This window comes from Brachionichthys hirsutus, unplaced genomic scaffold (genome assembly GCF_040956055.1).
Source record: "Brachionichthys hirsutus isolate HB-005 unplaced genomic scaffold, CSIRO-AGI_Bhir_v1 contig_700, whole genome shotgun sequence".
Taxonomy (NCBI): Eukaryota; Metazoa; Chordata; class Actinopteri; order Lophiiformes; family Brachionichthyidae; genus Brachionichthys; species Brachionichthys hirsutus.
This window is the reverse complement of record NW_027180374.1, coordinates 213208-276000: the sequence shown is the minus strand read 5'-3', so window position 1 is coordinate 276000 and position 62793 is coordinate 213208. Positions and strand designations below refer to the sequence as shown.

The 62793-nt window shown below is 41.5% G+C and overlaps 3 protein-coding genes across 3 annotated transcripts in view; 2 read left to right on the top strand and 1 right to left on the bottom strand.

Annotated features, from left to right (window-relative positions):
• Positions 1 to 2759: 2759 nt before the first annotated feature.
• Positions 2760 to 18591, top strand: LOC137914198 (FERM domain-containing protein 3-like; the record flags this gene model as incomplete). The annotated part of the gene is made up of 16 exons (XM_068757803.1): positions 2760 to 2802; positions 2993 to 3097; positions 3476 to 3518; positions 4204 to 4285; positions 4659 to 4756; positions 5397 to 5520; positions 6656 to 6743; positions 7635 to 7723; positions 7932 to 7995; positions 8165 to 8200; positions 10018 to 10106; positions 10224 to 10298; positions 11375 to 11443; positions 11623 to 11759; positions 17277 to 17514; positions 18123 to 18591. Coding segments are annotated over 16 exons (1849 nt in total), but the record flags the coding sequence as incomplete, so codon positions are not given.
• Positions 18592 to 24027: 5436 nt separating this feature from the next.
• On the top strand, positions 24028 to 37452 carry LOC137914204 (ras and EF-hand domain-containing protein-like). Its single transcript, XM_068757809.1, has 17 exons — positions 24028 to 24332; positions 27916 to 28062; positions 28340 to 28430; positions 29428 to 29523; positions 30218 to 30295; positions 30393 to 30508; positions 31371 to 31439; positions 31538 to 31604; positions 32187 to 32269; positions 33147 to 33381; positions 33660 to 33830; positions 34282 to 34432; positions 34663 to 34744; positions 35576 to 35690; positions 36363 to 36470; positions 36602 to 36678; positions 37335 to 37452. Exons 1-17 carry the CDS (start codon positions 24028 to 24030, stop codon positions 37429 to 37431), a joined length of 2088 nt encoding a protein of 695 aa, XP_068613910.1. The 3' UTR covers positions 37432 to 37452.
• Positions 37453 to 54868: 17416 nt separating this feature from the next.
• LOC137914197 (transducin-like enhancer protein 1) overlaps positions 54869 to 62793 on the bottom strand; it is an 18885-nt gene continuing 10960 nt past the window's right edge. Inside the window, exons 8-20 of the mRNA XM_068757802.1 lie at positions 62602 to 62618; positions 61443 to 61556; positions 61284 to 61337; positions 60972 to 61121; positions 60720 to 60858; positions 59876 to 60069; positions 58036 to 58112; positions 57567 to 57816; positions 57200 to 57447; positions 56846 to 56993; positions 56586 to 56736; positions 55467 to 55543; positions 54869 to 54976 (exon numbers count right to left, since the gene is read on the bottom strand). Of these exons, the coding sequence (XP_068613903.1) occupies positions 54869 to 54976; positions 55467 to 55543; positions 56586 to 56736; positions 56846 to 56993; positions 57200 to 57447; positions 57567 to 57816; positions 58036 to 58112; positions 59876 to 60069; positions 60720 to 60858; positions 60972 to 61121; positions 61284 to 61337; positions 61443 to 61556; positions 62602 to 62618 (1727 nt within the window). The remainder of the gene's footprint in view (positions 54977 to 55466; positions 55544 to 56585; positions 56737 to 56845; positions 56994 to 57199; positions 57448 to 57566; positions 57817 to 58035; positions 58113 to 59875; positions 60070 to 60719; positions 60859 to 60971; positions 61122 to 61283; positions 61338 to 61442; positions 61557 to 62601; positions 62619 to 62793) is intronic.

Below are 62793 nucleotides of genomic sequence, written 5' to 3'. Positions count from 1 at the left end.
TGTCTGTGCGCAGCTGGCTTTTGTGCGTCTGCATGTTGGTGTGACGTTGAGGCAGTGCGTTTCCACCGGTAGGCATTTTTTGGGAACCATTTATAAATAGCATTAGTTTTCTATTCTTATCCTTCTCGCCGGCGCCTCTTTGACGCTCCTCTGACGAGAAATGATCCTTTTTTTCTCACTTGTGCCCTGAACAAGCAGGAAGCAGAGAGATGAAATGGCTGGATGGGAGGAGAATGGGCAACATTCAAATAAAGATAGAAAGGAAAAATGGTTGAGAAGAGGAGGTATAGGATGACACAGTTGTTTACGTTACATGAGATGTGAGGGCTTTGAAAATGTGGGATGGAGTAGGAGAGGAAATGAGGTAGAGTGTCTGAGTGGAAAAACGGATTAAAGGGGACATATCATGAAAAAAAAGAGAACTTCTCCCATGTTTCTACACTCATATTTGGTGGTTTCGGGTCATTACCAACCCAAAAACTGTGAAATTAAACCATCCAGTCAATTCTGCAATATGAATGGTGCAGGATTATGACAGGCATCATGCAATATGCTGATAATGACAAGGATAAACTGCTGATGCTTGTGCTAATTCTCGCTGTCCTCAATGTACAGCTGGGGCTGATGGAAGCAGTTGAAAAACTTAACCAGATGATGGTGTTTGAGATAAAGTCACGGGATGAAGAAGGTTATTGGAGATCATCCTGGGGGGAATATTTACGCTGGGAAATGATAAAGGAAGGAAGTCTGTCCATGAACCGCGTCTGTCGCTGCAGGCAGGAGTCTGTTCATGTTTTGGGTCAGTGATTGAAGACGTCAAACCAAACACAGTCTGATGAAATGTAAACTGATAACGTCTATGGCTGTAAGGTGAAACGTCTCTTGGAAAAGTTTCCGTCTTTTAGTTAACGTTGATGTTTTCCATCATTTACTTTCCCAACTGGAAGTGTTTGATCATCGTCCCTCTGTTGCGTATTTTCCAAAATATTTTTTAAGACATTAGTATCCCATCTTTACTTACCGGTACTTTTCCTCTCACAGACAAATCCAAACTTTTTGAACTGACCTTGCTTTTTAGTTAGCACAAACCTGGCCAGATGTTGAAAAGGATACAAAATCAATCAGGTTAAATTTTGATAAAGAAAATGTTTATAGCATGACTAACACATCGAGGCAATTTGCCCTTGGTATAATTGTGCAGCAGTGCCGTCAGTCAGGCTTGGGTTCAAATGGACTGTGATAGTATTTGTGTTTATGTACATGACTTCTTGTTCAAATACATCAGGAGAAATCTAAAGAGAAGAAAGGATGTTATGTTCAGCTTTGATCCTCTGCATTGCTTTCACACGCCCCACATCCACTGTATTGATTTGTCTCTGTTGCTTCCTGGTCAAGCCCCGAGACCGATCGTTTACTGGCTTGGGAGTTGGGATCGAGTGGTGAATACATGAACAGAAAGCTTCATGCACGCTCCTCCTAATTGGCCAATGCATTAGTCTGTTTGCATCTCTTATCTCCATTTCCCTGTAGCGTAGCTGCAGCGGTGACGGAGATGCTCCATGAATTAGTGCAGCCTTTCACTGAAAGGCGGTCACTGGGTTCGTAAATGGATTCAGATCCTTATATTTAAGGTCCCACAAGTCCCACGTCTCCTCTCCTGAACTCTCCCTGTGTCACAGGCATTGAACGCTCCTAATTACAGGATGTCGCCAAATGAATCCAGCTGATGTTGGACGAACGGACGGACAGACAAACAAACGCCGGCAAATACATGACCTCCGTCTCTCGCCGGAGGTTGCTAGCTGCTGAAAACACTGATGCATATAACATGAAGCAGTTTGGGTGACCCAAGCGCAGACCAGAGACAATTAACAAGCATAAGCTGGGACAGAAATGCAAATAATAAATCCAACATAAGTAAAAAACCCAACAACAACAAAAACACATGAATAAAGAGAACCCACAAGAAAATAACGTACAAAGGAACTTTACCCTCAGGCAGGGAGAAAAGCAGGTGGCAGGAGATAACAAAAAGAGTTCACTAAACTGCTGACATGACAAACAGACGGAACAGAAAGGAACCGCAGGCACTAAATAAAACGAATTCATGCCACAGCGAGGCCCCGTCTGAAGAGCGTGTCTGTCTGTTCAAGCAAGGGCGAGAAAAGAAAAGCACTTTGCCACCATTAGGTGAGATCATGTAGAGACGGGAGAACGAGGTTCATCTTTAATGCCCAGCCTTTGGATATATCAAATATGTATTCAGCCCTTGTTGGACATGAACGAGACTCGTTCCATCTCCCTCACTCATCTCAGGCAGTGGCGTTTATCCGCTCTTTATTTAGCTTCGCTCTATTTCAGCCTCAGTGTGTCTGGCTGTAGTTCACTCTCTCTCTCTCTCCTTTATTTGGCATCGCCTTGCGTCTCTTCTGCCTACGAGTGTCTGCCTTGAGAAGCCAGACAGGCTGTGTGTCGTTTGATGATCCACCGACAGCTGGGCGACGGCGTGGCTTCGTTTTGATTCTGTTCCTTCTGTTTTCCTACTCCCTCGGTCTGTTTGTATCGTCTGCTCTTCAGATTTAACTGTGTCGTGTGACTTATCATCACAAGACGCACAACGCAAAATGCTGCCGTTGCCCCTCGGTCGCACTCAGACACAGGACTGTGTGAGGAAACACACATTTAATTACGATACTTGAGGAAACGCAATGATGCAAATAACATTGCGTGTTTAGTTTTGTGTATGCGCATCCATGTAGGAAGTACTCAACCCTGAGAATCCCTGTGCTGACGGAGGAACGGGTAATAGGTGCAGAGCGGGTCTCGATTCCTCTGTGCCTGATCTGTATTTATGAACTACATAAGGACTGTATATATATATATATATATATAATATATAAAACCACGGTAGTATGTTGCCACTGGGCCACTTTCATGTTTTACACATTCACCATATTTAACGTGTGTTTTAATGTGCTGCATGTGTTTACAGAGAGACACGAAAGGCCAGTTCCTGCTTGACCGCGTGTGTAACCACTACAACCTACTTGAGAGGGACTACTTTGGTATCCGATATGTGGATCCTGAAAAGCAGAGGGTAAACATTATAACTGGGGCTAATGACTGTCATCATTATCTTTCAGCTGTATGTTTGTTTGGTGGCTTCTTTAGCGTTTAAATGTGCACAAAATGTCTTATACAACTGCTACAAAATAATGGAACCAGGCTGTGAAGCATTAGTGAAGTTGTTTGGGATACCAGATCTTTGATTGTCATGACTTGTGAGTCATAATTATACAAATGTAAATGAAAAGGCTTGAAATATTTCTATTTATATAGATCTACTACTTCTAACGAGATAAGTAGTACTATATGTTTATGCATAAAGTAAATTTACTAACTGTAGTTGACTTCCAGTGTTAAGCTGTGTGTGCATGCACGTGTTCCATAGTCTCATTGACTCTCTCTCTTTCAGCACTGGCTGGACCCTAATAAGTCTGTGGTGAGGCAGATGAAGAGTAAGTATGACCTATCATTAATTTTATGCTGGTGGGTGTCTTTAAAAAACAAACAGACAAAGGGCTTGAAGGGGGGGTGATAAGCAGATCAGTGAAAATTAGAATGAGAAATGGAGGAGGAGGAAGGAGTGATAAAGGGGACTATGTGTGTGGTGGGGGGGTTCAGGCACATGAAGGAGGAGACAGTGATGGGACATGGAGCTGAAGAGAGAAGTCTGATTAGGGAATCAAAGTGCAAAAAGGGATACTGGAGATGAAGTTTCATGTGAGACAGACTGTCAGTAAGTGAAAAAAATAAAGAGTGATGGGATAGAACGATGGAGGAGGACTGTTGAAGGGCACTGAACTTGACACGTCTGTTCCCCCTGTGGCAGGTTTTACTCTTAAATTAAGATATGTGTTTTTCATTTTATGTTATAAAATCATATTTACATTCAAATAGCTCAACCGCTCTGCTTAAGCATAAATTAAATATGATGAAGTTGTGGAGGATTCTTTTTCGCCCCTTCTAATCAAATGAATGCTTTTCATTTAAATAAAGCCTATTATAGACTAAGAGCTCAGATTAAAACCCTGCATTTCATTTGTCATGTTTATCATGTTTAATTTCATGTTCCTGCTACCTGCTGTCTCCTGACTTTCTTGTAATTCTCTTCTCCTCTGAACGTTTCCTATTTGTCTGTAGCAGCTCAGCAGCCATACACAATGTGCTTCCGGGTCAAGTTTTATCCCAACGAGCCAATGAAGATAAAGGAGGAGCTCACGAGGTAAAATCAAAGGAGGGTTTATAAGGGATGGAGAGTTGCACAGAGCGTATAGAAGCACACGGACATGTTCACTATGGATCACCTTTTGTGTGAATCTACAGTAACTTCACTTAATTAAGATAAAGCCTTGACAATAGGGTCTATCATGATTACTTTGACAACATATTATGTAATGATCACTGTGCTATCACCCTGTCAGCCATGGGGTGGTGAAAATAAGAAATCGCTAATGCTCACAGGAGGCTTTCTGCAATATTCCAGCGATGCTGCAGCCACGACGTAGAGCAATTACACTTTAAATGTAAGAAATAAAAGTGAAACACATTCAGTGTCATCTTTCCTCTTCATGTGCACGCTGCATCCGTTTGTGCAGGTACCTTCTGTACCTCCAACTGAAAAGAGACATCTACCACGGGCGTCTTCTTTGTCCTTTTGCTGAAGCGGCGCATCTCGGAGCCTGCATCGTTCAAGGTGGGGCCTGGTGACAGCCAAATGTTTTTATATATCTTTATAACGGTAGATTGAGATGTGAATCTGGGTCAAAGCAACCTCCACTACAGTAAGAATGCTGCACAAACATTCCTTTCAAATATTAATAAATACATGAACCAACCTTGATGTCACCCAGATTAACATGGTCCACGCCAGATGTTGCAGGTCCTGCAAAGACACAAAGGAAACAGGGGCCAATAGCATGGAGCAAGGATACACGCAATTGATAAGGGAGGATTGGATAGATGGCCCAGTGCTCTGCAATCACTAGAAGGATGGGAACAGTATTAAGCAGCATGGTGCGACTGAGCTGAGCTTGCAAATGATAACCCAAAGTATCTACCGGTACTTAAGCAAATCATAAAGACCGGAAACCGTGCAAATGCAACTCACTGATTTAAAAACCTGCATCTCATTTGTTTAGCAAATAATGCTAATTATATTCAGCGTCGCGCGCCATGCAGACAGAACCTTTTACTCCTTAAACTAATCGCTGGCTTCAGCGTCATCGTGAGTTTCATTCTTGTGTGTTTCCCCAAAATGGACTGAATGTGGCAAATGTCCTATCTTTAAAATGTGCTTTTTAATTCATTTTTACAGTCCTCTCCTCTCTCCTTAGCTGAGCTCGGGGACTATGACCCAGAGGAGCATCCATCAGACTACATCAGAGACTTCAAGCTGTTCCCCAAACAATCCCTCAAACTGGAGCGCAAGATGATCGAAATACACACGAATGAGCTCCGGTAAACGAGATGTGTGTCTGCCGTAAGCTGAATCTTCGTTATCAGCTTACGGCTCACCTTTGGTGACGGGGCCTCGATGTCGTGCTTGTGGGTTTTTTTTTTTTTTTTTGTGGAGACAGTTTTCCACGCTGCAGACTATTAATTGATTTTTGCTGTTCTGGCTAGTGAGAAAATTGAATAAGATATTCATGGCTCATTTCACTAGTGAATCTATTTTACTTTGCATTAAGTTGTGAATAAATAAGAGGTGAAATTAAATGACGTAGATGTGGCCATGAATCATTTATTTGAAGCTTGTTTTGGACAACTTAGTTTTTGCTGCAGGCTGACATGCAGCAACGTCACAAGACGGATAGACAGCAATTGGGGCTAAACTCGTACCTGATAAATTACAGGCAGAATGAAATGCTGGAGAGAATTTGATGAAGTGTCTTGCTCCATTCTCTTCATGGGTAGAGTATGCTGCATAAGCTTTATGCATACACGAAGCCTCTCTTCAGGTTGTTTGTGTTTACTCGTATCATCATTTCAGTTTGTGACTGTCACACTTACAGGGATTATAGGACATCAAAGCCAGACACTAAACGCCCTGCATCTGTCCCAGCGGATCCATCGAGCAGGATTAACAGCATGTAGATTCCTTCTGTAGAAGAAGACTCCAGGTGGTTTGCAAATAGTGCAGGCTTGCGAGTTGCGTTTGCACAGTAAAGCCATTCCTAAATTTGTTTTGCAGTTTCATTTTCCACTGTGTTCGTGTAGGCATGTGTATGAGGTTGATTTATTCGTTTGCCTTTAGTCAGTTTTCATCCTTCAGTTTCTTGATATTGCAGCACTTAACGGTAAACTAATAAATAAGTAAAGCTTTAACCCTCATGTGTGAATTTCTGCAAAATCATAACGGACGGTCAGAAACTGGTTGAAATAGCTTTAGTTTGTGAAACAAACACCACCCTCGATACTGACAGTGTGTGTCAATGATGTCATCCTTAAAGGCATACAAACATCCGTGTTCAGGGTGGACATTGAAAAATGTATTTGGGAACAACTGTTGTTTTTCTTTTGAAAACACTTTAGACAAGTTTGTGATCAATCCATGCAGTTTTCACCTCATGATTTCTTCGCTCTTTACTTTTAGGGGCCAGTGTGCTGCATTTGCAGAGTTGAACATGCTGCAAAGGGCCCAGAGCCTTGAGACTTACGGAGTTGACCCCCACCCATGCAAGGTAACATTAGTGGACAATGTGTTTTTCTGTTTTTGCGAGGACGATAACAAAGTTTCATCTCATCAAAGTGACGGAAATCTCTCTCTGACTGTTGCCACAATCTAGACGCAACCTGTGCTCCCAAAGTGTTTAATTTCCATCATTCCAATCAAATTAAATTTAATAAATTTCATTTCATTTGCCCTTCATTTGCATATCAAATTGACAAATACACACACGATTAACTACCAAAACGCACTTTCCAATGTCATTGAGAGAGTAATGGATGACCACAGGGATGAGACGTGTGAGAGAAGTGGAATGTCACCGTGTTGTTTGCTTACGTAACAGATTTTATTAGGTCTCTGCCCGAACCATCACTTTCAGGAATCAATATTCTTATTGACTGGTCTGAGAAAAGCTTCAGAAAGGGCTTCATAAAAGCAGCGACACAGTCAGTAGGGTTTGCTTTAGTACCGCTTGCACGTTTTCTTTGTATTTATCTCGCACCAGTGTGATGGATGAACATGACGGTCTGATAAAGAAATGCAATATCTGACAATTCCCCATCTGCTCGTTCTCACTGTCTCCGTTCATTCGTGAAATGGGGACACCCTCCCAATGACAGGCATGCAGCAGGACAATACAGAGCAGCAACATCTTTATTTAGGTTTGCTGGAATTGGCTGTTATTGCAACGTCTTGCAGATCTGTGAACGTCACAAATCAGAGAAAGTAAGAAAGAAATATGGAGATTTACTCGGGATTAACAAGGTTTCCTCATCTCTGAGTTGATATTTTCTTCGATTTGTCTCCCTGTGTCAAAACAAGTCTGCGTTTTCTGCACTGTGTTCTTGAGGCCAAGATCAAAACAAACCAGAGATTGTGTGTGTGTGTGTGTGTGTGTTTTCAGGATTTCACAGGCTGCACAGCCTTCCTCGGGTTCACAGCCACAGGATTTGTGGTCTTCCAAGGAAACAAGAGGATCCACCTCCTCAAATGGTGCACTGTTGTCCCTAAAGCTCGATTGTAGACCTGCAAGCATAGAAATTATGGAATGACCTTTTGTATCTCTCTATTCATCTCTGACGGAGCTATGATAGTTAGAAAATTCTCTGTAAGGAAGAAGAAAAAAAAAGACTATCTACTAGCTATGTTACACGATTGCGAGTTACTTTGTGTAATATTACAATCCTGTGCATCTTTGCAGGAATGATGTCAGCAAGCTGAAGTTTGAAGGGAAAACCTTTTATGTCATTGGGATTCAGAAAGAGGTGAGTGGAGAGTCCGGCGTGAACGTTCTCCTCTAGAAGCAGCGAAGGGAAGAATCCTTGGATGCTTCATCCTTCATCTGTGTAATAATTACATCAGATAAATGCTCAATGAAAACGTACTGTTTGTCTGTGTGATCCTGCACACTGTGCACGTGTGTCGCTGTTTCAGATCTCCTTAACAGGCAGGATTCAGTGTAACAGGATGGTGGGTGTGTTACGACTAACCTCCTAACTAACTATTACATGTCGACTGTTTCCCCAAATATGAGACTCCTTCACTGCATTGATGTTTGGACATGTTCAGCGTCATTGTCAAAAATCAATTTCTCATTACTGCTGGACACAGAAAGCATTTTGTGACTTAAAATGCAGCAGTACAATTACAGCTAGGCTAGGCTTCTTGCATTTGGGGACCCATGCTTCACTCCATCACTGAATGTTTGTTATCCAATCCAAAGCTTGGTAGATTCTGAGCAGCTATTACCTGATGCACATAAGTGCATTACCGTCATTTTGCATGAAGCAAAGCTCTCCCAACTCAAGTTCCTTCTGCAGAAGTGCTTTAAAACTCCACAGTCCTTATTGTAGTTAAAAGCATTTAGCTTTTTAATCTACCAATCAGCCCATCAGTCAGTCAGTCAGTCACCTGACTGTTTTCTCTGTCATCTCTGCTTGACGTGTCGGTCTGTCCACGTGCTTTTCTGTTTGGCAACTCATGAATGGCTGAAGATGCAGTTTTATCTTTGTGTTTCTGTCTCTTCTTTCTGTGTGTAAACACAATCATCACTGGTGAGTAAATACTAGTAATAATAGCAGCGCACAGCATTACTTAAATCCCCAACTTGATGCCCTCCCCTACGGCATAGCCTCCCCCCGCCCCCCCACTTTATTATTATCGGAGGGAACTTTGATATTTTTTTCATTATTTGGTGTTTTATTGTTTTGTTGTCTGCAGTTCATCCAATTAGATTTATTTATAGAGTTTCTCTGAGTGTGTGCACATTTGTTAGCATTTTCATTGTTGTGTTTATCTTACAGTATTTGTACTTGTACATTGTTGACCTCTCCCTTCTGAATGTGCTTTCTATTTTTATTTTTTTTGTGCGTGTGAAATGTTTCATGAGGATCCAAATCACACGTTGATGTGTAGTCTGATCCGCTTTGTGACACGGCCACTTGCATGACTTCACTTGTTGCCCTCACCTCTGATATTTACCCTGCAATACATGAATGATCTGTCCTGCTTTGAGCTGATGGCAACATCTGTGGCTTTGTTACTGCACTTTCAGTCCGTTGTCACATTCTATATTTACCTATCTGTGCTCCAGTTTATGAATAGAGATTGGGGTACGATAAACACATATGTTTCATAAATGTACTAAACTGGCCTTCAGAGCAAAAAGAACAAAATTAAATGCAAAATTAACTGGGGGGGCTCTTGTGTGTTTCTCTCCCCAAATTAATTTCAAAAAAATAAAGCACACACACAAAAAAATAATATTTATGGAAAATATTACCAGATACCAAATTACACCAAAATTCTGCCGAATTGTGGTGTAATTGCAGACGGTGCTCTTTCTCTTTATAGGGCAGTATAGCACACGTTAGCAAAACACCATAAAATACCAAACATTGAAGTGCATTTGTGGGTCAGCCAAAATGGAACCAAAGCCAATTTGATAATATTTTAGCATACAGCATTTATACAAACACACACACAGGGCCAATGAAACACGTGTGCAAATCATAACATAATTAATGTAACTGGAATTGAGAGAGTTGAGCAACAAAGCTGACTTCAGGAAGGAGGGCAAAGCGGGTCGGAGCAGAGTTGCTGTTTCAGGATTAACGTTCAGTTGTGAGTGCTTGATGCTGAGATTACAGCTCTTGGGATGTGGGCCAGCATGTTGCACCGCTCCCTCTCACACTGCTCCTCGTGTCTTTATTCCCATGCGGTCTAATTTGTCGTTCTCACAGCCTCTCTCCTTTTCTGTGTGTACTTTTGTGTCTTTTTTTGTGCAGAAGAAACTGGTTTTGACATTTCACACCTCAACGCCTGCAGCGTGTAAACACTTATGGAAGTGTGGAGTGGAGAACCAATCCTTTTACAAGTGTGTTCACACACACTCTCTCTCTAACACACACAGCTAACATCTTAATTAATAGTAAACTTCTTTACTTCCGTCTCTGTTTTTCTTCCTCCCTCTCTCTCTCTCTCTCTCTCACAGGTGTGCAAAGTCGAGCCAGATAAAGACCGTTTGTAGCAGCAACATCTTCTTCAAAGGTAGCAGGTTCAGATACAGGTGAGGCGGTGTGTGTGCTGATATAAAAGTGTGTACAGCAACAATATAATGGCCAACAGTATTTTTGACTGACTGAGATATCAGAAAGGAAAACATGAAAGATTTTTGTGACCTAAGAAAACAGAAACATCAAAAAGAGGAGAATATTGATGAACTTTCTCCTAGTGCATCGGCACCCACATCCCTGATAACACTGGTTCTCTGGGATTAATATCTCAGGAATCCGTGCCAGCCATGATTCTCCTCTCGGACCAAGCTCTTTATCGGGCTTACATTACGGCGCACCCTGTTTCATCTTTTCGCCAACGCAGGCTGGCTTAAGGGCTCAGCAATGGTGCCGTTGTTCTGGCGCACGGGAATCTATCGTTTTCATGAAATAAAACAGAAAGATCTTTGCTGAACTTCTTTTGGACCATCTGATTATCGTTGCATAATCTAGACTCACATTCGATATTGATGTCCTTGTACAGCCCTGATAGGACAACATTTGGGATGCTGTGTAAAGAGTAAATCAGTGGAATCATGTGCAAACTTTAAATGCAGCAATTCACAGAAGGTATTAGCTCATTTGTTTTGAACAACATTACAGTTCAATGACTCCAGATGAATCATTTTGCTCCTTATTTGTGGCCAAATCATCAGCCTCAGCAGCAACAGGGAAATGGATGAAGTGGCGGAGCCTGGTGCTTCGTGGCTGGAATCCAGACACTCTGATTGCCCTAACATCAGACTAATGGAGCTACAGAACATTCCTGCAGGATAAATGCTTGGGACAGAAACAGCACTGACATGAACAACAACTGCAAAATGCATATGAAACTCTTTAACTTTTTTTTTCTCTTCTTACATCATCCTTTTACTGGGATTCTCCTATTTTTGCAGCACATTAATGACCTGGTACCGCTACTTTTATTCCACCTTCTGCTACAGATGAAGTTGCTTTTAAATAATATATGCTTTAAATTGAGTTTTAGAAAATGCAACCAAGAATCTGGTCAATTGCAGCATTTTTTTCCCCCCAGTTGTTGCAACTCTTTTTGTTTTCATTGCAATGAATCTGTTTTTCTGCCTGTTAGTGGACGAGTAGCAAAGGAGGTGATGGATGCCAGCTCTAAGATTCAGAGAGAGCCACCAGATGTGTGCAGGTAAGGTCATGTGACACACAGATAAAAGATATGAATGAAATATTACTTTTAGCAATGCCCCACTACTGAAAGGATTATCTAGAAAATCCAAAGGTATTATTACCCATTTCATTATGCAACAGAACACGCCTGAATGTCGCACACAAAGCAGTCAGCGTGGTACGCGTTTGTGTTTTCAGAGCCCAGTTTGGTCAGAGTCGCAGCTTTAACTCTCTGAGTCATAAAAACCTCATCATGAACATGGAGCCGCTGGTACCTGCGCTGCCCTCCACCGATGAGTACGACGAGATGGCCACGGACAAAGGTGGGCTGCTGTGTGATAAATACGCAGAGTCACATGCCGTCTCCCTTGTGTAGGACGAAGCACATGCACACACACAACCCTCAGACAGGACGCGCTAATTGAGCAGCTGATGCTCCCATCCCTCTATCAGCCTCGTCTCCCTGGAGACACCAATGGAAGCGTGCTAAAAATACCCTTCCCATGTTCCGCCATCATGTCTCATTTTCAGCACACGTTAGCATTTTGTTTGTAGCTAAGTAAAAAATTCTTGCAACTGCTTAGAATGTGTTCATCATCAGTCTATGCGGCCTGATAGAAATACTGGATTACACAACTAAAAGCAAACTTTTTAAGATTATTCAGAATTTATTTCGGCCATATTTCGGCCAGTGTATAATGAGGATGGTATTTCAGCTCAGACGTCCTTCAGTTGTTGACGCGTAGCTTTCAGCTGAACTTGGATCAGTTCTTGCACAATGAAAAGTTTCATTCTGCTCAGGAGAAGAGCTGTGGAAGCAGAACAGAGCAGAGTCGGCATTTTAAGGCCCATCATTTCAGATTTCAGTGTTTCCCTTGTGAATTTTCCCCCCCATGTTATCATTATTCTTTGTCACTTTCACTGCCTCCTATTTTCCAGACACTGTCCACTGCAACATATTATCTAATTGAAGCACAGATCTTGCTGTAACGGAACAGAACACGGTTATGAATACCCAAGATATACTCAGGACTGGGATAGAGAGAATATCAAGAGATAAAAATGGAAGGCAGAGACAATGAACAAGGGTTAGATGTAAGTTGGAGGTTAGGGTGTACAGAGAGGAGTCTGCACGGCAAAGTCAACCAGTGCCTCCAGGAGGATCCAGGTTAAATGCTATTTCTGGTGAAACAATCTGCAGGGATTGGTTGAAACTGCGGCATGTAAGGGTGAATATTAGACAAAATGGTTTTACTGCCGTATTACAAATGGCCGCAGCTGATACTTTCTCACACCTTGCAGTGAGTGGATGTAATGCAAATAAAAGTGTAAATATTCATACCCTTCCAACAATTTTCGAATTTAGTCAGTTTTTAAGGATATTAGCAAAAAATAAATCAAATTTGTGAAACCACAAAGTGAAGGTCACAAGTCCGCCTCATAGCGACTGCTAATGAAGTGTGACAACGGAGCCCTCCAAGCAGCTTGTCCCTGTTGCAGCTGCATCTCTTCCTCCCATCTATCCATCCACTCTACACACAGGAGGATGTAACGTACGTGTCTTTTCCAGACGTGGAGCCCGTCTCCTCTTTATACGACCTCACCCCATTTAGAGAAAAATCAATTCTTCAGTCTGTACAGGATGCAGACTGGGTCATGGCACGAGATTCAATTTGGAAATGGCTATTTCTCTGCTGTCTGTATTATATGCGCCTCTATGAGACAGAAAACATCTAATTGTGTATTGTTTTAGACATTGGTGATTGTTTGTCACACAAAAGAAAATGATGAAAGTCATTGGTGAATTGTGTAAGATTGTGCTTTCAGAAAGTAGAAACTGCCCGTTCCCTCGTGCGCAGCAACTGGCCAGGATGGAGACACAAGTAGAGTTGGAACTCTAAAACACACACAACACAAAACAACAGAACATCCAAACTAGCAGCTTTTGAGTGCACCCCCCATCTTCAAGCAGTTCGGCTATGAAAGTTTTAAGACGACTGCTGCAAGGACATTGGGATAAAGTGTCTGTGAGCTGCTCTAATTTCTCCGTCAACATTAGAAGCACTAATCTCAGAGTTAGAGAGGAAACAGGAAGCTGACCCAAGGACACGGCTGACCTTGTTCTGTTTACACAGCCTCTCTCCTTCTTATGCAGCAGAACACACACACACACTCTGTGTCATATTTTTGTGATGGATTTCATATTCCTGTCCCAAATTTAAGATTTCATCCACACTGCCATCAGTGAAACAAGAAAATGCAGCAAGTTTTCCCTTCACATTACACACTGGTCTCTCTTTGATCCAAAAATGGGCTTAGATAAATACATCTGACAATATCAGCGTTGGAGCACAACAAACTTTCTGTGCCGTGAATCAGAAATAAACGTATCTGATAAAACAACAGCGATAAAGAAAGACTTGCGGCGTGGAAAAGTAAAATGATCCCCATTCCACCACATGAGTCAGGCCTGACCTTCTCTATCAGAGTTAGATTAACTGCAGCCGGGACCACCTGGTTAAATATAGAACCGCAGCTTTGGGCCTGATCCTCATCTAATGCCCTCCACTCTTTGTTAGCATCGCTGACATTCACAGGAGGGTCCACCATGAGAGAGAGAGAGAGAGAGACGGTGTCTGGTGTATGTCTCTCACCATCTCTCCCAGTGTGGAAGTGTAGGCATGTGTGTGCTTGTGAGTGTGTATGCATTTGCACATCCATGCCCAGTCCAGCCTCAGAGCTCAGGACAGCTGGGGAGTTCGGTCGTACCGCAGACAGCTGAGCTTGAGATTCATCATCAGCCTGAAAGATGGAGGTTCTTGAGCACCGAAAAGCCAGCGATGGCGGACGCAGCCTCACGCAGAGCACTGTGGATTCGGGAGTGAGCAACCACACCAGTGTGGGCGACAACCTGAGTTGTGGGAGCCAGGGCAGGGCAGGTGAACTTGGACTGGACATGGCTGTAGAAAAGCTGGAAGTTGAGGGAATGGAGGCGACCCAGACGGGCTCTCTTGAGGTGTTTCATCCAGGAACATCCACAGATGAACAGGCATCATCAATAGTAATGGCTGAGGCCTTAAGGTGCCAGGTGAAGATAACAACACAGCGCAGCCTTCATCTACGCATAGCCAACCACACTGCCCGGGATGTTTACGTACGAGTGGTAGGGCAAGGAGGGAACATTGCTGGAATCAATGCTGGGCTTCCAAGGAAGATGCTGGAACCAAGTAAGATTGTGTCACAAATGCAGACATGTTTGTCATGAAAATGTATGCATGTTATGTTTTTGCGTCGTGATTTGATAATGAAGATCTGATGAAGCAAAGGTTCCTGGCTCTATTTTTGCAAACACAGTTTTGGATTTGTGGTGTTGAGATTTTATGACAAAGATAAATAAGTCTGTCAACACTTATGTGTGTGTGTGTGTGTGTCTGTATTTGGAATCTAACGCCTTACGCGTGTGAAGCACTTCATGTAAGGAGAGACTTGTGTCTAATAGGACAGAAAGTTTATTTTAAATACTGTATAAAATAAACCTGTATCAGTTTGTGAGGTTAAGTTTTATTTAACCATGAGGCACAAATAAGTTTGTAGTTTGTGTGTAATGAGTTAAAAGATATAGCCATTGTTCTGTCCATAAAATAAAACGCATAAACGAACAAAAACAAAAAAACTCAATTTTTATTAATAATACTGTGGAAGAGATATTTCACTAACTACGCATTGCTATATATTTTTTTATTTTTATGTGGTGTGGTGCCCATTTCATGGTGGACTTTTCCTCACAGGAGGGTAAGGTTGATCCCAGATGATGTCGGTCAGGCTGATGCAACCGTTCCTGTTTAGTAGACCTGGAGGATCAGGACAGCTCCTGGGACCGCTTGTCCTTCAGGGTCAGGGGGGAGTCATGCTGATCCCAGCTGAGAACAGCCGACTGGTCGCTTCAGGCACGTTTGCTTAATTTGGCGGCTCTAAATTAGCTGTAGGTGTGAATGTGAGGTCGACAGCTTGTCTCTGTCAGTGTCAGATCTGTGATTTACTGTTGACGTGTCGCCAGGATCGGCCTCTCAACCGATGCCAGATGGGATCAGCTCCTCAGAGTATGGTCATCTTCTTTTCTTTTAATTTCAGCTTTAACACATCAAGTCATATTATTTGAGTTTAATAGACTGTGCTGCGTGTTTTATTCTTGCAGCTGTACACTGCTGATGGATTTTATTAATTCAAGCTGTTGCTGGCCATTTCTGATGCAATATCTACTGAACTGGAAAATCTGCATTTTCATCTTGTGAATGTTGTTTTGTTCCTCACTTTTCTTCTGCTCCAGTTTACCTGTTTTAAAATGTCAGTTCTTGTGCTGACTCTGTTTCTATGGTTGCTTCACCTACTGCTTCTCATCATTCCTCTCTGTTCTTCTTTAATATGTTTCAACTCCTACTTGAATCAGTTACCATGCCAACTGATTCAACTCCTACTTGAATCAGTTGGCATGGCAACTGATTAGTCACTTTGGCCCACAATTCTTTTTGATGAGTCTGACTGTATGTCTCTTAACACTGGGATCAGAAGAGCAGAGCAAGGACCACACAATATCTGAAACCTGAAATATTAACGATTAATATTCACAAAAATTGTCCATGCTTGGTTGCCCATGCAGGAACTGTGGTTGTAGTGTTCCATTTAGTCTCATGATTTTAGCTTTACGTTCTTTCAGACAAAAGTAGCAGGTTTAGAATATCTTGATTATAAAAAATAGACAATAAAGTATCATATTATGTAATGTAAATGAACGGTTTTAAAAAGTTCAAGTAAAGTAGATAATTAATTGAGAAATGTTAGATCATTGTGGGTTGATCACTAGTGCTGCTGTAACTTTAACAAATCCATGGCTGCCATCATGTGGCTCGTGTTTGCCACTGCAGCTAACACACTACAGCTGATAGTGGTCTTGTAGAAATAAAATAAAATAACTGTAAATGTGGACACTTAATTTCTACACCAAACAACAGATAAGTCAACTGTTAAAGCTGCATAATTTGTTTAATAGGTTAATGTACCGGTACTTCAAATATATATATATATAAAATAGCAATAACATTAGACATCCTTTGCAGCATATTCATTAAGAAGATACTGTAAACTAGAACGTTTTGCATGCTGTGCTTGTATTATATTGTGTTGTTAATATGTACATTAGTATGGAATGATGTATTTAGTGACAATGAGTCAGGTTAGGGTTAGGGTCAGTGGTAGCAGCTGTTGCCTCACAGCAAGAAGGTCACAGGTTCGAGTCTGACTCTTCATGACTTGTTCTCCCCGTGTCTGCGTGGGTTCACGCTGGGTCCTCGCTGGGTTCTCCGGCTTCCTCCAAAAACATGCAAATTAGGTGCATTGGTTACACTAAATTGCCCATAGGTGTGAGTGTGTGTCAATGATGTCTGTGTGTGGCCCTGCGATGTCCTGGCGCCTTGTCCAGGGTGTACCCCACCTCCCGCCCTTTGACTGCTGGGAGAGGCTCCAGCCGGTAATCGACAATGCAGTTCGGAAAATGAATGATTGAACAATGAGAGAGACTTATTTTTCTCACATAGCAGCCATTTTTACTTCTAATTATTTATATTTATACTATATTATTTTATATATTTATTTTTATGACCCCCCTACTGTAATAAGCCTTAATGTTTACTAACCGCATCAACTATTAATACCATTTAACACTATATGAATTATTGAAACAATATTACCAGTGCTCTGTAACAGCCTCGGTAGAATTACAATGGCCTTTATTTTCCTTTAATTAATTATCTAATGTACAACAAAGTCAAATATTGTGTCTTTTTCTCCTTCACCAGTTGCTGTTGCTGTGAAGGACTTTGTCCCCTTGCCTCCTCTCAAACCTTCAGACATGGCTGCAGAGGCAGATCAGCAAGGCACTGACGGAGGAAGCTCTGCCTTAGGCAAAGACCTGCAGCCTCCCTGTGTTTCCATGGAAACTTCAAATCTCCGACCCCAGACACCCAAAGTTGAGGATGAAGTGAAGGAAGATGATGAAGACGGCGGCCCGCTCACCATTTCTGAGCTTGTCTACAGGTCAATGTCAATTTTTCTAGCATTTTGCTGCTCAGTCCTGCAGAAGTGTGACCAAAGCACTGTGATTTTATCCCGTAGGACACTTGTGAAATGATGTAATTGACTAAGACATGTATGTTGCGACTACATTTGTGACTCATGAAGTTATGGAAGTTGCCAGCAGTGGACTGAGCCTGGGGGTTTGGGGCAAGAGAATGCAGGAAGCAAGTCAGTAAGCGTATCCGGGGCCGGGGCCGAGTCGTGGCGGCAAGTCTTGATATGATTATTGTAAACAGATAGAAACTGTCTCATGTGACTCAGATATGAATAACTAACTACAACCAAGGGAAGTAATTGAGTAAAGAGACACATGAAGGCCCCAGGATTAACTATGTTACATCACATCATATTTATTCACTGGAAGGGCATCTAGAGGGCAGTTTGTGTTTCCTGCATTTTCAAGGCACCCTAACCATGTTATGCTTTGCCCACTAGAAGGGCACCTCAGGGGCAGTTTATTATGTTTATATACCCCAGAGGCATCAAATAATAGTAATAATAATGTAACTAGAAACGGATTGAAAGTTATTGTTGCTTTATGTCACCATTTGAAACTTCTTCTTCTCCAGTCCCTGTGCCAGCATGCTGCCCACCCCAGTGGACGACGGTCAGAGAGGGCTTGACCTCATCTTCTCCTCTCCGGTCCAAAGCCCCGCCCGGCTGCTGAGGGAGCTCCATGACGACCCTGATATCCAAGCCCAGCTAGAGGCCGAGAGGGAGCGAGACCGGGCCTACGAACGCACCCGACTGGCTGCGCGAAGCCAAATGGGTGGAGTCCTAAGCCTGCTGTCGTCCAATGAGAGAGTAAACACATTTGTGCTGAGCGTGGCCCGCTTCGCTGCTGTAGTAGCGGGGGTCCTGCTCGTCACTGTGCCCACCCTGCTTCTACTGCTCGAGTCGGACATCGATGTATCATTCCTCCACGAGATTCGCCAAACACCGGAATTTGAGCAGTTTCACTACGAGTATTACTGCCCACTTCGACGCTGGATCCTGTGCAGGATCAGCATGGTCATGGAGAGCCTCTGGTCAGACTGAAGAAGAAAAGGCAAGAGAAAGGAAAGTGTGTGAAATCACAAATATAAATGCCCAAACGTCTGTCTTAAATCTCATATTCCCTTCTAACAACCAAAGTGTCTGACGACTAAAGGACTTGGCTCTCAATAGGATGAAGTGACTTCACATTTCCCACTTATTTCATGATAATATTTCATGAGGTTTCAATAAACAAATGTCAATTGTATTAAAAAGAGGCCTCAAAATGGAAACACTCAGAATGAAGAGGCCTGTTTTCAATAAAAGTCTGGTTTCAGACAGGATTACTGAAACAAGCATTTCCCCTGTTTGGCAGCAATAATAATTTGCTGTGTTACAGTAATGAAAATAGGAATAATCCGTTCATATAATCACTTGTTAACACAGACATTTTGGGAGGGATTAGGGATAAGAAAAAAACAAGGAATTCTGTAAGTGCTGTAGAAGGGAGGGAGTCATGAAGATAAAAGAAACGAAGGAAACGATGAGCAAACAACTGTTTGTTTTTAGAGAGGTTTAATGGTCGGTTCACTCCTGATGCTGACAAGCTGATGCAGTGATTTTCTTGTAAACATCACCAACCATTCTAAATGGAGCGCTTGATCGGTCACAGCTTGTCAGTCATGATGGAGGAAACTGAGAATTAAAAGAGAGAGTGCAGTCAGTGGTATATTATATATATATATATATAAAAAACAAAAGTGAAATATTAATAATTAATATTAATCTTAAATAAGTTGTTTTTAATATTTTGTACATTTTTATGTGATCCAGAACTTTCAGGAATTTTTCAGTCAGAGGATCTACTTTGATCTTATTTTGAAATTAAGAGTTTACAAAAGACGACACAAAAAAAAGCTCATTTATTCATGTTTATCAGGGTTGAGAAGGAAAAAAATCAAGATATTTTTAAGCATTTCTCTGGCCCAGTAGCACCCTGGGTTTTTCCTGCAGAGGCTATAGCACAAATATTTTACACAGACCACAGATTGCATCTGCTTCAGATTATGTGATGTCATTTTGAGAACGGGAGGTACGCAGGAGAGAAACTTTAGTCTGTTTGTGATGATAAAATGTGTGTCTAAATGTTTGCTCAGTATATATGAGGCATCATTAGAGAGAGAGAGAGAGAGAAAAAAGAGAGAGTGTTGTATTTGCAGGCAAAGCTGGGATCTGGGCCCGACCGGTGGGTCGTGTGTTAGTCGCTGGTGTGCGACACATGATGGTGCAAGGGACTGGTCACTGATGTTGATCAGACTGAATGAATGCGATTGCAGCCGTAAAACGCAGAAGTGGCACAGAATTTATGTCACATACGGTAATCAAAGATCCTAAATAGAGCCAGAGTGGGCACGGCTGTCGAGGTCTGATTGGCCAGTCTCTCTAAAGATGTCATTACACTACTGAGGAGTGGGACCGCCCCGTTAATGTTTGCCGTCTCTCCATAGAAGCATCTCGCGCGTGCACGTCAAATGTTGCTGTCTGATGTTGCCAGCTGTGTTGCGATGTAAGTGTCTAGATTGCACATTACCAAGCGTTAAGCATGCAGAACATACGCAGTATAACAGCGAAAGCATTCTCATTTGGGACAAATCATTTCTTTTCTTACATGCACCGAGTTTCAAATTTGAAACCACGCAAAGGGCCGAATCACTTTGAGAACGAAGTTTGCATTGAACATCACAGACAACGACAGAAGGGATTTCACTGTAGAAGATGAAGCTTAGACAAACGCACAGCTCTATAATCACCAGCTAACATCGAGTGGCATCGTCATCGTTATCTTCCTCCAGTATCTCTCTCTCTCTCTCTCGTCTGCTTTTCCATGACCTCATCTGTAAATACTGTGTTTATAATCTTGGAAAAAAGTTGCTACTCTGGGTTTAGACTTCCTAGATTTCTTGCTTCTGCTTGTTTCGTGTCTAAAAAAATCGTGATGTAGACTTGGCTGTCTTGACATTTTAGATGTTTTAACCAAGATGAGACCAGGGAAACCGTTTGGGTCCATTAAACTGTTTTCTCCTTTCAAACTTCAGCTGTTTCAAAACCAAATCACAAGATTTATGTGGTTGCTAATTCTGTTAGCGTCCTTTCAAAATCATTGAATGATGAGTATCTGGAGGAACAGATCTAAACTGCTTGACTGGTTGGCATTGTTGTTCGTCTTTAAGAAAGTCGCTAAATGCAAGCACTGACGCCTGCATTGCTAATGGAGCATGCGATTACTTCTATCGATCCAGAGATGTTAAAAGTTTAAATGTTTAGTTTTTGACATGATAAAATTACACAAGCAAAAAATAAATAAAAAACAGCCGCGTAAATAAAACCACACATTTCAAAAGGCCTTTCAGCTCTGTGGCCGCAAATATGACACTGTAGCATTTTATCAGTTTGTAGCTCATATCAGTTTTGCAGAGTCCAAAAAGGGGCTTTTACGTTTTTGTTCCTGTGTTCTACAAACAGCATGCACTGACTTTTGTTGCCTGTACTTACGTAAAACTGTGATTTAAAAACAAACAACACAAAAAAAACATCATCCCAGATCAGATGATGTCATATCTGAGGTGAGCCAAGTATTTACAAACCTTAAATTTAATGACCTGCCTTTAAATATCAGTACAAATGAAGGAAAAACTAAAAAATACAACTGATGTTTGATAGTGGAAAACATCTGGAATTAAAAATTATTTAAACACATGAATACAACCTTAAAGTAATTTATTTATTATTTATAAGATTTAAAATATTTATAAATATTATTTATTATTTATAAGATTTAAAATATTTGAACTCAGGTCTACTACCGGTATATGCAAAATTATTAGACATCATGTCATATGAGGGCAAATAAGATGTTCTTTATGTGCATCACTTTAGTGTTGGGCATGTACAGTAGCAGATTCTAACAGCACGGTCACTTTGTTGTTTTCTTGTTTATTGAATAGTCCGATTATTTTTTCGTTTTTGTCTCGAGGACTCTTTTAATGAGAAACTCTGCGATATTTAATTTCGGAAGAAACAGAAAAAAAAGGAATAAATCCCTCTGTAATGAACCTCTCTCTTCTAGGACAACCAAGCCTTATGAACTTTGTGAAGTGAAAATTTTGAATGTTTGTATGTTACAAAAGAAAACACAGATTGTTTTATATGTTAATACTGCCACAATAAAGCTCCCTAACTAATCTAAAATTAAAAATTGTGTTTTTTCATGAAGGTCATAATGGGTTATTTGGGGAGGGGTGCCTGCAGAAAGATCAGCACCTCGAAACATCCAATTATCACCTTTTGGCATCCAAACCTCCTTTCTCAAGTGATCCCAGCATCCTCTTTCATCCCAGGGACAGATGAGATATTAAGGCCCTGCTCTGTCTTTGTGTGGCCCTGCGATGAACTGGCGACTTGTCCAGGGTGTACCCTGCCTCTCGCCCGTTAACTGCCTCCAACACGACCCGGGACCCAGTAATGGACAAGGCGGTTTGGAAAATCAATGAATGAATTACGACAACCTTCTACCAATACCTGTTTTGTATGGCAGATGTTTGTATACCCTGTGCTTCTTGCTGCTGTTGTTCCACCCACCAGTCAGTAGGTGTCGCTGTATGTGACCGCTGGCTGCGTCTACCTGATGAGGCGTGGCTGTCTATTCTGTTTCTGCTGTCGCACAGTGATGGGGGCCAAATGCTGCAGGTTTGCCTCACTGGCCATTGATCAGACAGTGAGTCGAGTTAATTTTGCTAGCTAATCAGTTTTCAGTATCCGAAAAGAGCCTATGTTTTTGCCGGCAACTGATTGTCTGTCTGTCTGTCTGTCTTTGAGCAACATAACTCAAAAATGTACAGACGGATCTTGATGACATTTTCAGAAAATGATAGGAATGTTACCATTTGATACAATCGTGTAGGGCCTCTATCTTACCATTGAAAAAAGTGGATACAATGAATGACTATAATTTTTGGTGTAAGTTACAATATAGAGGGACTGAGCTGCCTCGCGGAGGTCTGCAGAGTGCTTTTCTAGTTTCTGTTTGCTTTAGGGTTTATACTTTAGGTTTAGGGTTTACAAATGCTAAATGGACTGCACTTGTATAGCGCTTTTTCCACCTTTGCAGTGCTCAAAGTGCTTTACATTAGGCCTCGCATTCACCCATTCACACACATTCACTCAGTCACACACTGCTGCAATGCAAGGTGCTGCCACCTTGCATTGGGGTTCAGCAATTTGGGGTTCAGCGTCTTGCCCAAGGACACTTCGACATGCGGACAGTCAGAGCTGGGATTCTAACCACCGACTTTCTGATGATCCACTCTACAAACAGCCACAGCCGCCCCAAATAAGGTTAGGGTTAGCGTTAGGGTTGCTAAAGCTGTCCGACTAATGTAATGTAACCTCAAAATGTTTGTGCCTCTGGCATTGCTGTAGTAGATATTTTAAATGACATGTGGAGAACTCTAATTTTCTCTAAGTCAAATACTTAAGAAGTAAACTAACTGTTCTTGGTTACATGCTGCCTCACACTAAAGTGTGTGTGTGTGTGTGTGTGTGTGTGTGCGCGCGCGCGCATCGCAGCATATGCTGCATTTTCATTACATAAGGGGTTCCTGTGCAGAGGTGTACTGTAACACTCCCTGGACAAACACAGGATAAGATAGCCCAGACCTGCACCAACACATGCTCTCATTCGTTTACACTCTGGTCACCAAATCACCAAACCAGGTTCCTACACTGAACTCTGAACTCTGACCTGACGGGGGCTACTCTGTGTGAGCAGACGTTGTCCTCACAAGGTGAGGTGGAACACAAACACCTGACTATGATGTCTGATTCAGGGCGGGTTGAAGAGCTCTGTGTCCAACCCCGAGAAGCAGACGGGATATCCAAACGCCTGGATGGAGACAGAAATGGCCCGAGGACATCAGAGGAGTTCATTAAAGTTGTAATAATATGAAAAAATATAGTCAAATATAAATGACAACAATAACACAACATCGCGTTATAAAGTGAACTTGATCAATACTCGACTATAGTGTAGAGTAGACGCAGCAGAAAATGTCTTAGTAATGTCAGAGAGGAATAAAAGGTGTTTGAATTATTCCTGAAAGTTAGTCTAAGTACAGTTTATTCTTAAATGAGAGAGAGAGAGAGAGAGAGAGAGAGCGACGCACGCAGCCACGTAGACGCGCGCACACACGCAGGTACTGCTTCACCTGATCCAGTCGTAAAACTGTCGGTTGCGACAAACCGGGAAATTATTCGGTCAAAACACGGATGAACTGGATTAATGCGTAACAGCTGTCAACACGGAGAGCAGCTGTGGAGGCGCGACGGCTCACCTGTCCGCAGGTGTGTCGAGGACGAACTACTGACAGCTGTGTGAGGGAACCGAGACTTTTTGTTTTTTTTGGGGGGGGGGGGGCAACAACATCCTTTCCATCAGGGGGCATGAGTGCGGAGGAGCAGGGTCGTCTGCGCGCACTCTTCCACACGCACGACGTGGACGGCTCGGGGCGGATCGAGAGGAGCGAGTTTCTCACCGCCTGCGCCGAGCTGCGGCTGTCGGCGGTCGAAGCCGACGGGATATTTCACCGGCTGGACGTCGACCGGGACGGAGCCGTCACGCTGCGACAGTTCATCGGTGGCTTCCGCCATCGCTGCGCAGAGGCCATGGAGTCGGACGGAGGAGATGAGTCCGCCGCCTGGGAGAGCTTCGAGCGCAAAATGGGCGAACAGGCTAAATTCATCCCCAGGTGAGAGCGCACACCTGCCGCCTGTCTCTCGGGGATGCGTTAGGCCTCCAGCTGACTCACATGCCGGGGGGGCTTTAATCATGAACCAACTGCAGGCTCAGATCTTTGAAGGGAAATTGACACAATATTTACAGTACAAGTGAGACACTTGTGCGTAAAAGTTTTTTTTCTTTTTTTAAAAAAGTTGTGTAATTATGTATACTAAACATACTACAAGAAAATATGTCTGTCTGAAAGTGTGTCTATATGAACCTGCTATATCTCCTGTAATGTTTCATTTATATATCTATCTATCGATCTATCTATCTGTCTAAGTTTGATTTGCATGGAAGAAAACTAGTATGAAAGGTATCAATCGAGTTTTGTCAGTATTTACTGAGCCTAAATCATTATGGCACCTTGGTTGTTTGTTTATTTACACTTAAAGCTGTCAGCCTTCCCTCTAAGACAGAGGACAGAGAAAAGGGTGTCTGTATCAGAATTAGAACCCGGTGCTTGACTAATCCCAGAGGGAAATTCCATTGATTGTCATATAGTATCCTTTCTTTTCTCTTCCGATTCATCAATACTATATGGAGGAGATGGAAATGGGAATGGAGGAGGGGTTATCTTGAAGGAAGAGTTTGTGCAGTGTTCTAGAGGTGAATCGAGTGTTGGATGGGCTGATGAGTTTGAAGCTGGAGATTGAGGGTGTCGTGTTGAATATTGTTAGTGGGTTCGCTCCACGGGCAGGAGGTGAGTTAGAGGAGAAGGAGAAGTTCTGGAGTGACTTGGATGAAGTGGTTCAGGCAGGGTATATGAAACAAATGTTCATTTACCCGAATTTAGCTGATTAATAAGGTTCTCATATAGGAAAAATAGCAGCGCTTCCAGACTTACTACCATAAAATTATTTTCTACTGCCACAAGATAAAATGAGTCTTTAACTGTAGCTTAGAATCATTTGGTTGAACAACACAAAACTGAAACATTATTTTGTGTAATGCAATCGTCATTCTTTCAACATTTGCATAATTATTGCTTTTCAAAAAAATGATCTGTAACTCGGTCAAACAGGATTTTCTTTTTCAGGTCCATCGAGTTCCTGGGTTTTTGTTTTAATATGTAAGCCCCAGTAACACTTTGAGTAATTTAAGTTTTACATTTCTCAATATTATTTCTTTGTGTTTTTGAGAGTAAAGGTTTGCCTTCCTTAAGCCTATCAGATCATTTTCATGAGAGGAAGAATTCACTGTCAAGATAACAAATAGGAAACATGACAGCTGTGACTCGGATACACAGTTTGATGTCTGCTGCTCTCTTTATACATAATCAACGTATTAACTTCTAGACTATGTCTCTCGGCTGGCCTGGGAACGCCTCAGGATTCCCCTGGAAGTGCTGGAGGAGATGATTGGGGAGCGGGAGGTCTGGAAGTCTGTGTTTTTCTGTTTTAGGCCTCAGGCCAGACATGGGACACAACCTCATGCTGCTGTTTTGCAGCACTATGGCATTGATTGTCACGGCGGTGCGCTCTTATCTTCAAGCAGTTAGAGTCACTGTTGGAGCATAAAAAAGAGGTCACATTTCGAGTTTCTGTTTTTCAATGAAATGAAAGGATGGTTTGTATAAATATGAAAATATCAAGAACAGAAAGTCAATTACCAGTACATTTTTATTCCTGCGTGAAGCTGATGTAAGCAGGCTCTCATTTGTACCCCCCCCCCCCCCCCCCCCCACAAAGATGTTTAGAATATGCTCTATGATTTTCTCATTTGTTTTTGTTTTTTAAATGCTTGAATTCTTTTTGACATCCAGCATATTTAAGCTTTTGTCTACTGATATATATATAAAAAATGTTTTATGGAATTGTTCCACCTAATTCAGCACTGTGAGTGTCAAAGGCCAGGTGGTTGCGTGGATTCCCAGATGCAGAGATGAGGCAAATGACAGTCAACAGTTCTCTAATAACGACATAAACGTTCTTCCAACAAAAATTCAGATTTTCCTAAATCACCAGAGACTGGCGTCACTAACAGAAGAACTAAAATACTCAGCTGAACAAAAAGATCATAAACGTCCAAACTGCTTGAGGAGGGCTGGCGTCACTAAAGAAACAAACAAAAAACAAAACAAATTGCAACAGAGAACAGACTGTCTTTAACAAACAGAGGCTGGTGGAAGACACGCAAGAAGTGCATGCGCGGAGGCGGAAACACGATCTGGTAGGGCGCGTCAGCTGAGCGGGATTTAAGAAGGGAGAGCTGGGGATGAGCTGGGATGGGAATCAGGTGTGTCTCGCTCAATCCGTCCTCTGCTGCGCCCAAACTAAACTAAAGAAGGGGAACATTAGTGAGGATGATGTTGCAGATTAACATCCTCTCTGACTGGGGTGTAATTTATAATTGTGGATAGAATGTTCTAAACTGCCAAGGCCTCGTCTCTTTTCCCTGATCATGCGTTAAGCATCGGTAATGTTTGTGTAAGTAAATCTTTTTTTTTTTTTTTTAATATTTGAGTCACTCAACATTGTTATCATTAGATACTGAAAGCCTCGATCACATGATCGTATCAAAGCAGAATCTGTGTTTGGTTGTCTGTGCGTGTTCCTGTCATAACCAGTTTGTGTTTATCACTGTATGGAGAAGTGATCTGTGTCACAGTGAGACACTGATGGACAGGAAGCAGTGTTCATACGCTTCACAGGCAGTCCACCCTGTCAAGAAGTAAACACATGCACGGACACACAAAGGTCATAAATGCTGTCACGAAATGTTTTATGAATATAATTTTATAATGACTATATTTTCTGAAAAGAATATTGTGTGATTTGTATTTTTGTTTCCCTTTGTTTATTTATCCTCTTGGACAATCAAGAAATCAACTACTAGTACTGTACTTCTGGCTTTTCCCGTGAGGGGTCACCACAGCAAATCAACGTTCTCCACTTCACCCTGTCCTTTGCATCGTCCTCCCCAACACCAGCCACTCTCATGTACTCCTTCACTACGTCCATGTATCTTCTCCTGGGTCGACCTCTAGCCCTGTTCCCTGGCAGTTCCATCCTCAGCATCCTTCTACCGATATAGTCCCTGTCTCTCCTCTGGACATGTCCAAACCATCAAGGTCTGGTCTCTCTGACCTTGTCTCCAAAACGTCTAACCTTCACTGTCCCTCTTGTTGTCTCATTTCTAATCCTACCCAACCTGGTCACTCCCAAGGAGAACCTCAGCATCTTCGTCTCCGCCACTTCTAGCTCCGCCTCCTGTCTTTTCCTCAGAGACACTGTCTCTAAGCCGTCCATCATGACTGGCCTCACCACTGTCTTGTAGACCTTTCCCTTCATCCTCGCTGACGCTCTCCTATCACAGAGCACAGCTGATACTTTCCTCCACCCGTTCCAGCTTGTCTGCACGCGATTCTTCACTTCCTTTCCATAATCTCCATCATTCTGTACTGCTGACCCGAGGTACCTGAAGTCCTCTCGGCAATTTAAACTAAATGTTTTTGTTTGAATACTGAGTTGTTTGATAACCGAGGTTCCGCTGTATTCAAATTTTGTCAGGGGAACAACACTTGACATAATTTCCTTCCTTCCTTCCAGGAATGAACAAGCCGCTGCGTTGTACCAGAACATCACTCTCACTGAACCCAGGCTTTTACCCCAACTAGAGAAAGTCATTATAAACTTCGTCAAAGAGATCAAACAGCAAAACTCAGAGATGGAGAACCTGGCCCTGGCCATCAAAAGGTGAGAAAAACACTCACACTCACTTATTTCTCTTATTCTGCTTCCTCTCAATTGAATTGGTACTGCTGAAAATTGTACAATAAAATTTAAAATAACATTATATACTGCATGCTGCTACCTATTGTCATGTGACTTCTGTGTTCAAACATTGTTGAGGCAATAATCTTTTATATAATGACTAAGAGCAACTCATCAGACGTCTGTAGAACCACATCTAGATTATGCTTAAATTACGTCAGCTTTATAATTACTCATTAATCACTTCTTAATTTCACAGAGCGCAGGACCAAGCATCAATGCAGCTCAGTGAAATGGAGGAGGAGATGGACCAACGCATTCAAACCGCTGAGAGGAAAGTACGAGATCAGGTAGGATGAAGTCATGAATAACGAGAACTAAACCGAGACTCCCCTAAAACATGGTAAAACACAACTTTTTAATCTTCTCCAATCTTGTGTTTGTCCAGCTCTTCCCTCATGTCAAACAAACAGCTAAAATCAGCTTCTGACTCTGGCGGGCCTGCTGATCAGCTGGCATTTACAGCTCTGTGGATCCCAGATATAAGATAGCGGACAGATTGAAGGCACTGGGCCACGAGTGAATCAATGATAACGCTGTACAGGATAAGGAAGGGTGGATGGAAATGAGAGTTCATTAAAGACAAGGCTGCTGATAATGTGTCATTAAATTGTAGCTAACCTGAACCTTTTTTTGCACATATTATTTTTTAGATCTGGCCTTTGTTTTCTAGCTTTCCCATTCTTAGTTGGATCTTTTTGGGGTTTCTTTTTTGCAAAGACCATAGAAATACATTTAGCTGCATAAAGAATGATGAGATTTGATAACAATATTTAATCTTGCATGACAAAAAAACGTAAATGTGAACAATGACTCAGTGACTGAAGGGTACATATCACTTGCTGGTTCAAATGTCAGGTTTAACTTGCGCTCTTTTATTTAGCTTTATCTTTGGTCCTGGTGTGTTTATGGGAACATGAATTCTGATAAATTTTTGCATGTGTGCAAACTTATGTACGTAAACTTGACTCAGCTCAGTCAGGAGCTGCTGTTTGTTTAAGAGCACACAGAAATTGAGGGCGCTCATCTGTATTCTCTCACACGGTGTTGTTTGTGCACACAGTCTTGTTCTGACATGCGTTAACTACTTTTGGACATTTAGACACTTGCCGAAATCGATTCTACAGAGGCCTTCACCTCTGGTTCAAAAGCTGACCTAAATCATGACAGATTACTGTGTCACAGGAATGAAATGTGTCGAGAGAGCTCTATATACATGTCATCATCTCAATGCAAATGTTTTTTAGGCAGGAGTTTGGTTTCACACATGCCTTTGACTTTGTGCAGGAGAAGAAGCGAGCAGAGGCTGCACAGAACGAGTTACGAAGAAGCTATGAAACAGAAGTGTGTGAGCTGCAGTGTAAGATCCAGAGGATGCAGATGGTAACTGTTTCTCTCCACCTACCTAAATACACCCATTGGTCAAAACAGATTCTTTTATAGTCATATTTACAGTTCAGCTCAGTGTTCATGCACTTCAGTCTTAAATTAATGAACCTGCCAAATAAGATCGAAGCCATGAGTTGTTTGTTGAGTAATAGTTCAGTCTATTTGTTAGCAGGATTATTCAAAGACTGCATGGGGTTGGGAAGAATCTGATATATTTTGGAGTGAATCTGGAATCAGTCAGGTTTTGATGAAACCCAATGGAAGGGTTGGGCGTGAAGCTACAAAGCCTTCATTACATTGAAGAGTGCTGTTTTGACCCTTATGTCAGTTATGCTTAAACGTCTTAAGATATTTATTTTAGAGAAGAAGAGTGGTGCATGTGTCAAGGAGGCGGCCAATGAATTGAGTGGATCTGGATAAAGGGGTGAGAACCCCGAGGTGTAGGTCAGGTTTTGTTTAATTAAGCTTGGCTGTTGGGGCTTGGTGGTCTGCACTCTGCTCAGTGCGCTTGTAGCTAATATATTAAACCAAATATTTGCAACAGTACTTCAGATGTATTAGTGCCATTTACTGGAAACCACCAAATCCAACTAAAATGTTCTTGTGATTTTGTGTCTGAGTGTACGACACGCACTGTAAAGCAATAACATGAGTTGTTTGAGGTGTTCAGTGTGAACTACTCCACTAGATTGAAGAGAAGTACAAGAGCATCACTGTGAATGATGTAAGCCCAGCGTTGAAGAAGAAGGTCAATGAGCTAACGCTGGTGAGGATCGGCGTACCCATGATGAGCATGACGTTCCTGTCATTTCAGCTCCTTCTAGTTTATATCACACTTTATTTTTCCCTCTTCCTTTCTGAAGGACAACCAGCGACTCAAACAGGAGCTGATGAGATCTCAGACCAAAGTTGCTTGTTTGCACAGTGAGATGGACTCCCTGAAGACGGAGCTGACTGATCAGAGCATCAGTTCTGAAAGGTGACTTCTAATTTGATCTAGTTTTGTTTCCTTATGTGTCGACGTTACTTTTATTAGTTTTCTTTTATTTTACAGACATCTCATTCAGTCAATTTTTTGTATTTTTGCCCACCAAGGCATTTATGTGAAATGCAGTCTAATATGAGACTCTTTTTATTTTCCCACTTCAAAATAGTCAAGACATATTTTTAGTTGCAGAGCAGGTTTTCGCCACTTCTCCTCTCTTAAACATGAATGGAAATTTGAGAATAATCACTATGTGATCTGTTATGCATGTAATAGCTCTAAACTGTTTGCATTAGAAGATGCCAATAAATTCTGGAAGAACCAGAAATATCAATCTGGCCCCGGTTTGCATCTGTTGAAGCCGAGTTGGAGAGACAGACAGGGAGGCGCCGCCCCCACTGACTGACTGACATTCATTCCCAGGAGTGTTTTCTTTTTTCACTGCTGAAACAGGATATCCTGGAATGACTTCACACACACACAATAACTTCTTCCAAAGCGTTACTCGGCAACAGAACCAACATTGCAACAAGCCGATACTTCTCAGATCATCTCAGTGATGGCGTTTACGTTGTTGTCGGGGTATACATGTATCACGATAATCACAAATTAGGTTAAATAACTTGGGCTAGATATATTGGAAATATATATAATAATATATATAAATCATCAAATTGATTGTCACATTTCAACCTCAATAGTATTTAATCATTTGAATTTCATCCTCATGATTTGTGCACAAAGTTCTTTGTGGTTTTAAGACCATATTTTTACTCAAATTATTTCAAAGTGTCATCACTGTGATTTTTAGTTTAATATTCATACACTAACGTTTTATGGCCATTTATCGCTACAGAGACGAGGAGCTCATGAAACACTTTGCTGATGAGCGAGACATGCTGGAGAGCCAGATTGAGATTTTACAGTAAGTCGGATGTCACAAAAAAGAGAAAAAAATGCAATCAATATTTATTTATGAGGATGAAGTTGATAATTAATATATTTCTTTCTGTGTGCGGAAAGGTCAGCTAACAGGAAGCTTCATGACACCAACGATGGCTTAAGAGCCGCTCTGGAGAAGATCACCAGGGTAAAGCTGCACAGTTCACCTAACAGATACACTAAATTCAAAACCATTACAGAAACCAGATTGCAAGAGGCTTAAAAATCATGCATCATTGGGTTCAGTTCATGAACATGGTTTACTGCCAGTGTTTAGTTCATCTTTAGGTCACTTGTCTACATGGGACATAGAATTTCAGTCTACTTTTATAATTGATTGTTAAGGTGGAAGGTAATTTGTTAAACAATCACAAATATCATCTCCTCCTCGCACTGCTCACCGCCGTTAGCACTACCATCTGACTCGAAGTTAATCTCATAATAAAACCACTTTTTCGATTACAGTAATACGATATATCATTTATTCTATAATTTTTTTGTGTGTATCTACATTGCAATGTTTGTTTCCATTGTTATTAGCGTTGATTTGAGTGTTTTTAGGTGGCAAGAATGGATTCAATTGTTTTCAGTTATTTTGTATGGGAAAAATGTATTTGACATGCGAGTTACGAGCTCTGTCCTGGAGCGAATTATACTTGTATGTCAAGGTGTGTGTGTGTGTGTGTACACAGTATATATATATAATGTTTTTTTATGTTGTATGTTTCAGTCTGGGAATGGGAGCTCACACCTAGGCATAAAGGAAAGAAGTAAAAGCATCTGCTACACATCACCGTTTGCATTGATGGATAGGTAAGACCCACAAACAATGCAGAATGTCACTGCTTTTTTATACCTCATTGCTATGCACTACAAGGAAGCTAACCATGGCAGCTGCAATAGCCTACAAATATGTGGAATAGAACAGATTCAAAAATCAACGAGAAGGGGAGACTGGCTTAAAAATAACTTCTCCAGGGAGTCTTTTTGGATCTACACCCTTAGAGCAACACAGGGTTCAATAGAGAATTGGACTTTTCTCCTTTCCTATAATAATGGAAATAAAAAAAACAAGATCCTTTTTGATCATACATGTTCTTTGTGTAAATACTGAATGTAAATATATATTTCTGTATATGTTCAATTGTTTGAACATATTTTATGCCGATGACATCATCACATACAGCAGGTGACTAAGAGCCAGCCCACCTTGTGCATATGTAACAGACCCAGGTTTTGGGCCTGTTGGGCAGATTAAATGTTCCTGTAAAACAGGGAAATGATGACAGGCGACTGGTGAAGTTTCTCAACGCCTCGCTTCTGCCGTATTTTATTATGATACAATTACCGGTACATGTATTATCAAAATTACAGCATCAATACTGTTATTTCATATTCTAAAATATGCAATAAATGTCCTTTATGTACAGAAATTTCTATATACCGTAATCATGTTTTCCAATGCTGACAAAGTCCCAATAAAGCAGTTAGATGTAAATGTGTGTGCTCTAAAAATTGTTCACTGTTGGGGGACAAATGCATTCTAATGACAACAAATCTAATAAAAATCTCTTAGTCTCGCCCACCCGGACGGTTTGGTGTCCCCTGCGCTCTTCTGGACGGAGAAAACACTTTGCCTAGCTAGCTACATTGGGTTTTTTGTCACAGATTATCTTGACATGTTCTGCAGGTTCTGCCAGCGTATGGAGGATCATCCTCTGTACAGCCGCCAGCCCAGCTGTGACGCTCTGGCCTTGGCCATGTGTGACCCAGGCCTGAGGCGCAGACACAGCAGTGAGTGTGAGGAGGACAGCCTGCCTGAGACCTACATGGACAGCGGCCTGTCCACACTCAGAGGTTCGCATGGGGGCTACGACTCGGAGCATGAGGTCAAAGATCAAGATGAAGAGGAAATGGAAGAGAGGGTGAGGAAGTCTATAGAGTTCATCTTCTGAGCCATAAATGGCAGGTTTCAGACAGAATAATAAAATAGAATTCTTATTCCGAGAATGCCAGTAGAAAACCTTGTATGAATATTTCATTTTCAGATTTTTTGTTTTTGTTTTTAGATATTCACAACTGCTGCATCGATTACAAATATGTTGGAGTGACTAATGTGAATTCCATGTCAGAGCAGATCTTTATTTTTTGATTCAACTTTATTGTCATTTCACATGTATAAGTACAAGGTAACGAAATACAGTTAGACACAATCAATACAATACAATTTCAGCCAGCAGAAACACAGGATGAGGAATCGGTATTCGGGTCAGACAGCACCTCAGTTTTGGACTGGAAGCCATGTGAATCCATTAGTGTGCCCAAACCCCTGGCTCCAACCAGGAGAAAGGCCCTCAGTGCTATCAGTGTTAAGGTAAGCGAGAAGGAGGACGATAAAGCAGAGCAGAGGGTACGTAATGGAATTTGGGATTAAATGTGTTTTTGTCCAAAGCATGTCAAAGTTTCCAACTTGTATTTTTTCATTTCATAAATCTGACTGCACATATTCAAGGGGATGAAGAGTAATAATGATCAATAGTGAGATTTGAGTTTCTTTCCTTTAGAACAAACTTGGCTGCACCGTTTGAACTTAATTTAGCAAACTCAACACTTCTTTGGGTAATGAAGTCACGTTTTCTCGTGGAGTTTAAGAAAAGAGATATAAATGCCTTGTCTTATTTCCTCGAATAGAACTGATGATGGACGGTGAAATACTTCTGTCAATACAAATGTGTTCAACATGCTGAAATGTGCAGAAAGTGCATACAGACGATAATCGTTTCATGGGCGACTCACTCATCCCTGTATTCGCCTGGCCTCTTCAGAAGGAGGACAAGCACAGCACTAACCTGGGCTACATGGCATCAGAGAAGGTCTACAGGATTGTGTTGGCTGGAGATGCGGCTGTGGGGAAGTCCAGTTTTCTGCTGCGCCTCTGCAAGAACGAATTCAAATTAGGCTCCAGTGCTACACTGGGTGAGTCAAACAGTCAGTCTTCAGTTAGCAGAGACATATTTTATTTATTCTTTCATATCTCAAACTAAGTGAGAACACTTCCCCAAAAGAAATATCAGGAGGAAGGCAGTTGACCGATGAATTATTCATTCCTGCCTGATCCGATGCTAACAATTAGCATGGTGCTAATGTTTCTTTTTTCTTTATCAATTTAGTGGTTCAACGTGGTTTGTTGTCCTTTGTGTGTTCAGGGGTGGATTTCCACATGAAGACACTAATTGTGGACGGAGAGCCCGTTTTACTACAGTTATGGGACACAGCAGGACAAGAGAGGTGTGTGTTGATGTTTTTGCAGGCATGAGATTTTTTGTTTGTTTGATTTCAGTTTGATCTGCTATGTACTGTATGTTGCTTTAAACCAGGAGAAGATCTAGCACTTTCTAAACTCGAAGGCCACAAAAGCATCACATTTTACACAGAAAGACCAAATGCATAAGATGATATTCCTTTATTGGTCCCGCAAGAGTGAGATCCCCAAAATGTGCCCAAGATCTATGCATATTTACTTATTCAGGAAGATATGTACATTTAATTCCATCTCTGCCATTGGCTGAATAGCTTTGGGGGAAGACAAACATTATTAGGTATATTGTGCAAATTCAGCCTTGTTCAATCATATTACACACGTTAAAAAGCCATTGAAATATGTCATTTGACATGCGCACTTTTATGTCAAAAGTCTAAAAAGATGAAGATTTTTATTTTTCAAGCTGAGGAAAAGTCAAAATTTTACTTTTAATTTTAGAATTCTGGCTTCATTCCCAAATCTCTGACACTGATCTCAGAATTGTAACTAATCCTTCGAGTCTAACATGAATTGACATCCAGTTTTATGAAAAGTAATAAACAAGAGAATTATTCCATTGTACGCTTCCCTCCCACATGATGTGAGCGGTTACTACAACATACTTACAGCTCCACCAATAAAGAACTGAACGAATGACAGATAAGTGATATCATCGGCGCACTTTGGGGGCCAATCAGAGTTCAGCTTGGATTAGCGCTGCTCTGGGACTGCTAAACATTAAAATCATTATTCAAAAACAATGCTGTTTAACTGCAAACTGTACATCTGTGTGCGTCTGAACCACTTCCTCCTCCCAGGTTTCGCAGCATTGCTAAGTCGTATTTCCGTCGGGCGGATGGCGTGTTGCTGCTGTATGATGTCAGCTGTGAGAAGAGCTTCCTTAATGTCAGAGAGTGGGTGGATATGATTGAGGTAAGGCACCACGTTCCTCCTGAAAAACAGTACTGACAACCACTTAAGCTCTGTAAAGCAGACATTTCTTTATCTAACAAATTCTGTACATGTTATATTCACAGTGTTATTTTAAGATATAAATAAATGTATTATCAACGTTTATTTATAAAACTAAGTGCTCTTTCTCTTTTTTACATGCAGCAGATATGTAAGTGTTAAATGTATATCGATTTGATGTGTTGTGTTGTGTTGTGTTGTGTTGTGTTGTCTATGGACATTTTTACATCTCTGGTTTTTTATTTATGCACTTTTTGTCACATATGCTCTGTTACGATGCTCATCACGTGCACTGTGCACAGCAGGATGTATCTAACGGCAGTACTTGGACAAATATTTTCAGACATTTGGGATTTTAAGTGAAGTAACAGATAAACGAATGATAAATTAAATTTTAAGACTTTTCTCCCCCCCCCCCCCCCCCCCCCCCCCCCACAGTAGTATTGTTGCTTTTACTTAAGACAATAACATCTTTATCCCCTGACTGACACAATGTTGTATATAAGGTCAAAGAAAATTCTTTAATAAGCTAGTTTTATTTTTTTATTCAACAAATTATTGATTTGATAATCAGCATGCACTCATTTAATGCGTTACCATATTTTTTTTATTTTGAATTTCTCTCCATGTTAGGATGTGTCCCAGGAGGATATTCCCATCATGCTCGTAGGTAACAAGTCTGATCTAAGGCAAGATGGCGTTAGCTGTGTTTCTAGCAGCTATGGAGAGAAACTGGCTATGGTAATGACAAAATAAGCAACTTTCTAGTTAGCCTAGTAGTTTAACTGCAATATAAATGCAGGTTGTGATGTGTCACTCGGTGATGACTAAATTAATTTATTTTTATTTTATTTGTTATCTTCACTCAACAGACGTACAACACTCTGTTCTGTGAAACTAGTGCCAAAGATGGCTCCAACACAATGGAGGCTATTCTGCACCTGGCCAGGTGAGACGAGACTATTTCAGCCAACATGTACATTTTTTCGCCGGCCTTATGAGCTGAAAGGTTGATTACTCAGAAAAAGACTTGTCAAGCAATGGTTTGATCAATACATGATTGTTTACCTCATTCCATTTAGTTTAGGCTGTTCCACCACAGGTGTGGTTTGGTTTAGTGGGACACTATCCAGTTAAATTAGTTCCAATGTCAGACCTCAGTTACAGAGTGAGCAGCAAATTCTCTTCATGCCAAACTGCTACGTGACATTTTGTGCCCTCTAGTGTTAAAAGAAAAGTGTAAAAGACCAAAGTTCTTTAAGGATGCCCTGTGTGGTTTCCTTTTTTGTAATTTAAAACAAGTTATGTTTATTGTGGGGTTTTTTTGACAAAAAATGTATTGTATGTACTTCATTCCACATAAAATATTTCCAAAGTTAACACGAACATGCACTAAAAAGCAGGACCAACTTCCTGTTTGTTATAGCCTCTTGATGTTAATCACAGGGCACTTTTATATTAACCCTGAACCCTGTTTGCTGTGATGAAATTATTTGATAAACAAAAAGAGGAGGTGAACTGTTGCTTTCATTTTATTTAAAAACCACCCTTTTAAAATGTTTTAATTTGGGTTTTTCCATCTGTTCTTTTGTTTCCACTCCACAGGGAGGTAACCAAACAGGCTACGTTTGATGAAAACGCTCAGTCGTTGCCCAGCTTAAATGCTCCAAAAAATAAACCAAACTTCTCCTGCTGCAACTGAACAAATTCATCAAATCCGTACCTCTATATCAGATTCATCATGAACTCGACCCAGATGGAAAGCATACTGCAAATGTAGAACCGAAACCACGATATAGCAACAGAAGCAAATCAGCATCAGATTAACGGCAAACATTCAACGGATTAAATGACCAAACAAATGCCATGAGATTGCAGCAGAATATCCCAAACATCAGTACGTTGTTTAAAAAGGATGCATCAATCTGCATTTCAGCTGAAGCTTGAAGTCTTCTATTTCCATTTTCCACATTGCTGGTTTTAAGTTTGATGGTTTTGATAGAAGACCGTGAAATCTAACGTGACAGATGGAGCTGAAAAAGTGACATTAGTGTCACTGACGCCTGATTGTGGTGAAAACATGAAATACATAAGAATGCTGGAGTTGCTGAGACTAATGGGAAAACTTAAAACTCAAAATTGTCAGGCTCATCTTTTCATATATGTGATACCTAATGTCACCCACGGTCGTCTTTATTTTACCCCACAGTGTTACAGTGCTTTCTGTTTGACTTCCCACTGAGGATGACTATGTTTTCTAGAATTTATGTTTTGAGCATACAAAATATCATTTTTAATGTGCACAATTGCTTTAAACACGATCTGTAATTTCATCAGCTGGTATGGGAAATGAAAATTAAGTAAACACAGCGGTAACAGGATGCAGAGCTTCTTTTTTTGTCATATCTGTACATACACTCAGGACTTGTGTTTAAATGTGTGCATGCGGTCTTTAGCAGATTTTATGGTGTTATAATATCCTAATAATACAATCATATTATCGATATTGTTGCTGATGAAACACAGTTTGTAAAAGTGTCAATATGCTTCAGATGAAATGCTTGTTGGATTCCCAAACAGCGTCAGAAACCCCTCCATCAATCCAAAACATGTTTCCCCAAACATGAACTTTAATTTACAGAAACAAGTAAAAGGTGGCATGCAGAGTTACACTTCAGGTTTTGAGTAGTTATAAAAAAGAATACAAATAAACAGTGCAGAGAATGCTAGAAAGAAATAAACGAAAAAATAAGATCAAACAAGAAATCATATAATTGCATGGTTAACATAATAAGCATGTATGTAAGGTACAAATATTCACCTCAGTATGAGTGTGTGTTTATTAGGAGTAACGTAGATTTATTCTTGCTTTGACGTTACCATGTATAAACCAAAATTGTTTGAAGCATGCATATGAGTCTTTGTGATCTTATCGCCTCTGCGTCAGATTTCTTTATCTAAATATGCATGTGGTATTTAAACTATGTATTTCTTCTCTGATTAGACTTCTCTTTGCAAAACTGTATTTGTGAATGTCATTAGGAATAAAATTGTCCCCCCAAAAATACCTAATGTTTTTGAAGCAACATTTATTTACGTATCTTGAGATTTATTTCTGATATGAGATACAGAATGTATCAGTTGAGGAGTCTTGGCAGGTTGACCAACCACTTGCAAAGTTTAAGAAGTTGTTGAAATATGAGACAGATTTTATTGTAGTACTTTTTTGTGTGAAAATGTAATTCAACATCAAATTACACATTCTGGTCAAAGGCTCCTTTCATATTGTACTTAGTGGTGCATGAACACAAGTAGTATGATAATGTGGCTTCAAATACAGTAAAAATATATTACTTGATATAAAATACACGGGACACAGACTGTTTGCTCAAGGGCTACAAGGATTCGATAGAATTCAGCGAATGAAATGAATAACTGGACAATAATAGTAATTCAGATATATAATCTGCCGAAGGCTACTGTTGTTGATCCTAAACGTTGTACAGTGTTTCCTGGTCAATCTTTGACAAAGTACTAATATGGTTCTAAAGTTGATCATGTGTCTTGTATCCATTGAGTGGTATTCATCCACTCACATGATGTAACTTGAACTGTTTTAAAAGTTTCCAGCCATAAGATGTGCTTCCATGGACTTCGCAAATATCTACAAGACTGTTGTAACACAAAAATAAAAGTGACCCATGTTTTAAAATGTCAGTAGCTGTTGTGTGTCTTTTCTCAAAACAAAAATGTACAATTACATTCTGAGGCATCAGGTAGAAAATGAAGGTCCAGCATCAAAGGTGAGTACGATTTAGAAGATGTATGTCTAACTGGAGTGAGCAGATAAAGTCATGACTCACAGCTAGCAGAATGTAACAAAAGCCCCACGTCAGCTGTCTGAAATACTCCAACACTTTACATAATTGAGAGCAGGGATTATTAGGTGCATCTTCGTTAGCCATGCTATAACTTCTGCCATCTTTCATCAGAAGCATCCATCTGAAAGGACATGTTTCCCTGTTATTTCTAAAGTTGTTAAAATCAAGTTGTTTTGCATGAAATTGCTCCATTATTTGCCACCCCCCCCAAAAAAAATAAAAAATGAAATCCACACAGCAAATGTGAATTAGATGAACGATACTAAAGAGCGTTGAATTACTGACAGAGATTCCTTGCCTTGCAGTGGGATGTGGAAACCCGGATGAGGCCTCTTCTAAATACAGCAACAGCTGTTATTCCCAAATTCAGTTACCTTAAGGTCTGTCCATCACCCAATCTCAAGCACCCCCATTGTAAATTCCCAAAGGGGGAGACTAATCAATAAATCAGATAATATTTCTATGGCTGCTGTTCTAACAGACTCTCCTGTTAGCCATACTCCCTTAGCGTCTGTTAGCGCCTCGGAGCATTGCTGAATGAATAACTAAAACACATGTTAGGCATTGTGTGTGTGTGTGTGTGTGTCTGTCTGTCTGTCTGTTTAGGGCTGGCACGGGGCCCTGTCTCCACCTCCCATCTGTTTACATTGTCATGTGCTTGATGAGGCGAGACCACTCATTTGTCAAACAACATGTGGGGTAGCGGAGGTGGAGATGGGGTTTGTGGGGAGTAGCAGCTGAGAAGTGTGTGTGTGCGAGTGTGTAGGTGTGTGTGTGTGTGTGTTTGTCTATGGTTGTATCTGTGCTTAGGAGGATAATTAGATAAGGGGACTGTGCTGCAGCGAGGTTAATGACAGTAATGAATATATTAGTGTCAGGGGAGAGAGCAGGTTGTGTTTGTTGTTCTGTATCTGCAGGTTCAGAACATCTAAAATACACAACATTAAACTCATTATGAGGAGTTCTGTGATTAATTCTTCCTAAACAATGAAATATACGATCATTTTTATCCATTATGTCTGAAGATACTCCTTGATGGAAGAAGTTGTAACAAATTCACACATTATTATGAGTCATGATGATAAATTAATTAATTAGGCATCACTTACAGCTACCTGTCTTGGTTTGTTTAGGTTTTTTTCTTCATGTACTAGAAAATAAAAAAGTTTATCATTAAAATGAAGTAAAACACCGAAAGTACATCCCTCAGTCAATTAGTCTGGCAAAGTTGTTCACACACGCACACACACACGATGAAGCCACGAAGGGAACATGGGTGTCACCATCTGGTAAGGTCAGGGGTCAGAATGGGACTACCAGACACTGATGACATCTGCACGGACAGACGTCCAAATCCTGGAAGTCAGAAGCAGACAAGTGAAGCATAGTCTGATGCCTCCAGTGGAGGTCGTGTTGTTTGTCATGTCTGGATTTAACAATTTCATCAAAGTGAAATTAATGCAATCTGACTCATATTCTGTGTGTTTGTTTGTCTGGGTTTTTTTGTCTTTAAAAAAATAAAGGCAATGATCTCTTGTTGGAGATGTGTGAACTTTAAACTCCACCTCGGACATCACGCTTCCTTTTGTCGTACTTGTCTCTCTTAATTTGCACGGTTAATTTAAAGAGGTTCTGTATGGTGAATGCAGCTGGTGGTGAAAAACATTGTGTGCTATTCCACTTCTGCGAGCAGGAGGGCAGCAGTCTCCTACGATGCATGTTTGTGGATGGATGGGCATTAGAAGTGCATGTATTCCTGCAACAAGACAAAATGTAGGTTTCTCATTAACAATCTGTAAACTTGAGTAATTAAATACTTGAAGAGAGACAATCAGTTGCCACAAATCTTTTGTGTTAATGAGCTAAACGAAAAAACATCAACAATCTAAAAAGTGTACTTCATCTTAAAAATCTATAATTTGGTGTAAAAGTTCTGTTTAAATAGATGGAATCTAAATTAATCAGTACACCAACTCAAATGTTTAAAATAAATATTAAATCTACTGGGTTTTTTAAAACTTTTAAATGCAATTATTTCAGTATATGCAACTCTTAATTCAATTCAAATGCAATTTAATAGATTTTATTGCATCTGTTTTCCGTTAATGCCTAAAAACAGAGAAGACATCGTTTTTGTGGCTGAAGATTCATTCAGTTCAACAGGACCAAGCTCAGGTTGGTGTCTCCAAAGTCTTCATGCTGGGCACAAGCAGATTTTTCTGTACTGCTACTATCACTACCACTACTACTGCTGCTACTGTTACTACTGCTACTAATACTACTAAGCATGGAGCTTACTGCAGTAACAACAAATAAATAAGTCCTGGCCGGAAACAGCATTTAACAGAATAACAGAGCCACTGACATTTAGGGACTGAGATGGGGTTTTGGGTTTTTTTTTTTTTTTAAACCTTAAATTGACCACCAAATATGGAGTGTATGTTTGATGATGGCCAAAGAGAACTATAGATATGTCGCATGCAGTGCATCTTTAAACATTATGACCAGAGTGTTGTACAAAGTGAATGTCACAAAAATATGATATTCAAATGCATTTATAAACCAGACCAAAAAGTAAAATTGTAAGAGGACAATATCAATTGATTAGCAATATGTTGAATGAGAAATGACAAAAACAATATGTGTCAATGTAGATTCAGAGTCATTCAAATGGATTTAATGTATCTATATGAAATTTAAAAAAATGGAATGTACTCTCACAAGAACAACCGACCAGGTCTCGCAAAGGGGCTCACACACACACACACACACACACAATGTCAAAGGGCCCTCCATCTGTCTATGTAAATCAACCATGACCTTTGCCGAACTCAGGCTGTGCAGTTTTACAGTTAATGACTTGCTAAGCGTGTGTGTGTGTGCGTGTCTGCGTGCGTGCGTGTATTGAGTCTCCTCCCACACTAACGCAGACACATGCACATGCTCCCCTGTGGCATTGGTCTGTACAACTAGTTCATGTTACCATGGAAATGATGAGCATGCTGTAGATCAACTTGATGCGGTCATGGCTCAGTGAAAGGCCGAAGTTCAGGGATTGAATGTATGGTGCGTTTGTTTGTGTCAACAATGTGAAAGTGATTTGAGGTCAGTTCAAAGGTCACATGTCAATGATAGAGTTAGCGATTGCATGTAAATCCACACAAAGCACGTTATTATTATTATTATTTTTATGGTATTCAATCTAATGAGAGTGCATTCAAGGCATTCAGGTCTAATTAAGATGACGTCTTGTTGCTGTACTGATTACTTCATATTAATTTTGCTACTTTTTCTTTTTACCATCGTGCTTTCAGGGTAACATTTAATTTTAATACACAACATGTGTATTAAAAGAGGGATGCCAGTAGGTAGAAGTCACTGCAGTCACACCTACAAAGTGTCAAATAACTCTCGCTGCATGGAAGCCATACTGTTCAGCCTGGAACCCGTGAAAACACATCTAAACTGCTACAATACTGCAGCGTGGTTAACTATACAAATAAGATCACCGAGAAACCAGCGCATTCTTTTGGCCAAAATGTAAAGACAAATGGGTCACAAAAATCAACAGAAATGTGGGCATTAAAATGGGTCTTTATAGACTAGTATCTATCTATCTATCTATCCACCTATCCATCCTGGTGGGATTCTACAACGCTGCTTTACTGTTGTGTGCGTTTGTGTGTCAGTGTGTGCTGTCTGAGAGACTATAGAGGGCAAACAGTGGGAGAAGAGAGATAAATGCTGCTGTCGTGTTGTGCGGCGCGCTCCGTCACTTTGATAAATCTCACAGCGAGCTGATGACACCTGCTGATAGCGCTCTAAGATCTGATTGGCTGGAACAGCTCCAGGTCAAAAGGACGCTAATGGAAATTATCTGGGCAACAAATCGCACACAGTAATGCCGGCACACATAAAAGGACACACGTGAACACATTAACCCCCACCCCAACACACACACACACACACACCTTGTCTGTCTTTGTATGTATCATTAGCATAGAAATTACAGCTAATGATGGAGTTGATACTCTGACTGACCTGCTATGCAATTAGCTCATTAGCAATTCTTTTACACCGTACAGAAATATGACTGAAATATGAAAATAATGATTCCAGGAGGCACACGTTCACTCACATTTACATACGGCTCATATTATATGCATTCTCGCCTTTACATCCCAAATACATGCAGACACGGTTTACTATGTAGACCATGTATATGTTCACGTGTCTCTACTGAGCATCACAGGTCAGTCGCCAAGCATTAAATCTGATTTTATTTCAACGGATTCGAATCACTACCGACAGAGAAAAAGGCAGAAAATGAAGGAGGTGAACAGAGGGAATACAACACGATTGAAACATCAGTAAGAGTGTTGAGGAGATGAGGAAAGTCATGGTTGGGGGGGAAAGGGGGCTGATGAAACGGCGTTGCAGTCTCGACCTTTGAAGAGCCAGCGGAAAATGTAGAGACGACTTCAAAAGAGCATAACATAAAATATACAACACAGCGCCGCTGCTTCTGCTGTGGCTTTAGAATCTCATACCTTCAGGTCCGGTGTTTTTGAGCTGGAGGCTTTCTGCTCATGCTCACCTTTGATGTTATCCTTCACAGGTTGGATAAAATGCGCTTTCCCAGAAGCCCCTGTGAATGCTAGAATACAGATTGTTGTCTCCGTTAACAAATACACAACCAAAGCCATTTGTTGGTGATCAAATCTTTACCACGTTGGTAGTAGTGTATAAATACTACCTTTATTTTTGAGAGATGGGAGTAAATTAAGCAAAGTCTGCAAGCAGACCACTGGAGCTGTACCATGTACATCAAGATAAGCCCCACTTTCCACGACCATCACCATCCCAATTAACAGATTATGCATGAATGCTGCCTCCACTTCTAACCCAACCACCACCCTATAGCATCCACCTGCAGGCTCCAAGAATGTCGTCTTCTCATGACTCCCCATGCCTCATCTTCAACCTCAATCTGTTTAATGTACCAACTTTTAAAATCTCCCTGCAATCATGACAAGACATTTGTGATTCATTTGACTAATTTAGTTGAATTAATTTGCATTAAATTAATAAGAATTATTTGCATTAACAGAGGTTTGCAGATTGTAAGCTTTAACATTTTAACGTCAACAGTCCTACTTTTTATCTGATTTTTGGAGGAAATATGACTCAACCAGATGCAGCTCGTCATTGTGTCTCTGTCTCGCTTAAAATCCGTCATTCCCTCCATCTCTTTCCATGCTTGACATCCTTCACTTGCCTTTCCTCACTCTTACTCTCTCCATCTCCCCTGCAGCGCTCTGTGTGTGTGTGTGTGTGTGTGTGTGTGTGTGTGTGTGTGTGTGTGTGAGTGAGAGACTTTGCCAGACTGATGCAGATGAGACAGTGATACATGATTTGCTGCGAGCCTTTCTGTCAGAGGACATCAGATCATCAACCACACACACACACACACACACACACACTCACACTCATATGCACATTTGCAGGCAAACACACAACGCACACAAACAGCCATGTACACAAACACACACACGCTCACACACATGGCGTCTGAGGAGATAACGAAGTCTTTGAAGGTGGAAATTAGTTTTGGCGCCTGGCTGCTCCTGTCTTGCAGGTCACGTGACTAAATCCTCCAGTCACACCAACATAAACTGATAAGACAGCTACTGTGTGTGCGCGCGTGTGTGTGTGTGTGTAAGTGCGTTTATAGAGCACAGCCTCCTCACTGTATGATTGTGCATATCTGTGAGCATGCACTCGCAAATGTAGGCGATGTGTGTTTATACCTGAGGCTGCCTGTTTTGTGTGCGTGTATATTTTGTAGATTTGTGTACGTGCGTGTGTGTGTGCGTGCGGGCGCGTGTGTGTGTGTATGTTTATAGATTCCATTTATCCAGTGAGCAATGTAATTGGTGGCAGATAAACAGCGCTTAACACACACACACACAAACACACACAAACACACACACAACACAATAATCAGAGGGGATTTACAGTGTGTAGTTTGGAGCCTAATTGCTCTTCAGGTCCCTGTGAGAGTGCTGCCAAAGCCCTTAACCGCTGCTATTCTCAGAGTATTCAGTGTGTGTGTGTGTGTGTGTGCGCGCGCCACTGTGCTTGTCCCGTATTTGCTTCTCATTGGTGTGCGTGTGCCAGTAGCTTTTAGTGTTTTTCTCGTCGACTTGGCTTCCCTCCAAGCTTGAAGAGCTAATTGGAATTAGAATAACATTCCTCAAAGGCCGCTCGTTTAGCGCTGGTGCTGAGTGCTAAGGATGGAGTAGTGGGTGCGAGGAAGGCGGGAGAGAGCGCCCTAACGATCTGCGCTAACAATGTTTTGTTCTGATTTTTAATGAGGGGTAATCACTCAGCTGGAGAGGAAGAGCAAAAAAAAATAAAAATGAGAAGTTGAGGGAGAGATGGAGGGGGTTGAGAGGAGGCGAGGTGAGGAGGAAACAGTAATTATCTCCGCTCTGAGCTGTGAGTCGCAGCCAGTCTTCCAGACTCTCCCTGGGAAATTAGGCATGCACACAAAGTGCCTTTATTCAGAGTCAGTGCTACCTGACAACACATTAAAACAAAAGATGCCTTTCTATTTTAGTTATATGATAATAGAATAAACACTACAGTTTGTAGTTTAATTTAGATTTAACTGCATTTTCTACACAGTCAATTCAAATGTTCCTTCCAAAGAAAATGCTGATTTAAATGTCCGCAGAGTGAAGGCTGCCCAGAATGGTTCGATCTGGGCAACGTTTCACATTGAGATCAGATCAAATGCGTTACTGAGAAGGAAATGGAAGTGAAATGTGCTCAAAGACTTACTAGGAGGCTACAAAGGTGAAGTTTGCATGATATATTATGCAAACAATCACAGAATCAGTTAATTTACCGGAACAATGTCACGCTAGCTGTTGTTTTGTTCGGTGTAAATAAATATAGGTGTTCTAGAGAATGGTGTTTGTTGCAGTATTGCATAATGTGTACTTGCTGCCATGTTTATTCCCAGTTATATGTTGACTAAACTATTACTAGTCCACCCTGGTGACAAGAAAATACAGTTTCGTCAGCGTAATAATGACACATGCTGCTGCAATGCATGTCCTATTATGCTTCATGTTTATTAGAAGAAGAAGAAGAAGAAGAAGAAGTTAAATTGTGGGGTAAATGGTTTGATCAGGTAGAAGGATTAAACGCCATGCGTACTTTATGCCAGAAACCTGGAACTTCCCCATCTGTTCTATAAACTAGATCAATCGGTCATGAGCCACTGAGCAATTAGGATTTTACAGTAAACGCAAGGTGCCTTCACAACAATGATTATTAATACACTCTGAACTCTAAGATTTTTCACAAAGTCAAACTGACCCTTAATCAATATGGAGCAAGTGATGGACTGTAGATGGGAACAACAGGGGGTGGCAAAAAATAAATACATGAGTAAATAAATACAGGTGGGCAAATGAGGGAGGCATTAAAAGACAAAAGGAGGAGTACTGACAGGTGAGAGAGAGATGGAGCGATACGCCATACATCAGTAGTGGAGTGTGAAGCAGATGCTGCTTGTAGGGTGCTTGCAAAGGGCAGAGGATGAATCGATTCACACATACACACACTCTACTCTATCTCTGCATGTGTGTGTGTGTGTGTGTGTGTGTGTCTAAAGTGGGAGGAATGGCTGTGAGAGCGAGTGGACAGGGGGAGGAGATTAAGGAGGTAGCGGCAGGCGAGACATGGAGGTGGAGATGGATCAGAAGAAAGATAGAGAGTGATTATTGCTGAGAGCTGAGACTAAAGGCCCTGTGGGTGAGATACGAGCAGACACACATTGCTCACACACACACACACACACACACGCACACACATATGCAGGGGTTTTCAAGTAAACATGAGCTTACCCACAAAATGACGGAGATGGAGGTTCCAGAGTGTACCGGTACTACAGTTAAAGCCCATTTATACCACCACTGAACGTCTGGGCTCCCCCCGCCCACCTTCCACCCTAATTCTCAGTCTTCCTCCAACATCCCTACACCTCCCTCCTCCTCCTCCCCCCCATCTTTCTCTTGCTTACTTTATCATGGCTTCTCTCCACATGACAGGATTCTCCAGACCCTCGGAGCAATAAATAGAGACTAGTGGAGAGAAACGGAAAGAGATAAAAGAAAATCAAACTGGCAAATATGTTGCAATGTACACACAGATACACAAACGCATTGCTATTTTCTTTGCATGCAGAGAATAAACGTTTAGTCTTCATGTGTTCATCTTATGCACGGGGGGGGGGGCACAACACTATGTCTCATAGATAATTGATTCATTTTCCTTTATAAGTAATAACATTAGTGGAAAAAACATTTACGTAAAACAATGAACTGTGCCAAATGTTAGTCTGTACCCTATTCCACAGTGCAAAAAAGGGGCCATGCCTCTCCAATTTAACTATAGCCTTAATCTGCCCTGAAGTTTGTCACAATGTATACTGAATACAAATATTACCACTGTTTCATCTTCCAGGAAATGTGTACAGACCTTTGCAATGAGAAAGGGAGGCGGAACAGAACGACAGGGAGTCTCAGGATGTCACGGCTTCAGATGATTTCCCAGGCTTCTGTTTTAGGAATAAAAGTCTTTGATTCCACTTTGATGATAACCTTGAATCTGTGGAAAATAAATTTCATCACTGACTGCTCTCGAATCATTCCAGTCATTCAAGTTTGTCCCATTTTCCAAGTGGAGCTCCATCACTTGTCCTCTCCTGGCAAGAGTAGCAACACATGGCATTGATATATGGGTCGATATCCAAGGAAGAGGTTAGATAGCTGAGCAAATGTGAATAAATCTAAAAAATAAATTTACATTGTTGTATCGAAAGGACTTATTATAATCGAAAGTATCACCTTTTCCCAAACCTATCAAAGCGCTTTTGTTGCTAAACTTAATCAAGTATTTTTGCACTCCTGTCGTTGTTCCGGTGCCACATCCAGTTCTTCTAACTGGATCCAGCATGCACGCTTCTAAAACGATGTGCACCTGGTGCTGTTCTGATTTGATCATTAGTAATCGGTCTAGCATGAGGATATGCTGTCTTCTGCAGGCCCAGAGATTTTTGCACACATAATTGCGCCAATGGCTGACGCTATATAACGTATTTTGGGTAATGTGAAAAAAAAAACCCAATTAAAGGATTTTGTGTAATCATAATTTGATCGTTAGCTCTGAGTCCATATCAAACACAGTTGTTTGCAATGTGAAAAATCCATCTGAAGAAGGAAATGCAGTCTTCAAAGTGAGACAATGGTTTCAGAGGAACTATACCCAAAAATCAGTGAAATAAATGGGTGATGCTTTAAAGTCTGACAAAAGGACAGGATGTGGGAACAAACAGAGATTTGTCAGATGAGGGGGGATTATGGAAATCAGGTTGTGATCTGTGGTGCGGTAATCCTTTCCACAGTGAGCAATCCCATAAAAAGTGTTAGAGATATTAAGCAGCAGTTTAACCACGTAGCTTTGCACATATTTAACTGATTAAAACCCTTGGAAATCCAGTCTCTGGGGAGGGCTCACACTATTTAGGAATCATTCCACTATTATCCACTATTTCCTTGGTCATAAATGTGCATTTTAATGTGCTGCCTGCTGATTATGTGAGTCACAGAATGAAGGCAACAGAAATTAAGATACTAAATTATAAGAGAGCTGCCGCCTTTCCCTGAGGATTGGTGAGGAAAGCGTTTTGTTCCTTGTTTCAATCTAATCGCGGACTATAAATGTAGCATTTGAAAAGAACGGGGAGACTTGACAAGGAAAGAAAAGCATTGTAAATCACGCTCATGATTAATAGCAAAGGCAATCAATTCCTCTGAATCCTAGTTTCCAGATATCCATACATGAGCAGTCGGCTGCTGCAAGTTGTGGAAATTACCACATTATACTCAGGGAAAATTAATAAAACACATTAAGGACGGACTTATACAAGTTGAATAAACATATTAGAATCACATTACGACCACAATCATTGGATTTCTCTCTAAATGAGCGTCCTTGAGCAGCAACCACAGCAGCCTCGTCAGTAGCTACTGTTCACTTAACTCAGCGACACAAAAGGAAACGTTGTGTTTGCTCAGAGTCAGACACTCCTGGCTGGCAATAGTTGAATTGAGTTCCGTGATTAGCAGGCCATAATTTATAGCCGCGTCGGGGTCAACAGACGAGTCTTCAAGTCCTCCGGGAGGACAAACCGGTGTCTGAATACTGCTTGCCAATTTTTTTATGATGGATTTTTGAATCTTTACTGGAACCACAGAATTTGATTATATTGTAAACAATTATATTTTGTTAAAAAAAAAAAAATCTTTGAATCTAAAGAATAAAGAAAATCTTTGAATCATCTACAGATCCAAAAGAAGATCCAAAAAACAGAGCATCTAAACGAAGTATGAGCACACGTCTTATTCTAATTTGACTAACACCATGACATCGTGCTAATGAAGGTATCAGTTAGTTAAATATGATGCTGAGTTCCCTGGAGTTTCTCTCACTACATTAGGCCTCTTCATCATGTCGTTCTTAATGAAGACTTAGTGGCTCAGGCAGGGAACAACGCACACAGATGCAGGCTCGCTGGAATGGAAGGGTTCAGGGCTGATGCTCAGCTGTTGGTCTTGACTGACGTCCATTTTTTTTGTCCAGTAACGCCAAGTGACGGTCAGCTTCAGGTGACGATATATTAAAGATGAAAAGGCTTCAGACACATATACATATACACACACTGCTTTATCTCTGTCCTATTGAATAACCCTCTGATGCTTTCCATATTCCATGCGAAGGATTATTACAGCTTACCCACAATCCCCAGCTGCTGATTATCCTGCATGTTGACAGGACAGAGTTGCGCTATCGTCCTTGTGCAGAAGTCAGCTGTGTGTATGTGTGTAAGTGTGTATCTGTGCTTGTGTGTATCTGTCTTTGTGCGAATGATAGAAAGAGGGGGATACATATTGTATTTAATGTGTGTGTTTTATGCTTTGGAGAATAAGTGAAGATTTATTCTGCATTTATATGTTTATGGGTGTGAGACGAACGAGAAAGGAAATTATTCTTGCGTGTATTTGTGTGTGCTTACACAAGAGCGAGGGAGAGGAAATTACTGTGTGTGTGTGTGTGTGTGTGTGTGTGTGTGTGTGTGTTACTACTGAACCTGGCAGGTGTTTGTGGTTGATACCTGCAGCTCCAGCTGTGCTGATCACCTCAGCATGGCACCTCACCTTGGGAGAGAGACAGCTCTCTAAGCTCATTAGCACACACAGGCACATGCAGGTGTGCACACACACACACACACACACACACACATACACGTTGGCTACCTGGAGATGTTTGTACAAAAAGCAAAATTGAGGAATTCTGAACCCAGATTCTAGCGCTACCTTAAAACATAGCCATAAATCCCAAAACCTTTTCTTTTTTATTGTCAATAGCTCATGTCCCAAACTGGTCCCCAGAAATACAAGCAAACTCACATTCATACTGTACACATGATCTGAGCAGTGGGAAGAGAGGTCTTTTTATGTGTGGCGTTGGGATAAATAGGATTTGGGATTTGGGAGATTTAGGGGGAATAATCCATCTGTGTATCAGAGAGAGGCAGCAGCGGTGATGATCAAAAGGGGAATTGCGATTCAGAGCTCAGGAACCTTGATAGACAGAAAACTTAAAGTCAGATTTTCTTTAATTTCTCCTTTCTTCTCTCCAGGGCTCAGCTTTCCTGTTGTTGCTGCGACTGCCACATAATCACTCCGTACTGTACGACTGTGTGTGTACAAGAGCTGGTGATAGACAGAATTATGTATTCACAGTAATTAATCAGATTTACAGTTTACAACGAGGGAGGGAGAGGGATAGTCTGTTTGTTGTGGGTGTTAGTATTAAGCAGGGGATTTGACTTGGGTTATTTAAAAAAGCAGATGATTTGAACAGCTGCTCTGTTTTGCCACTGTCTATTCCTCCATATCAATAGGCTTTAAAAACAAAAATCCACAAAAGTGCTGCACAGGGGGAACTTCCCTGAAACATGTTTGAGCGGGGAGCCCAACTTTTTCATTCTTCTCCTGTACCTAACTAAAATAATTCAGCAGAAGTGGCTGGAGCTGTAAGGAGCAACAATTCACAGAGAACATTGGCATTCAAACGTGGTATTTAAAGCCAAATCAGGAAACATTAGATTGAATGTATTGAAATTAATACTTTAGAAAGTTCATTTTGGTCTGTCTGACAGAAATATAAAATACTTTTTAAAAATTGTTAGCAAAATTGTTATTTACAGGTGAAACAACTGTGAATCAGGATCCTGCTGCTACATGTAAGAGTGAATCATATCCAGTTTGCTAGCTACACATTGTGAAAACCAATTCACAAGTATATGGCTAAAATAATGTTCTAAGTTGAAAAAGGCACAATTTCAGTAAAAATATTGGGCTTTAAAGCAGAAAAAAAAGGTTTGGCTAAAAACATAATCTGATACTAGTTTTAAGAAATTAATTTACATTTTGAAATTACTTTTTTTTTTTTATCATAGAATATCAGACGTTGCCTCTTCAGTATATAAATGTGTGTACAAAATATTTTTAGTAAATGGTCTGCCTGACAAAAAGCTTATAGGGTGGGAAAATAATGTGAATAAAATGTTATCTTGTCCTTATGACAGATATGAGATTTTATAATATGTCAAGCATTTCATTTGAAAAAACTACAGCCTTAACATATACAGTACAGTATATATATATTACAGTAATAATCTAGTTACTGCAGTGTTATTTGGTGGATTTATTAAAATGCTGTAATAACATCAGTGAACTAGCGCACACAGCTGCCCACACAAGCAGGAATCATTCAGTCAAGCTGCTTGCTGTATCAACTGGATTCGCACTCGCATTCACGCCAACAAAAGCTGCATCCTCTTCACATCAGTTTAATCCTTTACTCAATCACTATCTTTACCGGATGCTGGTAATCTCAAATTCAATGAGCTAATCTTGTCATACATACATTATGCATTACGCAAATCCCCTTCAAACCAATATATCACTCAAAATACCACGTCAATGTCACCTGACATTTTACATGATGCATTTGAACAGAGGCAAAATGGCAACTGTGAAGTTCAAGACGCTTGGGGGGGGGGGGGTATATTGTAAACTCTAACTCCATCCATGAAAGAGAACCAAGTTGAGTCACTTGTATTTTTGATCTTGGTTTTAATTGGGGACCAAAGATGTCATTGAAGAACTGGCTGATGTATGGGGATTTTAACATTTCCTTGCCTTGACACAACATTATTGACATCATCATCTTCTAATGGCCGTCAAACAATTTAGTTCATTTTTCAGAGTAATAACTTTGAAATGAAAATACCGTTTTCCTGATTCTAATTCTACTGTCACTTTGTTTGTCATTTGCTAATCACTGATCCAGAAGAGTCATCAGTGATGGTCTGCAAGTGCCGTCGTAACAATCGAAGAAAGACAAAATTCACTCGAGTTGCAAAACAAAGAAAACACATTTATTGTCTAGATATTTCAATCACTTTAGAATAGCTAGAATTAGGACCATTTAATATTTCTACATGTTTCTTTTCCATGTAAAACACCAAAAACATACATCGTCATTCTAAAGCATGTCCCGTATGGGAAAAGAAAAGAACATACCGGTATATACATTTTTACAAACATTCAACAGGCAAGTATAGATTTAAAAAAAAGCATAATGCAAATCAGTGAGTTTAGAATGGCTGAAACTGACGAAGCTGAAATATGACTAAAAAAAGTTTAATCTTGCTTTAGTATTAAGTCTTGGTCAAGTGAAAAGACATGACACAGTATTACACAAACATTCAGGAACATTAGACAGCATGATAAGAATCTGTTTAGTGAATATCCCAGAAAGGAGGCGCCACATTAAACACACGGTTAATTTACTCGCCAAGGTTCAACCGTTGGTCCCCGTTTCTGAAGCGTGGTTAACCATCTTCTGCAGCAAGACATCATGTGCTACGAGGAGTGACGCAGGTAAAGGGTCGGGCTAAATGTACAACATTAACCAAAGACTAATTGTAATTTAATGGAAATACTTTGATTTGAGACGGTTAAATTGAATCAGCATGACTGACCAAATGAGATCAAAAGCAGATGAACTGCATCGTCATCAACCACAGGGCCAGACTTCATTTAACAAGGCCATGTGGAAAGGAAAGACCGTTTGTAATCCTGACTCGAGACCCATCTGAGACTCCTGAACGTTTCCAGGTCCATCCAGTAACAGCGGGACGGAAGCTGGGGATTGGCCGACATGTCAAGTTCATGGCACAAAAACTTGAAGCTGAAGAAGGAAACATCCATAGTTCAAGCTTTCCTGCAGCCGAGCATAGATTCTGCTTGAACCTTAATTGGTTCGGAAAGCAGATTACCGGCACTCACCAAACTATTTAAATGCATTTAGTGGTTTCCTGAAATCAGAACAAATCATGAAGACCGATGAGAAAGATCCCCAAAGCTGCGATTCTAGATAAGTCAGGATGGTCTTCGGTACGTTTAAAGTCGCCACTGTGTGTGTACTAAACGTGTACTAAACGTGTAGGTGGACAGCTACAACTACAGTGCAGTTACTGAGAATAGGACTTGCTGCTCAGACAGAAAAGTAACTTTTCAGACAGCGTAGGCATATCAGAACGGCAGGCTGAGGTTCTAAGGTCAGAAGGTCAGGACTGAGATATCAACAAGCTGGGAGCATTGTTTGACTGGAATAAACACTTTTCCTGTGTCTCCCACACGGCGTGTCAGTTTGCGTCCACATTTCCTTCTTTCAGTCCGTGTACAACATAGTCGTCTATCTGGTTGGAGCGTCGGCTCGAAATTTGATGTCAAATACAGCAATCTCCAGAAGGGTCGTCCCTGTTCAAATCGATGCAGAGCCCCTTTCGTTCAGTCATTGTCTGATCTCGATACCTGATCCCAGTGCAGCCAATGGTAGAAGGCATAGGGGGGGGGGGGAGGGAGCTCAAGAAATTCCTCTACTTCCTTTAACTTCGAGCTGCTCCAGTTACTTCCCAGCTGACATGAAAGGACAGACAAAAGATGTGTGCATGTGTAATGCTCGTCTCCTTTCTTCTGTCTCCTCTGGAAATTCTGGAAACATAGGTCTGTGGGGAAGACCGCATGTCCTTGCTTTCTTTCCATCGTTTTAGTAGATGACCTCGTAAACAGTGGCCTTCTTGTCCCCCGAACCAGTGACTATGTACTTGTCGTCCACAGATATGTCGCAGCTCAGCACAGAGGACGATTCTTTAGACTGAAGACAAAGATGGGCGTAAAACAGGAAGTCAGTCATGAGCCATGAATGTCTCATGAAATATACTAAAAGACGGTAAATAATCAAAACTATGCTCTCAGAAAATTTGTATTACTATGGCGATACATAATGAAATTATTTGTCCTTCCGTTTTTTTGGGAGGTGTTCTTTGTGCGTTTTCACAAATGACAAGCCAACCATCCCTTCATTTTTTTTGTTTGTTGTGGATGAGGCGACCTCATCCGTCTCATCCTGAGTCCCTTTATCCACCTTGCAGGTCACAGGTCCTGCTGGAGCCTGTTCCACCTGACTATGGGTGAGAGGCGAGGTACACCCCGGACGCGTCGCCAACGCATCTCGGGGCACGAATGACAATGGTGACAAAGCTAAAAAGCTAATTATAGGTAGCCAAAGCAGTTTGGTCACATAAAGCTAAAGTACATATGCTCATGTGAATAATTTATACGAAACAGAGTCCTGTTGTCCCCACCTGGAATATGCTGGCTCCATACGGTGTTCTCCAAGCATTCAACAAGTTATCCTTCCCCGTGCTCACAAACCATTTACCTGGGTAGAGAAGCACACACAAAAAGGATGAACTATCTCAGAGTAAACGAAACAGTCATCAGAAACAAAATTTAAAGAACCAAAATATAATGTAGCCCGTGTTGCATGCCAACTCTCTCTTTCTGGCCAGAGACCCGGCTGCATGGAAACATCGCCAACTTAAAAAACATAAAACATTATCCAGGCATCATTTGAGATTGGCTTCCACAATTCAATGCAAACCCCAGTGGCTGTACAGCAAAGTTAGGTGACTAAGCTAAGGAAGGGTTCTAGAATAATGAGGAGGCTTCCTCAGTTTTGGGAAGAGGACAGGGAAGTGTTAATTATTGCTCTTCACCTAAATGAACTCAACCTAAAACCAGAAGGCAAAAAAACAACTGTCCAGTCTGTCCTGAGGAAGTTGGACATTTTCAGAGTGGATGTCTGAGGGACATGTTCCAGAAAAGAAACACATCCAGAGAGAGAGATGTTTATTCTCGTTTTGAGTTCATTTAAAAAACGCATTTTGAAGGAGACAAGGCATATAAATGCACATATGTATGCATGATAGTTTTATAAGCTTGTGTCTCGGTGTTACGTGATTGCTTAACTCAGGTCAACACAAAGAAAACCCTTCAGTTGTCCTTGGCTGGGGTCATTCTTTATTGACCATAAGGAATTAATTTAGGATGTAAAGTCAGATATCAAGAGTTTATTTGTTCTGAATAGCCACTGGATTTTGCCAATTTGAGTTGGTCAAATCTAAGTCTTCACCAAAGCAGCCCAGAAGACAGAAGAAGTGTTGAAACACACTTAAATTGATTAAATGTGCCAGAAACGTTACTGCAAAACATCCATTACATTTTAAAATGTACTGATCCAAGCCGTCCTCTTCCATATGGCAAAAAGCACAAGCCCATATTCGTATGTATCAAACTGGGGGAGGATTGATTTAATGACTCGGATGCATTTTTAATTGAAGATCTATTCAGTATCAAATTGTTTACAGAAATGGATTCAGTGGAAAGTCAGAGGGGACTGACTGACGCAAAAAGCTTCTTACCGCAGTAGGCAAACTGGAGGGAGAGCACACAGCTCTCGTGTAGATGTAGCTGGTATTTGTCGGGCTTGGTGACATGAAGGACTTCAACGTTGCTGCTCTCCATTCCCACAGCAAGCCACTCCCCCGTCGGACAGTAGCCTAGAGAGAAGATCTGGACAGAAGGGCTCACAAATTAAATCTCACGGGGGGGTCATTTCTTTTAATGCCTCGTGCCATACAGGATAATGAATGAGACAGCGATTGTTGATAGGAGCGTATACCTGCGATGTGAAATCATGTTGCTGCAGCTGCCTTCCCTCCCGCAAATCCCAGGAGCGCACAGTGTTGTCGAGGCCTCCGGTCCACAGCTTGGTGCCGTCGTTGGAGATGTCGATGCAGCTGGCTCCATCTGTATGGCCCTGGAACTGCCTGCAGGATAAAACGCCGAAACATTTTAAACAAAGGCCTATTTGAATCGCAGCCTACAAAAGGTTACAGCATTGTCTCTTCATCAAGGAAGGTCACTACTGGTGGCTGTCAGGGGATTAGAGCAAACTGGCAGGCAGAAACTGGAGATGCCCAAAGCGAAGAACAAACTAGGTTTAAAAGCGAAGCATGGTGAACGTCTGTCTTACCTCACGAGTGTCTGGTTGTGTAAATCCCAGACTGCAATGTTTCCGTCGCTGCAGCAGGAGAAGCAGACCTTGGAATCTGGGCTGATGGCCAGAGCGTAACATGCTGGTGCTGATGATGTTAACTCGGCCTTAATCCTGGGAGTCGGTGTCGCCAAATCCCAAATGGACAGCGTGCTCGCCTCACCTCCCACGATCAGCGTCCGACCATCAGGGAGGAGACGGCACGAGCGGATGTAGTTGTCTCGGTTCTGATGTGGCAGAAAGATTCAAATAGATTTCATGATTTTATATATGCAATAATATACTTCATATAGATAACACACATTCACTATTTATCCATTAGTTGTTTTACTAACACCTCACTCACCAGACAGTCAAGCTGCGACACTGGGCTCTTGTTTCCTGGGTGGCTAATGTCCCAGACCTTGACGCAACCCTTCCCTCCTGTGTAAACGTGTCGAGTCGGGTTACTGATGGTAACGGCACACACAACTTCTCCGTGGTTTAGTGTGCTGATCTGGCGGGCATGACGAGGGATGCCAGGGCCCACCAAAGCGTCTGGGGGGAAGGGGACCGGCTGCATCTGTCCATCGGCCGCCACATGAAAAGAGTAAGCACTGATGATACAAAAAAAAAAAAAAAAGGATGACAGGAGGTTAAATATAATGTACAATCATGTTAAATTATACCCCAAAAAAAGGACAACAGAGAACACAGAACCAGGAAGAAATTGCAGAGAAAGAACAGAGGAAATGAAAAGAGGAAGGGTTTTCAGTTGTACCACGGAGCAATTAAATCAGACCTCAAACATAAAACCAACTGCAAAAAACACTTACGGTTTGCCCCCAGGGATGCCCGTGAGACTCGGAGGCATTCCAGGAACTCGCATGTGAGGGTGAGGATCAAAACCAACCTTGAAGGGAAAACACAGACGTCAAGACGTTAAAAGGACAACACATAAACGCACAAAACACACACAGGTCAAGACTAACCTGTGGGACAGACGGCAAACAGTCATGAGCACAATGCAAACACTGCTCTTGAGCACACACACACCCTCTACGTCGGACAAGTTCAAGAGTCAGCAAACAAAGTAGCAGAGCCGCCAGTACTTGCACTCGAACTTGAATCCAACACACACAGATACAGCTGATGAGTACACACCCCGAAGTTCCATCAAGTACTGCTCAGCTCCCAGTCCTCTCAACCTATTTAAACAGTGCAGCGAATACTAAGCAAATACAGCCCAGTGACGAGGCCCCCAAACATGAAAAACAACAGCAGGCCTACTGAATAAATACTTTAACAGACAGGAGAACGCAGCTGTGCAACTATTGACACTTTCCACTTTGGAATATAACATTTACAGTACGGTACTTATAAAGGCATTCCAACTGCTTCAATAAGTCCCGTGAACCGTTACACCCCTAAATATAACGTAACAGTGAAATATATACAATAATTTACTTTATTGACTGCTACCAAAAAAGTTGCTCGACATTGCATAACATGGCAAATGGAATTAATCTGTGTTTGATAAAGGTGTGACGAGATATTTGTATGTAAATGTCTGGAGGGTAGGGCTGTAGCGGTACACTAATCTCACGATACTCGGCTCACGATACGATTCAATACACTTACGTCATTTTCTGAGAGACTTTAAAGTGATTTTGGCGACATCTTGCGAGTGTTCCAGTGACTTGGATTGAATTGAATTAATTGGACTGAAAGCACACAATATATGGTTCTGATTGGCAGCTTGCAAATGTTGGACAAAATGAATCAAAGATGTGGTAAGAAAATTCATTTCATTTATTTAAACAGTGAGTGCAAATTGTGAGCTTAAAAGATTTTGAAATTCTCCCACACATCTGCTTTTAAGCACGCAGGCGGCCCTGGATTCATACTCGCCACCATTCTCCAGCAATCAACCAAATTGCTCAGCTCTACTGGAGGATGAGACTTTTTCTGCCATTATTTGGCAAAAACAAAAATATGACATCTCCTGTTTCTGGGATGTACAGATTAAATGAAGAATAGAGGGAAATCTCCAACACGCTACATTTTCTTTTCACTGTAGTTGCGTATTGCTGTGAGCACTGCGCATACCAAACAGTCATCACCCGGTACTTCGGGAAGAACTGTGAAGTGGAAGCCACAAAAAATACCATGAATGTTTTGCCTTCAAGCAGAAAGCACGCGTCAATAAAATGATTCCATTCTATACTATTCTTTGTGCTGCTCCCTGACTCTCACCACCAGCCCCCAAGTTGTACAAAATAATAATGAGATGGAAACTCGAGTGTCCAGAAGTGAAAGCCAGATACTGTTTCCTGCAAAGAAACAACACTGGAATTCCTGTCAAAGGAACCTAAACATTGTCTTTCAAAAAAATATCCAAATTTTGTTTCGTATATGAAAACAAATTGTCATTTTTGACATTAGTATCCATTTTGTCCAGTACTGATTTGCAAATATGGTTAAATTGCTTTCAGTGAGTTCAGTCCAGTGTGAAAGACTGTTTTAATGCCATTTACAATCCTTTCCCTCCTCAGAGGCTGGTGACGAGAATGTTTCTAAGAGAAATAGTTGATTATATGAATCGGTCTAAAACCAAAGATCCACGGATCTCAATTCCAAACAAGTGAAAGTCACCCACACAGATGTAAAACGTACCATGGGTGAACGGCCATACGCAGCCACAGCAGCGGCGGCGGCGGCGCTCATCTGGGGCGACATGTTGTGCAGTCCCGCAGCGTAAGCCGCAGCGCCGGCGGCGCCAGCGAGCTCCCCGTTCATTCCTGCTGGGTGGGGTAACATGCCAAATGCACCTGGGTACGGTCCCGGAACAGCCAGTGGGGTGCGCAAACCTGCAGCTAAGGTGGAAAGGGAAATGTATTCAACTTCCAGGTCCATAAAAACACGAGAATCGAGGTTTCATCTGCCAGCTTTATTAGGTATAGCATAATATTAGATTTTATATTATATTAATATATACAGTTCGTATTGCAGTGTGTGTGTGAATGTGTGTGTTTTGTGTGACCTATAGCGCCACCATGAGGGCGGCAGCATGAACACGTGCTGTCCGGGTTGTGAGATGGGTCTCTGACTATGTTAGCAGCCATGCTAAGTAGCGAGAGTTGGTAGCATTGTCCACAGACAGTGGAGAGCAACCCGTGATCTTCTGTGCTGTGTTGGATCCCTCTCCCCAGAGCTCTCCAGCCTGCCGCTTTGCAACCACTGCACCACGCTGTGATGCGGCATGCGCTCCACAGTGGCTCTGTAGGAAGCCGCCACCAGCAGCTTATTCTGAGGAAGTGAAGTCGCTGCGGGGCCTTCCTCACCACAGCCGTGGTGTCAACAGTCCAGTTACTATGGTTACTACGCTCTGGGATTCAGAATTACAGCTCTGATTTAACGTTCTTATTAATCAGATTGTCTACATTTGCAATGGTAAAGGTGTTTCGTGGAACAAAAATGATCATCACGCCTTATCATATCATATCATGCTTATACTCACTGGGTGGATGCGGTACCTCCATGGAAGGCGCTTTTGATATACTGGGTCGGATTCCAGTGGTGGAGCTCGGTCCAGGGGTGGAGTCACCTCTTGGCGTGGGTGTGCTTGACTTTAACCCGGGGGTACCTGCCTTATCTCGCTGGAGAAAGGAATTGAAAAGTGAAACTATAGAAATAGACAAGACATATGTAACTACTGACAAATAGCCATATGCTAAATGAGCTCAATCAGCTTCGTCTCATCTATCCGTACCGTTGGCATCTCTTTGGATTTGAGAGAGGAGGAGCTGGCAGATGAAGCCGTAGAGGCTGGACTACAGGGGTCTTTCTTGAGAAGACGTGTTTTATCCAGGCCATTTTCTCTCGGGGAGGGGAGAGGCGTGCCGCGGGGAGAAGCGGGATCCTGGGGGGGGGGGGTTACGAGAATTCAGTTAAACCTGGAAACAAAATCATCGCGTAAAAGTAACATCGGCATATTTCGACACTAGTCGATCAGGCAGGGACTACCATCCCTTCTAGGACTAACAACCATCACAATCACAAACTTGAATAAAAACTTACTGACCTCATTTGAGACATCCACCACTAAATTATCATCGCTCTTCTCCCCATCACTGTCCTGGAAGGCAGAAAAATACTGTTAAGAAAGCCACAAAGAAACATTGCTAACGTTTGGTGTTCAACCATCATTTGACCACAGATGAATTCTAAACCACTTTCTTACATAGTGGCTGGAGTCCTTATCGTCCACCTTGCGTTTCTTGGTGTCGTTTGAAAAGTCCGGTCCGTTGCGCCGCTTATCCGAGTTCCTGATGCTTTCTGGCAGCAAAGAGTTACTCTGCAGACACAGATTGGAGTAGAACACAGGACAGTACAGGAGAAGAGAGATTAGAGAAATACGATTGGTGGGATAGAAAGAAGGAAGAAAACTGAAAGCTGTTCAGAGGACAAAGAGGAGACTGTGAATCTGCAGCAGAGAGACAACGGGGACATTTACAGTGCAGGCTATGAATTTGTGTGTGTTCATAAGCTCTTAAACCCTCTGATCCACCCACCACTAATTCAGCAATGTATGGAGCAGGTTATAAAAACAGACTCTTCACTGCAGATAGTTCACATAAGCCTGAGTGAAGCAGGCCCGACACTTTAACAGCAACCTCTCTGCTCACTTGACCACAGCCAGCTGCAGCCACACAACACACGCCACTGAAGCTGATGATTGCATCAAGTGGCTCTCAAAATCTATCAGTGCTCCCTCACCTGCCACTAACTGCAGTGTGTGTGTGTGTGTGTGTGCACGCACATACACACAAAATGTGTAATTACCTGTCTATAATCAAGTGTAAAACAGACTACGTGTGCACTACTTGCATAACACTCATGTCAAAAGACTGCATGTGCTCGCGCACGCACACACACAGACACACACACACACCACTCTGGCCTCCTGACCAACGGATCCTATTGTTAATGGATTAAAGCTTCATGTTGAGTCCATTATCGTCTCAGCCGGTCAATGAAATGTGCATCCAACATACACTAACACACAAGCGCATGCACACATCTAGCAACGCGAGCACTTGGACCTTGGGGGGTGGGGGTAAATGGAGGAGGAATAGCCAAGAGATGATGATGGGAAGCAGGAGGGGGAGGGGTGAGAAAAAGGGGGGCAGGGGAGGGGATAAGATTAGAGGACAGAGAGGATTGAAGGAGGGTGTGAGAGTGTGGAGGAGAAGAAAGGTTGATAAGAGACAAGGGAGGGGAGGAGGGGGGGTTGGGGGTTGAAAATCTGTATTCCGCCGAATTGAAAGGTTTTAGTGAGCTGAGCATAGATGCACTGACCCGCAAAACAGAAGCACCCCCCTCCCCCGTTAGCATTTAACATGTATGTTCTCTCTCTCTTTGTCACTCACTAATGCGCGCACACACACACACACACACACACACACACACGGTGTCATATGACCGTGGCCCGGCTCCCCTCCCCTCCCCTTTCAATCCCTCCCCTCGCAGCAGTGGTGATATTAAACACAATGAGAGTCTTTAAGCGTGGGATCAGGGGCAGTGGGAGAGGA

Bases quoted from the DNA above. Each gene is read 5' to 3' on its own strand.
- LOC137914204 (XM_068757809.1), top strand. From the start codon at position 24,028: ATGAGTGCGGAGGAGCAGGGTCGTCTGCGCGCACTCTTCCACACGCAC. The intron at 31,440-31,537 runs GTAAGTCGGATG...GTGTGCGGAAAG, and splicing joins AGCCAGATTGAGATTTTACA to GTCAGCTAACAGGAAGCTTC. The intron at 32,270-33,146 runs GTAAGACCCACA...CATGTTCTGCAG, and splicing joins CCGTTTGCATTGATGGATAG to GTTCTGCCAGCGTATGGAGG.